A 72,089-nucleotide genomic window follows, 5' to 3' on the forward strand; every position below is an offset into this window, starting at 1 on the left:
ACTTATACATATATATATATATATATATATATATATATATATACATATGCATTTATACATTTCATAGTTTTCCTAATTTTGTATATCGTAACATGTCAGGACCTCAGTTTGTAAACCCCACAGCCCCAGGAAAGGAGCAAGTATGTTCTAGTTGGCCGTGGAAGGTGCGGCTGCATGGGAGCTGAGGCTCGAGGCTCCTTCCACCCCTGCAGCAGCAGGAGGAGTGGAGGTTATTAGCTTGGAGAGGGGGAACATGTGGTGAACAGCTGTTTGGCTGCAGGGATCTGCCAGGAAGAGCAGTGATGTAAAGCTGTTCTGGGCTTTAGTAGAGCAAGCCAGAGGCCCTGAAGATCCTCGGAGGTGAAGAAGAAAAAAGATGTCTCAGTGATCTGGGGTTGTCATGGCAGGGGGTGGGAGGGGAGGAAGGGAAGCTGTCAGTTCACCGGGCCAGAGACGGGGCTGTGATGTCGGGGCAGCATCAAGACTAGGAGTAAATTTTCAGGAAATAATCATTATAAAAAGCAGGAGGAGCCTTTAACTTGGAACACAAAGTTTTAATTGTTCCAGACCATTTTAAAGATTATGTTGACCCAGTTACCTTTTACTTGTTTTTTAAACTACCAATAACACTTACACTTGAGAGATTCCTGGTGCTAGGACTTAGACTTGGTGTTTGACATTGTATTAGCGGTACAATATTTTATATAAAATGCGTGGAAAATTTGGGCCTCAAACTCGTATGCCTTGTTCACTCCTAGTTATGTGTTTGTGCTGATTCTTATTCTTATGCTCCTTGTGTGTTCACATCCTTTCTTTCTTTAGCCCGTAACTCAAGTGCTACCTGTTCATGAAACCTTCCCTGGGGATTTCTGCCTGCAGGGGCTATCGCTAATGAACTCCGAAAGCACACATTGTCCATGGGACATTATTGGACACTCCCTCACATACACCCTTGTAACGTGTCTTGGTTGGTTTCACGTTGTTAAATTCTAAAGTTTTTATCGAGTTTCTCTTGTGATCACGTCTGGGCTCTGCAACCTGAGGCCCAGTGCAAAGCATACAGTAGACGCTCCATAAAGGCATGTTGTGTTGATGAATGTGGGTCATGGCCCAAATGAGTTAGGGGTAGAAGCTGAGTGACGTGACAAGAAGTGTAAACATGCCACCAAACACTAGTCTTTGTAGGAGTTCAGATCTGGGACCTGGCGTTGCAGGCAGCTCTGTTGGTGCTTTTCCGCATCACGGAGAAGGGGATGCTGCTCACAGACGCACCACCCTTTGTTCTCTTGGTGAGCGAAGTGGCAGGGAAGGGTGCTGGCCCCAGTCCAGGAGCACCCAGCTGTCAGGCTCCCATCAGAAGGCTGGATCACGCTCTTGTGCTCTGTGAGTTTAGGAGGAAGTGAACTCTAGACATATAAATTTTTCTGGGGTAGTTGTTGTTGTTCTTGGGATAAGTAAAAATATAATTAGATCTGCGCTGTCACAGACAGTGGAGTTTTCTAGGGACACCGGGGAAGTTGGAGAAGGAGAGCTTCTGGGGTGGGTAGGCATCTGTCTTCCTACCTATGAGCCCTGTGTCTCTGTGGCCCACTGGGCTTTACAAACCGCAGCTGACTCGGTGTCAGGGCCCACTGCCACCTCAGTGACTCAGGCTTTCCTCAGAGCAGTGGCTCCCTTTGGACTCTGATCGACCCCAGAGGGAACCACCCAGAACTTCAGACCCTACTTTTCTGACTGAATAAAACATACGCGTCATGAGCGTCTGCTGCATGCCCGCTTCTGGGGAGGGGAAGCTCATTTGGGCCGTAGGGAGAAGGGGCTTCAGGGAGCATTCGTAAAACCACAGTGGAGAGAGTCACAGGTTGGCCTCAGAATCCTGGGCTCTGGGTTACGTTTGCTGTTCACACTGAGCTGTCATTTCTATGCATCCAGTCCTGTACTCATTTTTCACCTGTTTATCATCTCACTTAATTTTCATTTATTACTAGATTATCTCATTTAGTCTGTACAATATTCCTAGTCTTCTCATTTACTCATTCAACAGATATGTATTAGGCACCTACTGTGTGCCTGACAAAGCTCTAGGCCCAGGGAGTACGACGGTGTATATTACGGACAAAATTCCACCGCATATGGACCTTACATCCTGGTCACTGAAACAAGTAAGAAGCAAAATAAATAAGTAAAATAATCAGTGTGTTGAATGGCGTTGAGGTTTATGGAAAAGACGGGTGGGAAGCCTCAGGGAGCAGGGGAACTTTGAGTAAAGACCTGGAGGAGGGAAGAGAGTGGGCCACGTGCGTACCTGGGGAAAACGTTGCAGGGAGAGGAAGCTAAACATAGGAAGCCCCAGAGAACAGCAAGGACACTACTGTGGCCGTCAGGGCGAAAGCAGACAGCAGAGTGCAGGGAGGCCCGGTCACAAGGCCTTGCGGGTTGCTGTCAGGAGTCTGGCCTTTACCATGACGGAGATAGGAACCCCCCCGGGGGTTTGAGCAGGAAGGACTCACAGCGTGACTCACTGGTGAATGGTTTGGCTGAGGGTGGGCCAGGCAGAGAGACAATAGGAAACTAATGAAATAACCTGGGTAAGAGATTTTCATGGCTTGGGAAGGGTCCCAGAAGTGGACTTGATGAAAGAGACAGGGCTTAGAATATATTTTAAAGGTAGAGCCCATAGGATTTCCCTGCACGTGGGACATGGGGTATAAAAAAGATGAGAATAAGACCTTAGGCCTGATCAGTTGGAAGAATGAAGATGCCAGTTAAGGAGACCAGAAAGAGGATAGGAGGAGCACATAGGAGGAAAAGATCACGAGCTCCATGCTAGGTGTGTTCCGTGTTAGATGCTAGTGTGATATCCCAGTGTGGACGTGGAGCAGGAGACAGACCGATGCGGAGTCCAGTTTGTGCTCAGGGGATCCTGGAAGCGGCACCACTAGTTCCTGGTGTAGTAACTGGCTCTTGGTAGATCCACACATGCACACACATGTGCACCCACACACAGGTTCACTCACTGACTCACCGGGTGTCCTAAATCCTGCCCTTGTCCCGAGGCTTAGTCGAATCTGTGCAGGAAACAGCAGCACACGGAAGACATCTTGGCACCACCCTCAGTGAAGCCCCAGTCTTGCAACCCCACGAGTGAACGTTTTCTCTGCGTTCTCATGGCCTAGTACGCCCCTGCCATCAGGGGGTGAGAAGCGTTACAGAGAAAGACAAGTCAGAGGTGGGTCTTAGCGTGTCTTAGGGGCAGGGGGCTGCGCTGTTCAATAGGCTGGTCCCCAGAGGCCTTTCTGAGAGGATGCCCTGGGAGCAGTGACCTGAAGGATGTAAGGGGGCACCAGGCAGCTATCTGGGGGGGCTCTCAGAGCATGCCAGAGTATGGAGAGTATTAAGCGGCTCAGTGTGATTGAAACAGGGTGAATGGGGGCCGGAGAAAAGTAGTGGCAGATGAGGTCATGTCAGAGAATTAGTGCAAGGCCAGGTCACCTGGGCCCTGCAGGACACCGCAAGGAGTGAGGTGAGGAGCAGAGGGATGCCATGGTCTCACTTCACTCTGGGGACCTTCCTGACCACGGTATGGGCAACGGTTTGCAGGGGGGCAGACCCAAAAGTAGAGAGGCCAAGAGGCAATTGCAGTTATCCAGGTGGGAGATGGTGGGGATTTGGACAAGAGAGTAGTGTTGCCAGTGAGCGAAGTGGTCACATTTGATACAGGGTCAGGCAAAAGTAGGTTTACAGTTGTGAGTATGCAAAACACCAAGTTAATAAAGCTATTGTAATGATGGTAACCTGCATGTCTTTTTCCATACGAACAATTGCAGGCCTCCTGTTGCCCACCCCGTCTGTCTGTTGAAGGCAGAGCCCACAGAATCTGGAGGGGGGGAGCATGGAAGAGTGCAGGGTCAGGGTGGACGCCAAGACTCAGAGCCCTGCAAAGTGATGTCGTCTTCCCCCGGGGGCCACCACCAGCACTTGCTACTCTAGGCAGACTCGCAGTGCACTCCGGAAGTCTCTCTGACTCTCTTCTAAACAGATAATATTAATGGCCCGTTTATCAAACACTGCCCAGAACTGAGATCTTTTCCTCTTTCATGCTTCTATATATCCTCTTCCCAAGGAATTTAATATAAACTCATTTGTAGCTTCTTTTAGTTTTAGTTTGAGGATTGTAATATTAGTTTCAGTTCTATTTGCCTTAAAAGAGTCCCCTATAACTTTGGGTCTCAAACCTTTTTACAGTTACTATTTATTATCTTGAAGACGTGTGTGGGGGGCATGTGTGTGCGTAGTTAGGCTTCAAGACTGGTCATTTTTGACCTGCCACTGATTCTAAATAGCCAGATAAGGAGGCAGATGGACGAAGCTCCAGGAGGTGAGGGACATGTGACTTCGTATTAAGTATTTGTTGATTAGTTGATAAATGACCCTCAGGACTAGGGAGCCAGATCTTAGCCTCAGTCATTTGAGAGGCTTGGCGAAGGGGAACCTCCCTGTGGGCTGTTTAGCTTCTAGACCAGTGTTCTTCACCCCTGGATTGAGATACGTTAGTGGGTTACGAGAGCAGTTTTGTGAGTTGCAACTGGCATGTTAAAAATGGAATAAAATAGACCATAAAATATCAAAATGCCTTCACAAATGCTGGTTGTATTTGGAGGAAACTTGGTTTCAGTGTTGTGTACTTATGGATGTGTATATCCTGGGTAACAATGCAAAATCTATTTAAAATAACTGTAAACTATATTTCAAAAACAGGAAACCACTATTGAAGATATTTGGGGGCAATGGTAATCTAACTCAGGGGGAGACACTCCGCTCCTTGAGCCCCCTCCCTATGTGTTAAGCGCACTGGGTCGTGGGTTTTCCAGGAGGTAGTCAGTCACAGGGACCACACTCACTCACTCACTCACGAATCTCTTCAAGGGCACGACTGTTCTCCAGCTCACAATCCCCGGAAACACTCACACCTTCTCTGGGAACAGTTTCTCCCCGTCCGGGAGGTATCTCGAAGCCCCGGTAGATTCTCAGAACTCAACGTTCATCCAAGGATGAAATTCCAGAAGAGGAAGCTGCCAATTTCTTGGTGGAGGCTGCCTACACAGCTCGGTGGTAAAGGCCTTCCCGCCTCCTCCTGGCCCCGCACCCAGTGCTGTTTGCTGGAGCCCTGAAGGAGCCCTTATTAACCATGCACTTCTAAGCAAGGAGCACTGACTTCCTCTTAATTGAGGCGTAATAATTAGAGCATTAGCACATTAGGAGGATGAGACAGCATGTTTAGCTTTTGTGATTAATTATCTGAGGATTGTAATAAGTTGTTAAGACATTAATTACGCTGGCATGTTTACTGCTGTAGGTGGCACAGGCAAGCCTGCGCAGTGGCAGGTGGGAGCACGTCTGAGGAGGTGGCCTGATGGGCAGAACGGTGTGCTGGGTCCCACAAGTGTGTCCGAGCGGCCCCCAGCCCCACCCGAGGGAGCCCGCTGTCCTCCTCCTGGGTCTGGTGGGGACCCCGGATGTAGGAGCATTAGCTTTTCTTTTGATGTTGATGCAATGAAAGGAAGACACTGAGCTCTCCCAGTTCACAGTGTTTTCCATCCTAGAGGTCAGTAAAAATGTAGAACATGTCACACCCAAGGTGAAGACAGGCTTGTGAGTCTGTCCCTCCGGCTTCCCCACAAGGGCGGGTCTGTCTGTCGTGGGGGTGGGAGACTGGCTTGAGGGAGATGAAAGAACAGTGGAGCGAAACCCGGACATGTGAGCCGGGCAGGGGTGCGGAGCAGGGCCACAGCCTCTGCACAGGAGCCTGGCCCGGAGGCGCTGTTGCCAATGCCAGGGGCAGGGCCTGGGCTGGAAAGGCAGAAACGTGGGCTGGGTGTGCGGAGTGTGATGGGGCAGACATCTGCCTAAGCTGCAGCGGTAGGAGCTTACCGTCGAGGGAGCCGGCGTGGGGACCTGCGGCGTGCCTCTGATCACTGTGCAGGCTCTCTGCCTAGACGTCCTTGGGAAGGGTTACCACTTCCTGCTGAGAGTGCAACTCAGGGAAGGAAGCCCGGGAGCTGCATGGAATGCTCCCCGTGGCCTAACGCTGAACAGTTCTGTGTTAAAGGCAACGTTTGGCCAAAGCCAGACGTTACCATTAGCAAATGAACTTCTGGGTTACAAGTCTATATAACACGTTTTGTATTAAAAATTCAGTGATTCCAAACATTTCATTACAGAAAGTTTCAGGGCCCATGTTTTCAGTTCGACCTGGTGCAGGAACGGCACTGTGGTAGCTCTGCTGGCCACGGGCGTTCCGGGCTCTGCAGCTGCCCCTGAGGCTGGGCTCACGCTGGGCTGCTGGGTGGTGGCGTTGGAAGTGTGGCCAACAAAAAAGAAAATAACCGAATAGCCTGTACACTTCTTCAGTGTTATTTTGTTTGGCGTTATAAATGCCGATTTTTTTTTTTTAAGTAGCCCAGATTAGAAATATTTTAGCTCATCTCTGTGGCCGAGCCTGGGATGGTTTGTGTTGTCGTAAACATCTGTGCTCGCAGAGGGGTGCGGGCTCTTCCGAAAGCTGTCTGGAGAGGGCGCTCGTATTAACCCCGTTCATTTGCCCGTTTGTTTAGCAGTTGGGAAGCTCTCAATCGTTTTGTTCTTAACATCCACACCTTTCACCGTCACCATTAATTTTTGAAGCATTTTCCCGTTGCAGTAATAAATGTGTATTTAGCCTGTAACAGACGGGGAGAATTTTGACACATAAAGCCCACAAGGTCCAGGTGCAGTGCTTTCCTGAATTTGAAGATCAGTATTCCGATATTGACCCATTCACATGGCATGGCTTGTGTTTCTGTTTTGTCTTGTTTTACTGCTGGGTTTACCTTGACTAGAAAAGCTAGTGACCTGGATGATGACACAGGCGTCGGTCACACATACGTTTAAGGGTCCCAGGAATGATGTTGAAGTGAGACTTTGATTATTTAAGTCTCTCGGTGGCCACAGCTCAAATAAAGGAGCGGATTTTGGCCGAGTACCAACATGGAAGGCCGATTTTAGTGCGTCCCACCCTCATTTGTGAAAACGCAGCTGCAGCTTCTGTGCCGGGTGCATCACCATCATCGAGACGCGGGGCTATTGTCTTTTGGGCAGAGGGCCTAATTTCAGCGAGTCACAGCGAGTCAGGGTGGAACCTGCACGTGCTGTGCTCACCCCCACCAACACCTTCCCATGTGGACAAGGAAAAGCTGCTTCCCCAGCCTTGCCTGGCCTGGGGAAGGAAGCCGGGGAGGGGATCTGTCATCCTGGAACTGGTGGGAACCACCACCCCCTACAGCCCCAAGAAGTCCTGCAGCTGGGAGATGTGAGGAGGAATGGAGTGGGACCCTCTTTCCTTTCACCTCCTGCCTCCTCACTCCAGAGACATTCTTCCTCAGCTCCCTTTAGGAATGTGCACTTCCAAACACAGCGTCAGTCTTTTGGAGCCTGTTTATCTTGGGGGTTCTTAGCGTGAGCCCTGCCAGGCTGGGCTGGAGAGAGGCCTTCTGGACTGCAGAGTGGACACTAACCTGCCGCTGAAGGCCTGATGGGCCTCAGATCCTCCGGGGAAGACACGCTTTCTCAGCTCAAAGCTCTCCCCTCTGTGTATGCTTCTCTCTCGCTGCCTTGTTCTGCCCAGCGCATTAAATGTGGCGCTTTGGTTATCTCCCACGAGGCCATCGCTGGAGCTCCAGTATTAAACACATTTCAAGTCTTCCACACATATCCGAGTACAACAAATATTAAAAATTAATGCCTCTCATAATAAAACCCAGAATAATGATGCTGTTGTCACTAATTGTAATTTATTGCACACTGGGAGTGTGTTAAGTGCTCTGAAGAACAGAAAGGTAAACAAAATAGCTGGCCTTGAGTTGGTGACCGAGATGAAGGACTCCCCCACTCCTGAGGTCACCTGCACACAGCTGTTGTCAGGAACACGCTCTTCCTGGGTTCAGGCCAAGGCTGCCCCCTTACTGGGGAGGGGGTGGGAGGGGAGGAAGGAGGAAGCCTTGGAGCTGTTTAAAGGGGTGGTAACAACCATTTCCCTCTGGGGTTCACCAGGTTATGATTCACACGCGGGTGCAGCTGGCATTCGTGATTAGTTATGTCTTGCATTTGCTCTCAGTCTATGACAGAACAAGTCCGTTGAGATTTGGACTGCTTCATGTCTCCTGGTGACTATAATATCTTAATTTTCACCATTGTAAGAGCTCTTAAAATGGAAGTGTGTGTGTATGTGTGTGTTCGTGTGTGTGTCCTTTGGACCCTACTAAGTTGCAGACTCTTTGAAGTTCAAGGCAGTGTCCTACTTATCCTAGTACCCACTGTTCTTTGTCTTCCCTATCAACAAATATTAATTGGTTAAATATTAGGGTATGTTAACTTCCCTTAGAGCTCTGATATTCTTACACATCAATTAGACATGTGATTCTCTATTCACTCACTCATTAATTAATTCATTTATTCATCAGACATTGGTTTTTGGCATTAGAGTAAGTAGTACACTAAGTGTCAAGGATTCAGAGGCAAACCACACCAGTCTGTGCCCTCTTGAAACTTATTTTCTGGTAGGGCAGACAGTAACCAAGCATGTTAATAAACAGGATAACTCTAAGAACTGCAGGTGTGGGTAGGTGAATTATGAGCTCAGAGCGAGTAGGAGGAGGAGGCTATTTCAAAGAGGGTCACATGAGACAATTTCTCCGACTCGAGAAAGGCCTGGGCATTGTCTAGAGGTACCCTGGGAGGATGCTTCTGAGGATGAAATCATTTAGCTTGCTAAATTTGCTTTATCAAATTTATACATTCGTTGAATAATTCTTTTATCATTTGTTGATCTCATTAATATGGGGTTTGAACTTGGCTTGGATGATCCAGAGGTGATTATGGCATAATCCTGACCTTGAGGAATTTACAGTCTAGTGGTGGAGAGTGACGTGGAGACATAAAATTGCAGTGGATTCCAATGAGCCACAGAATGAAGGCACCCGGGTCAGGGCTCACTGGTATCTCTCTGCTCCTGGCCTCAGTGACCAAGTGTGGAGCAGCAGCAAATGGAAGGGTGGAGCGGGCCTGCAGGTGGGAGAGGGAAAGCGGGAAGCCAGGCAAAGCGGGAAGCCAGGCAGAGCGACAGAGCGGCCGCAAACCTGAGCACCTCCATGCTTTAAAGCGGACTGTGGTCAGGGGCTGTGCACAGCCTCTTCTTTTGTTTGGCTTTTCTCCTGCAGCATTAATTGCCGAAGTTCTGCAGAAAGTGGCAGAGGAGTATTACTGGCCCAGAAGGCCATCTGATTTAGCGAGGTTTGTGCTTATGCCGTATTTCTAAAACGGGAAACCAAATTTTATATCCTTTACATTTTTTGCAGAGCCTATTAGAGGGCTTAATATCCATAAGTCAAACAACCCAATATGCACATATATTATATATATTGACTTGAGGTCTAGAACCAAAGAAGGAAAATGAGTAAGGCTTTTTGCTTTCTAAAAGGAAATACTCGCTGTCCCCCTAAAAGAAGATGTGCCGCAAAAATGTCAAAAGACAGTTTCAAAAGAGAAACACAGGATTATGTGTTCCTCCTGGTTATTGCATATGAATTGCTTCTTTGCCTGAAAGACTATGTTCTCTGGGGGCCTGCAAGTGACAGGCTTAGTATGGTTGGTCCCTGTGCCACAGAGTGAATTGAGTTCTTGCCCTACGCCCCCAAATAGTGGGGTGACTGTGTCTAGATACCAAGTGTAGGAGGCGGGCATTAATTAGGGCTAATGACCTATGATTGGAGGAGCCTTTATTCCTCCTCCCATTCTCAAGCCTGAGGTTGTCAGAAGGCTCATTTTCACTGAAGTGTCATAATTAACACAGAGCCTCATGTGACAGGCAGATGAGGTTGAAGCTCAGAAATAGCCCCAAGTTATCCTGGGCTCCGGAAGTTGCAGGAACCACATCAGGCAGGTCTCACATCCTCTGCTTTCCTTCTCCCTTGCTTGTCAGGGAAGATTTCCTCCCCGTGAGGCTGACGTTCCGTGGGGGCTCAGGGGTGGAAGTGCAGGGACCTGGAGGGCTGGTAAATGTAATAATGTGCGCGAAGCCCTTGCAAGAGTGCCTTGCAAGAAAATTCAAGGTATTTCTCTTATTACTGCTGCTCTTCCAATTCCCTGAACTCTGAGAACCCATTTAAGTGATTACTTCATGAAGAGGCTGGTAGAAAAGCAAGACTAATATATTTCTCCACTTGGCAGCTCCCGCACAGCCAAGGACCCTGAGTGCACTTACAGCCACTATCATATTCTCACTTTTTCCCCCTCGGTTCTGCTTAGGACATAATGAGCTAAACCCCTGCAATTGATCTCCTCAGAAGACCGGATCTCATGGACCTGCCAGCAGGTAGCTTGTGCTACTCTTGCACACATGCATAAATATTTACTTAGTTCTGTGCCGTTGGAGAACTGGGAGAAATGTAGGATGGAGGACCTCTGCCACATGCCAACACCAGGTCCCATTAAAGGGCGGAGGCGACGGGAAGAGAGGCTGCTGTTGAGTGGTCCAGTTTCTCTATGTCAGGCTTCCCTGGAGTATTCAGACAAAGAGTCATTGGCTTGATTTTCACTCTGAGTCATTTATTGGAAAGGGAGCCCTAAATATATGCAGTTTTCCTCTTCCCATCAAGGCGAGGGTGTCACGTGATGCTGGGTGTAAGGAGATAAAAAAACACAACGATTGCTACCTTGGGGGGAGATGGGTGCATTGGGGGTATTGTCTTACTTCACTTGCAGGAGCCCTGACCAGTGTGGCTCAGCTGGTTGGGTGTCAACCAGCAAAGCAAAAGATCGCCAGTTTGATTCCAGGTCAGGGCACATGCCTGGGTCACCGGCTGGGGTGCGTGCGAGAGGCAGCCAAATGGCGTTTCTCTCTTACATCGGTGTTTATATCCCCCCCCTCACTTTCCCCTCTCTCTAAAAATAAATAAGTAAAATCTTTAAAAAATAACCCACGGGACACTCTGGTGACGAGGGGAAGTGGCACCCAGATTACCCACCGCCAGCAGGTGGGCACATGCTGGGGGCACCCACGTGCAGAAACCAGGTACTTCACCTCTGTAACGTGTTTTCATGCCCTAGTGGGTTTTTAAAACGTCCTTTCTCTTGGCAGCAATTTACTCAGTCATTAAGTTGCTTCATCAGTAGATTTCTCTGGACCGTTTGGATTTTTAGTTTGATGCTTGGCCATATCGGCAAAGTTGGGGATAAATCATTTTCCCTCTCTCGGAACAATCAGGGCTTGGATTATTATAGAGACATTGTTTTCTGATTTTTCAGACTTCCACTGACGTTTAGTGATTTACCGGAGCTGAAATACTTGCAAGTGAAAGTGATAGGAGCCAAAGCCAGCCAATGTAAACATCTTACTGTCACTCACGGGAGAGTCGCTAGGTAGCTGTGACCTTTGGGGCTGACCGGGTATACGCAGGTCGAGGACTGGTGTTAGCTGCCATACACTGTCCGGCGTGACCCCAGAGGACCTCTTCTGATGGGTGGGTACCTGATGTGGGGGCTGTTGCCTTGCTTGACCATCATATCTACGTGCAGCCCAGTGCTCTGGTTTTGACAGTGGCCCCAACGTGTTTTTGGAGAAAAGATGGTGTTTCTTTCCATCTACTGAATCTTAAAAGGCTGGGGATATAGACCTTAAATATATAAAGTTTTCATTTAAAGGAAGGCCTGGGGACAAAGCCCCAGATCATTGTACTTACTCTGTTATAAATCTTTAATTTGCTCACATACTTCCCTATTTTTTGGCCAACTTTTCTAAAACTTTCAAATTGACAGAAGCGTGAGAGAACAGGTTGCTTTCAGGAAACCGCAAGTGTCAGGCAACCAAAGACTGGGAGAGACACAGGGGAAGAGATTAGCAGATAGGGCTGTAAACAGGCCAGTTGTGAAATGCAGTGAAGGACCTGGGTTAAAATCTCAGCTTTACTATTGAATCATCCACGTGACTCTGGGAAAGTCACCTCAGTCCCCTGTTCTCAGTTTCTTAGTCTGTCTGACGGGAAGAAGACCTTGAAAAGATGCAGGTTCTTTCCGTATTTCTGCTCTGCCATCCTCAGAATGCGAGGTGAGCTCCTCTCGTGGCTGCAAGGCAGCTGCTGCAACTCCCAGCATCGCGTGATCACACACTGAGGTCCGAGGGCAAAGACAAGGCCTACTGGATTTCACAGGTTCTAAGATGTCATTGGCTGTAAGAGACACTGTTGTTTATATACCACCATGTAAGAAGCAACACTGCCAATTAGATTACAACAAGTTATTTATTGTCAGATGCATCCCGAGTTAGCCAACCAATGAAACGCAATACGCGTTATATTTTCCTAGTGTCTCTAAGAATGTCTCTAAGAATTTTTGCCTTGCCATTTCCCCTCTGCCAGCAGACTTCCCACATGCCAGCCAGTAAGCCAGTCCCTGGAGGTACCGCTGTACCTGCCTTATCTTGTGCCAGCCCCCCTATTCTCTCATCTCCTGGGCCCTCGGGTGACTGCAGCAGCTGCTGCAGCACCTCGGGCCAGTCCCCTGCAAGCCCACTCAGTTTGCTGAGTCTCTGGCCTTGCCACTACTTCTGCACTTAGCTGAGGCGCCATGCCAACCCTTACGGGGCCACCTCTTACCAGTGGAAGACAGTGAATGGGAAGGAACTGGTAGATAGATTGCTTCTCCATCTCTCCGCCATTGCCCCATGATGGCCTGTTCAGAAGCACGGGTTTTGATGTAGCTTGTCTGGAGACATTTCAAGTGGTTCAGTCACTTTGTGTCTCTGTGTGAAATGGTGGCCCACCTGGATAAGCATCAATTTTTAGTTACTTCCCGTTCTTCCTTAAAAAAGATTATTGACTCTGAGAGTGAGGCTGAGAGGGAGAGAGAAACACTGGTTGGTTTGTTGTTCCACTTATATTCCTTGATTCTTGTACGTGCCCCGACTGGGGGTCAGACGTGCAACCTTGGTGTATTGGGACGATGCTCGAGAACCAGCTGAGCCACCCGGCCCGGGCCGCTTCCCGTTCTTCCTTGCCTCCATCCTTCTTCCTTCACTCTTTCTGCCCCTGGCATCACAGCTCCCAATAACGTATTCTCACCTGAGCCTTGCCCCAGACCTTGTATTCTAAGGCAACAGGCTGACACAGTCACCACAATTACCTCAAGTCAATCAGGATTACCACTAATTGACTTGAGGTAATGGAGAGGAGTGGACTTCAGAAGAATACAGGGGCCAGTGTGGAAGGGAGACGGCATGGCTATGGAGTGGACTCTCCCCAGATTTGGTTAGAACCCGCCCTGCTCCCCTGGGTCGTTATGAGTTCAGTGAGGTAATGAGGTGTGAATGTGCTCAGTTGTCCTTACACTGATGACCATTCACAAGTTCAAGAACCTAACTATTCACTCATTTAACAAAAATCGTTTAACAAGGGTTACTATTTGCCAGTCATGTGCTAGAATAGATAATACTCTAGTTCCTGCCTACAGGAGCTTCTTGGCCCTGGGGGGCAATGAGCAAATAAGTTACGTGTGGTTACAGTTGTCTGGGGGAAAATAGAGGGTGCATTGAGAAAGCCTAGCTTTGGGGGGCCGTACAAAGCTCTGTGGGTGCAATGATCTGTCAGGCAGGCCCTGGAGGACGACTAGGGGTAGGCGGTGGGGAGAGGTGTGCTGGGCAGGAAGAGCATATACGAAGGGGACAGGTGAGAGAGGCCTTGGTTTATTCTTTTCAGCCATGATGCTAAAGGCCACTTTACGAAGCATGAGGTTCCACCAAGTTTGGAATGAGGCATGAAGGCAACGAAGAGTCACTGAAATGTTTAAGAAGGGTAGTTTTAGAAAAGTCCCCTCAATAGCGGTGGAATGAATGGACTTTTTGTGGGGGCAGGGGCGGCTGAATGGGAAGCAAGTATGGAAGCTGCAATACCACTATGCAAAATGGCATTTCCATTTACTAATTCAGTCCTAAGGGGTTTTTCTTAGTATGAATATTCCTCATAATTTAGGATTTCATAAATACTATAGACTCCACATATGTCTCAATGTCCCCACATATGTCTCCTAAAGGAGAGGTCAACATTTGCTCGTGAAGGACGGGAGGCGTCTCTGTGGCCTTAGCCCTGACAATCATCTGCTCAGTGGGCTCTCACTTGCCTTTTGTTGGTGCTGTTAGTTCTGATGATAGCATGGGTACTTGGAGTGCAAGGTCAAAATGCGACTCTCCAGGGGGCCAATTACCCCTGCAGAGAGAAGAGCCACAGATGGAATCTCTGTGGCTGGTTATCTGCAGCTCTGAACCACTGGGTACAAAGCGTACATGGGGCACAGCCACTGCTTCACTCATTTGGTGTCTTGATTTATTCATTTATTTGTCTGCTCCTTCCTTCCTTACTGCGTGAGGCAGCAATAGCTGTGGACGATGAGTATGAGAGTAAGGAGAGGTCTTCCAGGCAGTCCAGAAAAATATGTATTTCTTGTCAGAAATCAAGGACTTTAACACAAAGCAGGACAAAACAAGATTACTCGCGGGTGGAGCTGGAGTAGGCTTCTGATGAATTAGACAGGCGCAGTCACATGACCTGTGAGCCGACGTGGCCAATATCTGCGCAGTGGCAATTAGGAGGTAGGAGTAGGAAGAGAAGAGGGGCAGGGTACTGAAACCCCGCACTTCTGTGTAATCTGATGGCGTGGCTGCCTTGAGGTGGGAGGGTTGTGGGTACCACACAGTCTCAGTACCGCAGGGCTTTTCGTTCTTCCGGGACTGACTTTGTGATTTCATTCAATGTAGGTGATGGATTTTCAGATGACTCACGGGTATACAAATATTAGGATGAAGATTTGTTCCAAAGAAATGTTAACTTTTAAGAATTACTGCCTCGGTAAAATTTTTCTGGTTATAGCTTCACTGTCTTTTTGAGAAGCGAAATTTACATAACACGAGATTTAGAAATTTTAAGCGTTCATTTTACTGAATTTTAACAAATATATACAACACTAAGATGAAGATGTAGAGCATTTTCACATCCCAGAAAGTTCCCTCCTGCCAATTTTAGTCACTTCGCACATCCAAGTGGCCCCAGTGACCCGATTTGTGTCACTGCAGCTTAGTCTGGAATGTTCTCGAATATCAGAGAAATGCAATCACGCACTGGGGACACTCTCTGCCACCTGGCTTCTTTTGCATAAGGTAGTATTTTAAGATTTACCCACGTTGTGGGTTTCAGTGGTTAATTTTTTTATTAATGAGTAGTATTCCATTATATAGATAAATTATGAGACATTCACCCTGGCTGGAGTGGCTCAGTGGATTGAGAGCCGGCCTGTGCACCAAAGGGCTGCCGGTTCAATTCCCAGTCAGGGCACATGCCTGGGTGGCAGGCCAGGTCCCCAGTAGGGGGTGTGCAAGAGGCGACCACACATCGATGTTTCTCTCTCTCTCCCTCCCTTCCCCTCTCCCTAAAAATAAATAAATGAAATCTTAAAAAAAAATTATGATACATTCATTTATTCTTTTGCTTGTGGACATTTGCATTTTTTCTAATTTTGTATTCTGAATAAAGCTGCTATAAACATTCTCGTACACGTATTTTTGTGGGTGTATGCTCATTTATTTTGAATGCATATGCAGGAATGGAATTATTGGACACGGAGTAGGTGCATATGTAAGCTTGTAGGGAACTGCCAGACACTTCTCTGAAGCGGTTACTGTTTCTCACTCTGTCAACAGGAATGTGTGTGAATGCCAGTTGCTCCACATTCTCAGCATTTGGTGGTGTCTGCTTTTTAATAATAGCTCCTTCAGTTAGTTTGAAATAGTAAATGGCATGTCATTGTCCTTTTAACTTACAGTTCCCTGATAAACAGTGGCTTTTGAGTACCTATTTATGTATCTCTGTGCTATTTATGTCATATGTGGTCATGTCCCTTTTTGTGTGAAATGTCTTTCTGCAGTTTACTTTGTTATTGGGTTGTTTGCCCTTTTATTAGTTTATAGGAATTCTTTGTATATTTTGGATAGAGAGTCTTTGTCAGATATATGTATTGCAAATATTTTCTTTCAGATTAGGACATGCCTTTTATTTTCCTTACCAGTTCCTGCATGTGGTTCTTTGCACTTCAAGGGTGCTATTTTGTATGCTCTATTAAAATGTTGGCAATCCCAAGGCTGTGAAGACATTTTCTTATGTTTACCCCTATGTTGAATTATAATTTTTTGTATGTAGTAAGAGGAAGGGTTTGAAATGTTAGTTTTTCTGATGTGTTATCCAGTTGTTCCAGCCATGTTTGCTGAGAAGACTTTTCTTTCTCTTACTGAATTATCTTGGCACCTTTGTGAAAATCAGTTGGTTTTATACATGTGGTTATATTTCCAAAATCATTTTCAAGTCTATTCTTAACCCGGTACCACAATGCTTTAGAGATTATTGGAAATTCAGTGTCTTTACCATTGTTTTACTTTAGTACATGGTAGGCGCCTTGCATTCATATAAATATTTTGGAATTACTTTCTCATTTTATGCAAAGAAACTATTTGCAATGTTATTTGAGGCGATGCTGATACAACTTCTTACCAATGTTGGGTCTCCCAATAATCTTCACCGACTTCTCTCAGCGGCGCTAATAGGTTTCCGTACGGGGGTCTTGCCCGCTTCTGTGAAACTTACTCTCCAAAGACATTTTTAATGGCTATTAAGGCGTAACTTATATGCTACAAAAGTCATCCACCGCAAGAGTACCATTCAGTGCTTTTGATAAATTTATGCACAAATAAATAAAAGATGATGCAAACACCATTTCAATCCACTTTTAGAACAGTTCCATCACTCAGAAAAGTTTTCTCATATTTGTTTACAGTTAATCCCCTTTTACCATCCCAATCCTCGGCTACTTTATATCTCTTTAAATTTTTAAGAATGGCTATCATCAATAAGTCAACAAACAACAAGTGCTGGTGAGGATGTGAAGAAAAGGGAACCTTTTTGCACCATTGGTGGGAATGCAGACTGGTGCAACCACTGTGGAAAGCAGTATGGAGATACCACAAAAACTTAAAAATGTAGCTGCTTTTGACCCAGCGATCCCACTTCTGGGACTATATCCCAAGAAACCCAGACCACTGTAGTAATTGGAAAAACATAAGCACCCCTATGTTCATTGCAGTGTCATTTGTTTACAGTTGCCAGGATATGGAAGCAGCCCAAGTACCCATCAGTAGTAGATGAGGGGATAAAACAACTATAGGGCATCTACACAATAGAAAATACTTGGCTGTAGAAAAGAAGAAAATTTTACCCTTTGCCACAATATGGGTGGGCCTGGAGAACATGATGCCTGGTGAAATAAGCCAGTCAGAGAAAGACAAGTACCATATGGTCTCACTCATATGTGGACTCTTAATGAACAAACTGAACTAACAAAATAGAGACAGACTCATAGAAGGAGAGCAGGATGACAGCTATGGGAAGAGGGTAGGGTAGGGGGTGGAGGGATCAAACAAAAAGGAAAAAGGACTCAGGGACATGGACAACAGTGTGGTGATTGCAGGTGGAGGAGGTTATGAGGGGGTTAAATGGTAATGGAAACAATACAATAAAAAATGAAAAAAATAAATACATTTCTCTTTTTAGATACTTAATATAAATAAATCATACAGTGCGTGTCCTTGTATAGTTGGATTTTTTCATTAACATAATGTGTTTGAGGTTCATCCTCATTGGAACATGTACCAGTGGCTGGTTTCTTTCGGTGGCTGATGGAATTCCACTGTAGGGTGTACCACAGCTGTCCACTCATTTACTAGTTCCTGGACATTTGTTTATGAATGTTCAGTTGTTAGTGAAGTTTACAAAGATAATCCTTGAAAACCTTTTTGTCTCAGATATTATATATTTAATATATGATGTCCATGTAGTGTTTTTTCAGACAAGAGTGAAGCAGACTTTATTTAGAAGGACGGCTACAAGGGAGTTTTGTAGTGGGGAAGAGAGATCGCGCTCACCTCCCTGGCTCTCTTTTCACAGTTCTTACCCTCTCTGATGAAATTCTTCATCAATTCACTTTTTATTTTTTAATTTGTTTCCCTTTTCTGATTAGAAACATATGCACATATTATTTCACTTGGGTTTTCCCTGTTTGTGGGGACTGTTTCTACTTTGATGGTGGACCACACAGCGTACTTCTTCCTGTGTGCTGGGTGTGATGTGTAAGGTGACAGCAGGGACTGAAGTAAGGACTGTTGGTACTACAAAGTGGCATCTTGCTTTTTCTGTCAAGGTGCTTGTAGAGGATGGAGTCGTTCCGGGCTGGAGTTGGTCTTGGTTTAGGCTGCTTTGGCTTTTGGTGGATGCGGTTCACCAAGATTCCAGATTAAGTGCAGGCAGGCGTGGAGCCTTTCCTTTAGCACAGCTTTGGGTCTGAGGGTTTGTATCTGTTCTCTTGCCCGCCCTTGGCCCTCAGTAGGCCAGGTCTGTTGTCATTCTTGCACATGTGTCTTCTTTCCTCTGAGTGCCTTTCAGATTTTCTCTTTATTACTGGTTTCAAACAATTTCAGTACAGTGTGCTTTTATATAGTTTTCTTTATGTTTATCAACCTTGGGACTTATTGAAGTTTTTAGATCTGTTTATATTATAATTCCTATCAAAATGGAAAAATTTTTGTCTATGTCTTTACATTTTTTTCTGTACCCCGTACCATCTTTATTTCAGTGACTTTAGGTAGATGTAAATTAGATGGTTGAAGGTCATTGAAGCTGTTTGGTTTTTTTTTCCTGTGTTTACCTTTAATTAGTTTCTATTGCTATGTCTTCAAGTTTACTAATTTCTTCTTCTGTAGAATCTAGTCTGCTTTTAATCTCATCAAGTGTATTTTTTATAAGACCAGAGGGAAAGGGGAGGGGGATAATGGTGGAAAGAAGGGGAGGGGACCAGTCGTCAAGGATACTTTGTAGCTTTATCTTTAGTATCGCTTGGGTGTACTTTTCGTGTCTACTCCCTGTTTCTCTTTAACGCTTGTAATTTTTCTTCTACCTACATGAACACGTGGCATATAATTCTTATAACTGTTAATATCCTCATCTACTAATTCCATCATTCATGTCATTTATGTATCTATTTTCATTGATTAGTTTTTCTCCTTAGTATGAGCTTTGTTTTTTAGATTCTTTACATGTGTCAGAATTTGTTTGTTAGATGAGAGGCAATTTTACCTTGTTGGAGCACTGGATATGTTCATATTTCTGTTAATATTATCGAGCTGTGTCCTGGGACACAGTTACAAGTTACTTGAAATTTTGAGGTGTACTTTTAAACTTTGTTAGGAGGCACCAGAAAACTCTTACCTAGGGATGACTTTCTCTCACAACTACAGCAATACCCTTGTGAATGATGAGATGTTTCTACTCTGGTTGTGAGAACGTGAACTACTTCTGGCCATGTGGGAACTCAGAATTTTTTCCTCTTGTCCTTTTGAGAGGTCGTTTCCCCAGCCTCGGGCAATTCCTTTACGTGCATACTCTAATTAGCACTCGGATGAAGACTTGAGGCAGACCTGCTGCAGTTCTCTTGCAATGAAGAATTCTCCTTCTCAGTTCATTGCCACTTGTGCTCTGGTCATATTGGCCCCCCCAGTATCCTGTCTGCACCTCCTCAACTCAAGGGGATGACTGGGCTTGGGCTTGGTTCCCCGTTCCTTGCCCCGCATCCAGGCACTGTGGTGGGACAGTTGTGCGTCTGCTCTCACTTGCTTTCGTTTTCCCACGGGTCATTACCTTCTACTGGCTGATAGCGTATGTCTTGAAAGCCATTGTTGTATACATTTTGTGCACTTTTGGTTCAAGTGAGAAGATGAGTGAAATCCCTGTTGCTCCATATTGGCTTAAATGGAAATATATTTTGATATAATTTCATGTGCATAGAAAATTTTCCAAAAATATTATAAGATATCCTCATAGACCTTTTTTACTCATTTCTATCAAGTATTTATATTTTAACCATTTGCTCTCTCTTTCTCTCTGGAGATATTTTTGAGAGCAAGATCAAAATGTCATGTCACTTTATACTTATATACGTCTGTGCATATACTAAGAAGAACAAGGGCATTCTCTTACATATCCAGATTAGAGTTACAACCAGGAAATCTGATATTGATACAATACTGTCATCTTAGCCTTTAAAAAATTTTTTAATCATTTTCTTTTTTAAAATTAATTAATTTATTTTTATTCAGTTACAATTGTCTGCATTTTCTCCCCTTCCCTCCACCCCACCCCAGCCAGTCCCACCTCCGTCCCCCACCTCTACCCTCCCCCTTGATTTTGTCCTTGTGTCCTTTATAGTAGCTCCTATAGACCCCTCTCCCTACTATCCCCTCTCCACTCCCCTGTGGCTATTGTTACAATGTTCTTAATTTCAATGTCTCTGGATATATTTTGTTTGCTTTTTTATTTTGTTGATTATGTTCCAGTTAAACGTGAGATCATATGGTATTTGTCCCTCACCCACCGCCTGGCTTATTTCACTTAGCATAATGCTCTCCAGTTCCATCCATGCCATTGCAAAGGGTATAAGCTCCTTCTTTCTCTCTGCTGCGTAGAGTTAGAGTGGCCAACATAAACAAATCAACAAACAATGTTGGAGAGGATGCAGAGGAAAGGGAACCCTAGTGCACTGTTGGTGGGAATGCAGACTGGTGCGGCCACTGTGGAAAACAGTATGGAATTTCCTCAGAAAACTACAAATGGAACTGCCCTTTGACCCAGCAATTCCGCTGCTGGGATTATACCCTAAGAACCCTGAAACACCCATCCAGAAGAACCTATGCACCCCAATGTTCATAGCAGCACAGTTCACAATAGCCAAGTACTGGAAGCAACCTAAGTGCCTTATCAGCAAATGAGTGGATCAAAAAATTATGGTACATTTACACAATGGAATTCATTTTCTTTTTTTATTTTACTTATTTTTAATTTTTATTGTTATTCAATTACGGTTGTATGCCTTGTCTCCCCATCCCTCCACTCATCTTAGCCTTTTTATCAGTTGTTGCTATAATGTCCTGAATAGTAATTCGTTGTTCCCAGACCAGGATGAAGTCCAGAATCCTGCATTAAATTTAATTGTCAGATATCTTTCGTGTTTAATTTGGAACAGTTCTTCAGCCCTTCTCTGTGTTTCTTGACCTTGAGATTTTTGAAGACTTTAAGCCATCTGCTTTGTAGACTCTTCCTTAATTTTTATTTTCTGATGTTTCCTTATGATTAGATTCAGGGTATGCATTTTTGGCAAGAACCCCATTGAAGCGCTAGCATGTTCTGCTCGGTGAATCTCATTAGGAGGCACATAATGTCAGTCTGCTCCCAGATTGGCTGTGTTAGCTTTGATGACTTAGATAAAATGGTGTTTTCTAAGTTTTCTCAACTTAAAAACCTTCCCTTTTATAATTAACAAGTACCTCTGGTGAAATATTTTAAAAATATATGAATATATAGCTGTCATCACTCTTACCTGCCAGTCTTAGCATCTAATGATTTTTCAGCTCCATCAATCTTTTCATATTTATTAGTTAGATTCGACTATAAGGAGAAACATTCCTTGTTCCATATGGATGTATTTCTATGATGATAGGCTCATGGATTTTTAAATTTTATTAAATGATTATAATACATTATCATCATTATTTATTTTAGTACTCAAATTGTCTCAGAATTTGCAAAACTATTTAAAGCCATAGCAATGTTTTTTTGTCATGATGGGTTGGCTTCTGTTTGTCTTATTTCATCTTCTCCTCCCCTAAAATGCTTTCCACTCCCTGCTTCTAGTAAGACTTTCTTCATTTCTCAAGGTGCGCACTGTGGGTTCCACTTTGCTTATGAAGCATTTCTTCTGTGATCAGGTTTGACCAGTGGAGAATCACTTCTGCTGTTCCTGTGATCTTTTGGTAAGTGTTCAGTTTCCTTGAGTATTTTCTTAGGTTCTGGCATAATGAGATACTTCAGGCTTTGTCTGTGTTTTCCTCGCCCCAGCCCTGGAGTCTTTATTTCTCTAGGAGGTGGATGGTGCATAGTAAGAATAATAATATTTAGAAACCAAAATAGGGGCACAATGTGTGCTTATGGTTATTGCTGGTGTGCCACACTTCTGAACACCCTCCCCTAAGAAAACATAGCTTGCAAATCAATTATCTCTCTCTCTCCCCCCACCACCCTTTCCCTCTCCTCTCTTTGCATCCATCCTCATATGCCCAGATCTGTCTCATTAATTCAGGAAAACCAGCAGGTTCTGTCTGTGTTCTTCCTTATACCCCACAGCCAGAAAACTCTCTCCAGGCAATTGGCTCAAGCATTAGCAGGGTTTACCTCACTTGTTTCCATTCTCTCAGGGATCTCTTTTACTCACTGATTCATATCTGATGTCTTGAAAACCATTGTGTTATGCATTTCCTCACACTTTCGTTTCAGGTGGGAGCGTAGATCTGGTCCTGCTGTTCTCTCTCGGTTGAAACTAGGGGCCCACATGTCTTTAACATTTTTGAGTAAGGAGGAAAACGGTGGAATAGAGAGACCCAAAAGTCTGTACCTTCAAAAGAATCAATAAATAAAACATTCCTAGACCGTCTGAATCCACATTTTAGAAACTCTGCGAACTGATGGAAAGCTTGGAGCAATGAGAGAATATTTACTCAAGAAAACCCCGATAATAACAGTCAGTTCAGTGAGCTTGCTGGCCTTTTAACTTACTTTGGACTCACCCCGCACTCTTCAGCTCAGTGGTAGACTTGAAAAGAACAGTTTGTATTCTGTACTGGAACCAGAGGGAACAGAATGGACTTCATTAGCAAACATTTGTAATGATTTGGCTTTCCTGGTAGACCAGCTCGAAGGCTTGCCTTGATCTTGCCTAACACAGACTTATCCCAGCACTACAGCAGCTACCCAGGCAGGCAGTTTTCAAAAACTTATAACCAAAGGTATTAGTTGTTCTGCCAGCAGCAACGGATAACAGTTAAGGCAAAGAAGAGATCGTGAAAACCTTGGGGAGGAAAGACTGGGGAATGAGATGTTGGGGTAGTAAGAAAACTCTGACATGTCTTGGAAATATGCATGCCCAGGCCTGTGTGTACACGCAGGAGAGACCCGAGGAGATCCTCAGCCCCCAGCTCCGTCTGATCTGCTGGCTCCAAAGGAGCCCAAAGTGAACGTGACCCTGGGGTGTGGCCTTTACTCCAGACCAAGAGAATCTGCAAGTGGTGGCTCATGGGCTTAACCTGGCCTGCGGACTCTTTGTGTGTGGCCCACAAGCTAAAAATTGTTTTTACATTTTTAAAGTATAAAAGGAGGAAAATGGTAAGGAGGAAGTGAAGGAGGAGAAGAGAAGGAGGAGGAGGAAGAGAAGGAGAAGAAACAAAGATGACTTTATGTGGCCTATAATCCCCAAAATACTTACTCTCTGATTCTTTACAGAAAATGTTGTGACTTCTGCTTAAAGGCGTGGCGCTTGTTTCTCAGGTGTACACCTTTTGGACTTACAAATAAGTAAAGAGGTGCTCAGTGAGGTGGTGCCACCCTGGCTGGGCTCGGGGGGAACTTCAGCATCCCAGTACTGCACGGCCTTTGGTTCCTCCATTCAAATCCCCCCCCCCCCCACACCCGTAGTCCCCTGTAGGGACTCTCTGATAGGCTGCGTGGAATTCCGCCTTGTGCACACTCAGCTCAGCCCTCAATTAGGAACTACGGGTGACCTCCCCTGCAGATCTTGGGGCCCTAATCGGTGTGCAGTTTGTCCTGTCAGAGAACCTGACCCACACATTCCAGCCACCTTGGCCGCCGTGAACTCCTATCGCAGCCTCCGCAGCACTGAGACCTCGGCGCTGCGTAGCCCTTACCTCTCGGCCCCACGTGCAGCGGACAGAACTGCTGGGAACACAGCCCCCATCCACGCGTCTCCCTTCTCGCACAGTTCTGCTCTGCCTGTGGTCTGTGCCGGCAGACAGCTGCCTCGTGTATTTTGTCTGGTTTCGGAGTTCTTTAGGATGGGATGGCAAGTCAATTCTACTTACTCTGACTGGGTCTGAAGTGAAAGCCCATTTATTAACAGTTTTTCATGCCGGCACATGAGAGATGAAGACTTGGACCTAAAAGAGGCAAAGAGCTGGGACTAACAGCGCCCCTTCCCCCAACACTGGGTGCACACAGGAAGTAAGAAGCCTTAAAGTGCTGTAACCTTAGTGAGAATGTGCGTTATAAAAGCAGTCTCCCTGGGATCACAGAGAGGTGACAGGAACATCTGTATGTCTCAGCCTGGCCTCTGGGCGGAAAAGAATATTTCCTGATCTATTTTACACGAAGGCCTGTTTCCAGGAGTCGTGGCTGTACACTAGGTTCTTGTCCCGAAAGATGCCCAATTAAGAAATTAACATGAAATTCAGTTCCATGTGTGTGATTTTTTTTGGATATGACCGGCAGCTGCAAATGTAAAACCATTCTTGATGAATAAATCCTCAACCTCAGCTGCACTCACTGTATTTCCACAGATAAAAGTCTGTTGAAAAAAAGAAGTCCATTGAAGATTAAATCAAAATTCAAATTATGTGGTACAGAGAAACACTCCCCCGTACACAAGCGCCAGAGGATTCAACAAGCGTCAGGGAACTGGGGTGTTAAGCATTGCAGGTTATTGAACAATCTGCGAGGTATGCTGAAGTGATTAAATAAATGAAAGAAAAAAGTAAAACAGCAAGATGGTACAAAAACCCTAAGTAGTTTCTAAAATGAATTAGTTAAAAGTTACAGATAAAAATACTTGTATAAGATAAAACTTTAATAGTTTGGTTAAATAGGCCTGTTCTTCTTAGCTGAAGAGATAACTATTGAAATGCAAAAAAAGTTTCTCAATGTGTTAATATATTTGAAAAACATGGAAGGGAATTTGAGATGTAGAGAGGAGAATATTTTGTTAAGTAGTAGCGATCTAACACTCCTGAAAGGCAATAATATCACGGTAAGTAAATTTAAAAACTGGTAAATCTAAAAGAACAGACAGATTTAGGGAGGAGATGATCGATGAAGAGAAATAAAAAAATTAGGATGAATAAAAGAAGGTGAATGGGTAGGAATGAATACAGCGCACTGGAGAAAGGCAATGTGTAACCAGTACAATGGAGCAAGTCCAAAGGAAGCAAGACTAGTGACACTACAGGACCTCAGAGAGTCTTTGGACTTGGAGGCATCATGTGCGTCTGAACCTGAGTATGATGGGGGGGAAAGTATGATCCAGGAAAAGCCTGCAACACAGAAAGTCTGGACTCAGGAACGCGAAGCGCTGCGGAGGTTGGCGTGAGTGCCGCACAGAACGCCCGTTAGTCCGTGAGCATCTACACAGTGAGTGAGGTTCCCACCCCACTACCCAGGCAGTCGGGCTCATCAGACACAGTGGAAATGTGGGTCACGTGCCTCATGCATACGGCCCTGCCCTCCGCTGTAGGGCCCATGGAGAGTCCTGGGCGCATGGCCTGAGCCTCATCTCCTAGCAGCCTCAGCTGTCTGAGCCTCCCCTGAATTGAAGGGTGAGCGTTAGCACATCCTGCAACGTGGGAGGTGGCAGCAACTCCAGCTTTCCGTTCTCAGCCAATGAGAGTTGAGCCCTGATGAGCTGAAGGAAAAGGAAAATCAGTTTTACGTGTAAAACTGCTATGAATCATCTTGTGAAATTCTCTTTTTTTGACATGTTTTAGTTCTTCTGTTTGTTGTTGTTCTTTCAAGGAGTGGGATTTCTGGTTATAAGATAGATGTGTGTCTATTTTTGTGATAAGGTCTGTGTAATAAGATCTTTTCCCTGAGTGGCTGTACTGTTCAATATTCCCACCCCAGTGCGTAAAGGGTTTGGGTTGCCAGCACTGAGAGTGGTCTGATGTTTTAAGTTTTAACAGTTCTGGTAGTTGTATGCTGTACTTTCTTGATGACTTAAGTTGCATGTCCTTGAGGATTAATGATACTGAGCACTTCTTCATGTGTTACATGTGTTTTTTCTTCTTTTTTTAAAGGATTTTTAATTTATTTTTAGAGAGAGGGGAAGGGAGGGAGAAAGAGAGGGAGAGAAACATCAATGTGAGAGAGAAACATCAATCGGTTGCCTCTCGTATGCTCCCTGACCTGGGAACAAACCCGTAACTCAGGCACGTGCCCTGACCAAGAATAGAACTGGAGACTTTTTGCCTTGTGGGATGATGCCCAACCAACTGAGCCACACTGGTCAGGGCTCATGTGTTTTTTTCTTGATGAATATACCCAGGTTTTTGTTTGTTTGTTTGTTTGTTTTTTGTTTTTACCAGTTTTGCTGATCTTTTTCAACACTAACTTTCAGTCTTATTATTTTTCCTACTGTTTATGTTTTTATTTTCTATTCTCATTTCTATCACTTCCTTCTACCTTAACCTTATGACCAATGTTCCTTAACTCTACTGTTGTATATGTAGGAATAGATAACACCTCACAATTATTTTATTTTATTTATTTTTAAAAAATTTATTTTAAAATTTTTAAAAATTTTTATTCAGTTACAATTGTCTGCATTTTCTCCCTATCCCTCCACCCCACCCCAGCCAGTCCCACCTCCCTCTCCCACCTCTACCCTCCCCCTTGATTTTGTCTTGTGTCCTTTATAGTAGCTCCTGTAGACCCCACTGTTGTATATGTAGGAACAGATAACACCTCACAATTATTTTATTTTATGATAACTAAATGAGAAAATGTTTTCTGGCACATCATTCTAAATAGGTGCTATTCATTCTAATTATTACAGAGACTTCTCTAGTACTTCCTGTGAGGTTTCTCTAAGTTCTGAGTTAACAATGATTGATATTATATATTTTCATTCTGTATTTGTAGAGGAGAACTTTTAATCAGGTGGAGACCAACAGCTTAATATTTTAAGGTCTTTATTGGATAAAATGACTAACACAAGGCACATTACATCGAAGCTGGAAAACCAGACAGACACTGCCTGTAGCTGAGTGAGAGGATCTTCCCTAAACAGGGGCTCCAGTTTCTCGCTGTCCAGTGAGCGAGCACCTTTTCGCAGAACTCTGCTGGGCCGGCAGCCCTGTGGCATTCATGTATTTTGAATGAGATCAGGTTGGGTCCAAAAAGAGGGAGAGATTTATAGAACCCAGTATCAATGCAGCCTTGAGTAGGAGAAAAAAGTCGTAGAAAATGGGCAGGTCAGGAATGGGCAGGTGGGATGGAATCACTTCTCGCTGAATTCCAGCTGTGTGAACAGGCCCCTGCCGGGCACTTTCGGAACTTTATCTCTGATACTCCTAATAGTGTGTGACATCGATTCCTGTTTCCATTTTGGAGAAGAGTACATTCAAGGCTACAGTGAGATATAAGGTGGGATTCAACTTTAAGACCGTAAGACTTGCAAACCCATTTTTTAACACTGTCTAAAGCTCATACATAGCCTTTCAAAGTAAGGTGGAGAGCCAACGCGCTTCAGACATCAATCAGTGTGGTGTCCAGCAGAGTCCTGACTAGACAAACCTCTAATACTCACCTGCAGCCCCAGGCCTTGAAAGCTGCTGCGATGAAAAGGGGGAGGAAAGCTCTCCGTAAACTCAGGAGAGTCCTTTTTAGGGAGGAGGCACAGGAGCGGTGTGTAGCGTGGCACTGCTGGAGACTCTCCGATCTGTGTTGCGATGGCAGGTAATGAGGGCTGAGGGAGTTTGGAAGGTCCCCAGGAAAGTAAACGTTGACCCTGCTTTATGCACAAAGTAAAGCTAATATTTGTATATTTCATTTGTCCTGACAGAATTTTGAAATTTTGCTCCCATTTGGGAAACACACACTAAAATTCAAGGTCTTGAATACAAGACCTAATAAAACAACTCTTAAGCATCCTAACAGTCATTTCAAAGAAGCGTTTTGTGTCTGTCAATATGCAATCCAGAGTGATTGAATTCTCAGAGGAAATGCCTATGAACATTGACTAAGTGGGTAATCCGTCTACGTGATCTTTCCCAGTTCAACAGAAGCACAGCTACAAGAACTGCCTCCCGGGGGGGGGGGGGGGGGGGACATGGGGAGTGGCCAGTGCTTCCCAGCCCGGCCGTGGCATGCCCTCTTTCTCCACTCTCCCCTGTGGCACGAAGGGCAGGAAAATGGCAGAGGACCGCCGTTTGCCATGACCTCACGTGCAGAGTCTTTTTAATCACATGCTGTCCTTCAATTGCACCCTGGCTCCACAGTGGTTTTGTCTTTTCATTTCTCTCCTGCTTTCTCTCCCTCTCCTCTCTCCTTTCTGCCCCTCCACGCCCCCCCTCCTGCACTAGGTTATCTTTGGCTGTTTTGATGAGAGTTCTCAGTAAATGACTTTTGATGTTTCTTGATTCAGTTGGTTATAATCTTACTCTAGAACTACTTGCTAGAGATATCAGAGGCTGGAATTCTATAAGAAGCTGCTTTATTAGACTCTTTTTTCAGAGATAGGATGAGCCATAATTCTTATTCATTCACTCTACAAATATTTTAGATGACATTAGGCACTGTTCTAAGTTCCAGAGTAGAGCAGCAAAAGTAAAAAGAAAGAAAAACTATATACACTTGACCCTTGCACAATGCAGGGGTTAGGGACGCTGACCCCCATGCAATCAAAAACCCATGTATAATTTTTGATTACCCCCAAACTCAACTACTGAAAGTGTACTATTGACTGAAGCCTTACTGATAACACAAATGGTCAATTAACACATATTTTGTATGTTCTTACAAGAGAGTACCGGAGGAAAGAAAATGTGAAGAAAATCATGAGGAACAGAATCCACACTTACATTACGCTACGTTTTTATTGAGGAAGTCTGTGTAGAAGTGGACCCACACAGTTCAAGCTCAAGGTATGCGGGGGTCAGCTGCACACACCCACATCGCTTCCATTCTTGGCAGGGGATGAAGGGTATGTATTATTTAAAAAGTAAATTATATACTATGTTGAAGATGGTAAGTGCTGTGGAAAAATGAAGGAGAGCAAGGAGGATGGGAACGCTGTAAGGCCGCAATTATAGAAAGGAGTTTCAGGGTTGGTCTTGCTGAGATGGTAACATTTGAGCAAATCTCGATGGAGGAGGAGGTGAGGGAGTAACCTGTGTGTCTCTCTGGGGAGATTTTCGGAGGAAACAGCAAGTGAAAACTCCCTGAGATGAATCCCCGTAGAGCACGTGATGAAAAGCAAGGCGGTCAGACCACTGGAAGGGATTGAGCAGTCTGAATCTCCCAGTAAAGTTGCTATTGAACTTCTGTGTGGAGCTTCTCAGGTGTTCAATAATCATTTCCTGATGCTAAAGACATTTATTGATTCCAGAGACATTCCTAGATGAGCTCTTACAAGGTCAGAAAGTACACAGGCTGCTTGGACCCCAGGGAGCACGTAGCTGGTTGACGTAATACCCTGGAAGGTTTAGGCAGGTGCGAATAGCAGGCGGACCACCAGCATTTTATCCATAAACACATGGAAACCAGCACTCAGAATGTCAGGTGCCTGCCACTTGAAACACTCGAACTTGTCTTTGTAAACGTAAGCAGAAGTTATTAGGTTATGCGAAGCTTTTTTGGTAAGAGCTTTCTCTAGAACTCTCTGGGCTCTCTGTTGTACTGCTGCGGGGGAGAGGCAGCTTTCTTTGCCATCTATTTCAGTTGGTGTTTAGCTTGGTCAGGTTGCAGTAGGCAACTGGACCAAGTTGGCTTGAAGGAGAATAGACTTCAGTGGGATTGTAGATGAGAGTGTCACAAGCCCTTGCCTGCCGTCCCCGGCTGCTGCTTTCCCCGGAGATGCAAGTCAGGACTGCATCCGCTCAAGTAGTGGCAGGCTGTCAAGCAAACTGGACTGGGCAGTGCTGCTGTCCGACCTTCCCCTGCCCCAAATCCATTCTCCCTTTGTACACCACTGGTAAAGAAATCAAAGCACTCATCTATTAAGAGTGACTGTAAAGACTCTCCTTGACCATATATATGCATATTTTTAAATATTAGTAAACCTTTTAAATTGGCACAAAAGAACAGACTATGCTCATTTCCATGTTTAATATCCGAAAACCCAATAGACACTACTCTTAAGAACCTAATATTAAATATGTGCTGTGTAGCACCCAGTTAATTTTAAATCCTAAAATAAGTGGACCTCTGACCAGTTTCACACGGGAGCTTCCATAGCTTATGTTTCGCTAGCAGCTCACCCCTTTGGGCCCAACTCAGAATCAGAAAAGGAACCTTTTTCAGGCTGATCAAGCCAGACTACTGCTGAAGTAACCAGAAGTTATCCGTTAACAACTACCCATGTCCGCTTTTCTAGAACTACGATGCCCCTTCATGTACTGTAGGTGGAGGCCCTGGCCCTTCCAGTCCAGCGGGCAGGTTTGAGAGACCTAAGATGGGGGGATTCACACTGGGTTTGTGGACGGTGGTGTTGGAAGCAGTAGTCACACCACAGGGAGCCTATAATTACACTAATTTGATGTGATTTCTGTCATTTGACATTGTCAAGATGCAATCTTCCTTTTCTTTTTTCCCTTTCTTTTTGGTGCAGATGATTAAACAAAGCCTTTCTTGTTTATTCGGTGCAGTGAAGTAGAACAGATAAAATGGGGAAGGGGAAGTTATCTTTAACAGGATTAGTTTTTAAATATTTTTATATATTTGGAATTGTTAAATTGGTTTTACTCAAACAGCATTTCACCCTTGAGATACTATTTGAATGTTGGTTTTAATAGAGTCTTGAAAGTGTTAAAATACACACACATGCACACGCACGCACATGGAAACCAGGTGCATTTACTATCACAAACCGTTAGTGAGTGAGAAGCAGACTACTAGGCTTAGCAAGGTCAAAGACACATTTTTGTATTTCCTAGCTCCTTAGTTCTCTTCCTTCTCAAACTTCACTCTCAGTAAATGAGAGTGAACCTTCCCAACCTTGTTGAGAAGATCATGACCATGTGACCTTAGCTTCTTCATCTCCCCTATACCTGCACCCACACCTGTACCCACACGCCCTGCTTCCTTCTCTCGAGCTCCCTCTCTATGACTCCTACCTGTTGTGCCCAGTTGTCTGCTGCTCTCCATAGAGACGGCTCTCCTCTTCCGCCTTCAAATGATAACAGTAGTTTTGTTTGTGTTGCTCACTCCTGGACACTGAGAATGTCCACCTCCTGATACCAAGTAAGCATTCCATACATACTCGTGAGAGGAAGAATGGTAGTTCTCCCTTGCCTTACAGCAAAAATAATTCCCTGTAGCCTGCGTCTAGAGGCAGTGAGAGTCACACGTGGAGATGGCCAGAGCCCCACCCCTTTGCTTCTCCACCCTTCCCCGTCTCCCACTTCCGTCTTTCCTGAACAGCGAAACTTCCCAGCACCCCAGGCCTCAAAGTGGCTCGTGTGTCAAAGTTACCCATCTCTTCTCTTCCTTAATCAAAACCCCCGTTCCCTCCATGGAGGGCATTTCCCTGAGGAAAAGGAGGAACATAATCTATTGAAATAATTTACTTTGGTGTCCCAATAATTACATCAGAGCCCCGTGGGGGTGTCTGAGTTTTCAGAAGCAGAAGCTTGTTCATCTACATGATATTGTGATCTCGCGAATGTCAGGGAGGACTGCCAGTGAATTTTAAAAGAAGTCGGGTAGCGTGGGAAGTTATTGCCTGCTTCCCTTTATGAGAGATACTCCCTTAGAATTGCCTGTTGGCGAACCTGTGTTTTGTCCCTTCGAAGCCTTCCGAGTGTGCTGCTGTCTCTGGCTCTTGTCAGGGTTATTTTCAAACCTCCGTTTTGAGATGTCTGTCTTGAGGCTGAGGCGTCTCTGAGTGACGTTTCCCATCAGCTCTGCGGGTGCCTCTGGCTGACCTCCCTCCCTCTCTGATTTTCCCCCATCAGTGCTGGGCGGGCCAGACCAGGCACTGGGACTGTAGAGCGGCAGGCAGTCCTGGCCGGTGGCCGAGCTGTATTTCACTCGGCACATTCTTCATCTAAAAACGCTCATTCGAAGGGATATTCAGGGGGCCCAGGAAAAGGGTAGCAAAGTGTAGCTTGGCAAATCAGCAATCCTGATACATGACAGAGAACCATTTCCAATGCTCTGGCATCAGGGCCAGATGACACCTGTCCTGAGGGTCCTGGCATGTCTGGGTCACAGCGGCGGCTCTCTGAGTGGTGGAAACAGTCACAGAATAGGTCTGGCTGGACAGGAAATGTGGGCACTTTCAAACTCCTTGCACATCTCTGGGTTTTTTTTGCCAGACTGATTTCTTTCATTAGGCGGAGTTGCTTCCATCTACATACCCTTCCAGCCTCAGGAGGTAGGAGGCTGATTTAGTGGTTTTCATTTAGGAGCATTGTGAATTTTCAGGAATTTATTGTTTAATATTTGAACACCCATATGTGACATCTGGATTAATCAGCTTGATGTGGGTGCAAGTCTTTTGTGAGGTGTGCCCCAAGTTGGGTTTGAAACACTGTTTCCAATTAGTGGTGCCAGCACTGTGGACACGCCGCCTGGAGGTAACAGATTTGAACACTCACTTCAGCCCCGTCCCCATTTAAAACCCATAGTAACTTCTTCCTTTCTATTTTCTCCGCCTTAATCTCCTGAGCCTCACATCAGGACCCCAGGTCAAATATTTCCTGGTCCTTTTGTGACCTTACTTCTCTTTACTCTCTGGCCAGTGGCTCACCAGAGGCGTTGGAAGTATGGGGGAATTTGAATAGTTGCTGTAACTTGGGGGCAGTACCTGCATTTCATGGGTGGGGGCTAGGGATGCTGAAGGCCTATGACGTATGGCAGTCCTGCAGATGAAGGATTGTCCCCCTGCTCCCAGTGCCAAAGGGCACTCCCTGGCAAATGCCATTCGTCTAATGGCCGTCTCTCCAGCAGCTTTATCATGCTCTCTCTGCCCTTGCTTATGTTCTTTGTCCTCACACCTCATCTGTATTAGTGCTTCCCCTCTTTTCTTTACACCTCTCCCACCTGAGATGTCCACTCGCGTACTGTCCACCTGTCTGAATCCATCCTCAAAGGTTCTGAGTTACGTCCGCATCTGTTTTGAACGCTTGCCCAACCATGCTGCCCAGAGCAAGCTCTTCATCCCGCGAATCCCCTCCCCATCTCTTCTCTGCATCACCCTCAGGAGAATTGAGCACATGCTTTTCTTGTTTTGTTTGTGAACTTTTGACGTGTGCCCTGAGATGCTAGTGAGCAGTCTGGTGTCTTACCCTTTCCATTCTTGATTTCACCTCTTTCTCTAGTTCTCTGCTCTAGCCAAAGAGATTTACTTCCTCTCTTCCAAACGTGCTACATGCTCACCTCTTCACGTTGCCGTTTGCTCCTGGACACACCATGGGAGGCCTCCCTTGCAGGTAGGTGTGGCATTACACTGAGCTCTAGCCAAAGGGGTGGGCAGAAAGGAAGTACGTCCCTCCTCGGCCTGACCCACAACATTTTCCATGTGCGCTCAGTCCCACCTACTCTTCCTTTTCCCCCACCAACCTGCTAAAGTCACAGTACCCCACAGTGTTAGAGAAAGACAGAGCCAAAGATGAAAAGACTCGGGTCCTCAAATCTCAAATGGCCTATTTACTGGGAACATCTGAGCTGGACTCTATATGAACCAGAAATTAATTTTGTTTAGCCACAAAGATGGTTGCGTTTTTGTTAGAGTAGCAAGCATTTTTAATACACGCCCATGCCCTTCCTCATCTGCACGAACTTGTTTATATTGTTTCCATCGCCTGGAGTGAGCGTCCTCTCCACACATTTAAATTTTATGCTTCATCTGACACCTAGATCAATTCGTACGTCCTCCTTGAAGGTTTCTATGATTTCAGAATGACATAGTGACCTCTTCCTCCCCAAAGTCTTGCAAATCACACCTACTGCTTCACCTCTCAGTTAGCAAATATATTGCACATGATTTTTTTTTGTAGCTTTAATATATGTGTTCTATCTTCTTTGTAAATTTTAAAGGCTTTCAAGGTAGTGCCTTTGTCTTATGCTTCACAGTATTAGGGATGTTGTAGGTGCTCAGGAAAAAGTTGTAAAATCAGTGAATGATCTTACTCAGGCCCTTTTCTACGTTTCATTTTTTCTTCATATTGACACGGCTTGCACTATTATATTTGCTCCTTCCATGGATAATTCTGATGCCCCCTCCTGTCCGCCTGTTTTTCAGTTAAAAGTGCTATTGCAAGAAAGGGGCGCCTTCCCAGTGTCCCTTCTCTTTCCCCTTGCCTACTTCAGATATGCTTCTTTGTTTGTGTTTAATATATACTAGTTGAATAAGGTCCGAGTTCAGGAAAGGGTATGGGAAAAGCACCCTAAACCTCCCATTTTGAGAGCATTCAGACCATCATCTGATGTCTTCACTCTCTCTGTCATCGCGGGAGCGATCGCATGGCTGGCCGGCTGCTGCAAATGAGGTCAATCATTACTCTATTGACTTCTGTCCAGAGCGAGAGAAATTCTTCCGTCCGTTTACCGGAGTGTGATCATTGCTTTTGCTGGTTTCGCCTGTGAGCTCATGTATCCTCATGTACATATTATCTTTCAGATTTGTGGGGTAACCTGGTGAGACTTTGCTTATAGGGATTTGCTTGGGAAAAGAGCTCACTGAGGCACAGGCCTTGCCAAGAATTCAAAGTTATTAAAAAACAGACTCGTGAAAGCAGACACAGACCAGTGGTTAGCAGAGGGGAAGGCGGTGGGGGAAATGGGTAGAGGGGTCAATAGTGTGGTGACGAACGGGCCATAGACGTTTGCTGGTGAGCACCCTGTACTGTATACAGATATCTAATGATAATGTTAGACACCTGAAGCTTATATAATGTTACAAACCAACAGAACCTCAATTAAGAAAATATTTCAACTCCCTCCTTGGCAAAAAAAAAATTATTTTAAAGAAATTTTAAAGAAATTAAAGTTAATTTCCTTAAAATTAACTTTAAATTGAACCTGGAGACTCCATCCTGCAGTGAGTAGAGGCCGTTCAGGAGAGATACACAAGCCAAAGGTCAGAAGACCTGACCTCTCATTCCAGTAGCGCACTCCTCAGCAGCCCGCTTCTCTCTGTCCTGCTCTGTCCACAGGAGAGTGGGTCAACACACTTCCCACGCCCTTTTTAGTGTCTTGTTAGAGTCAATGAGGCAATGTTAAAAATCGTATTAAGTGATTTCTGAGTCATGGGCAGGTGGTAGCCAAAATTCTCACAATATATTTGTGTGATAGTCTTTCTGAATCAGTATTAAGCAGATGGCTTGAGTCTCTTACCTAGTCTCAGTTACATAGGCGATCAGACGTCCTTGGCTGAGATCCCTGGCTTTCAGGCCTGAAGGGGGCAGATGTTAGGGTGGAAAGGGGATGGCCAGTGAGTAGGAAATTCCTAAGTTGCAAAATGAGCAGCTGCTTCAGTGAGGAAGTGAGCGAGGAGTGAAGCCAGGGCCCCAGCGCTCTCCCTGCCAGGGAGAGTCGTGGGGGACGGACACACTGAAGGCGGGGGGTAGAGCAGTGACGGGGCAGGGAGCATCCGTGGTGCGGGGTAGGGCAGTGCCAGTTCATTAACTAATTAGGGTTTTAATTTAACTACTGCCAGTACTTTTTAATACACTGTCTCATCCAGTAATTATTGAATATGTCTGTTCAACTTAAGTACCTGTCAACTAAAGCCAAGGACCAGACGCATTTTATGTCGACTTTGTGTCCATTATGATGTCGGCCCGGGGGAAATGTTGGGTGTGCGCTTGCTAGAGAAGTGACATCTGGTCTTCGTTTCTGTTTGGGCCATTCTGTTTTGTTGCAGATTCTGGGATGTATTTTCATGGATGCATTTAGGTATTGATTCCCTTATTCATTCAATAATTATGTATTAAATGTCCAATGCTATTTAAGAGCTAGAGGTATAGGCAAAGTTTATACACAGCTTGAATTCTTGTGGGAGGAGAAAGTGTATGTGTATAAATGAGGTCTGTCCAGAAAAAGTCCAGCCATTGTTAACATAACGAGAATGGTTTGCATGACATCGATGTAACCTGGCAGCTGAGGAGAGTGGACTGGAATGCGCATGTGTGAACAAGGACGACTTCACTGTACTAGTCGGTGGGAGTGGTAGACACCATTGAGCGAGCATGTGTACTGTGGGGCCGTCACATTCAAAACGACTGAGTGAGTACAGCAATGAATCTGCATCAGATTTTGAGTTAAGCTTGAATATTCTTCCATGGCAACTGTTTGGATGATTCAGAAGGCTTTCAGGGCAATGTGGTGAGTGATTGGCAGTTTTATCTTGTCAGTGTGCCTGCTCATGCATCGCATGTAGTGCAGAGATTTTTGGTGAAACATCAAATCACCCAGGTGGCTCAGCCCCCCTTCAGCCCAGCTTTGGCGCCCTGTGACTTCTCTAAAATCGCCTTTGAAAGGGAAGAGATTTCAGTCCATCAGTTAGGTTCAGAAAAATACAATAGGGCAGCTGATGGCAATTGGGAGAACTGTGTGAGGTCCCAAGGTGCCTACTTTGAAGGGGACTGAGGCATCACTGTCCTATGTACAATGTTTCTTGTATCCTGTGTCTTCAATAAATGCCTCTATTGCCACGTATAGTACATACTTTTTGCCCAAATTTTTGAGGAAAAATAAGGATGTGCATTTTACACGGGTATAATGCTTGCATAATCCCGTGTATAATGCACACGAAATGTGGGCGTGCACTATGCATGGGGGCGCATTAACACGGCCAACTACGGTATACAATTTAAACAGCGTCTCAAATAAAATGAGGGAGGAAGCCATGCAAACCTCTGGAGGGAGAGCATTCCAGGCAAAACGGTTGCCTGGTCCCAGAGGCGGGTTTGCGCTTGCTGTGTTGGAGGAACAGCTAGGAGGCAGTGCGAAGGGTGCGACTGGGGCCAGATTTCTCAGCCCATTTAGGCAGAAAGGGCCAGGGTTTGTTACAGGTGAAATGGGAAGAGATTGAATGACTCTGAGCAGGGGGAGACCTGATCTGATTTCCTTCTCGGGTAGTTCCCACTGTGGTGTGGAATGTAGACGTGAGGGGGCAAGGGTGCCAAGTGTCTCTTGCTTTGGTCCAGTGAGAAATGATGGTGGCTTGGACGAGGGGGTAGTGGCAGAGGTGGCCTTGTCCCTACATCTCCCCGCTTGTCGGAGGGGGAAGATGACACTCCATTTTATTAACACAAGGCTGAGGGCTGAGCCTGTAAGGCTGTGTTGAAATTAGAGCGCCTGGCCTTGCTTTGACCCTGGGATCTTGTTGTTCTCGGGCTCCAGGTCCTGATCAGGGCTGGGTCTGGAACCTGCGGGTACAGAGGAAGTCAGGGTAAGAGGAGCTGGAGGAGAAGCAGGAGGCAGAGAGAGAAGAGGAATCAGATATGGTTTCGGGTGTCACAGGAATCCCTGACGAAACCCTAGTCACACGGAGGACACAGTCCAAAGTGAGTGCTGTTCCTGTCTCACCCCATAGGCGTCCACACCCACTATTCCATCAGCAGCCTGCTCTGCCCAGGCCTTCAGGGACCTCTGTCTGGGTGGGCGCTCAGGGCCTGTGTTTCAGTGGGTGCCATGACCTCTCTTGGTTTCCAGAATAGCACACTCTGCTCCTCTGCCGTCCACTCCTCCGACAGTCCTGTCCGTCCTTTGCCAGCTCTTCCTCTCTTAGCTTTTCAGACATTGCTATTCCCCAGGGTTTTATTCTCTGCCCCTTCCTTTCCCACCCGTTCCACTGCCTCAGGGGCTCTCATCCGGTTCTGGGGCTGAGGCCACTGTGTATATGCCGATATCCCTTCTCCCCACGTCTTTACTCTTAGCCCCAACTTCAGACTTGAGCCTTAGAGTGCCGTCCCAGCTGCATTCCTACCTGGTTGTCCCACCGTCCCCTTAAACTGAGTCTGCAGCCTAAACCTTCTCTAGGCTCAGCCTGCTCTTCCCTTTGCTTCTCAGTTTGTGAGGCCACCCTGCATTCCTCCTCCTTTCCACCCAGCCCCTGCCCTCTCTGGATGATTTATATCAACTAGAGGTCTTTTAATCCCTCCCTTCCCACCCTCCTCGCCTGCACAGCCCCAGCCGAGGCTCCCCTCCTCTCTTCCCTGGAGCCCTAGCTGATCCCCATGCCCCCATTCATTGTCTTTACTCCCTCAGGGATCCACCGCCCCCTGCGGTCTCGTCAAGCCACTCCTCTCCTGTGAACTCCACAGCGCCTCTGCTCACATACAGCCTGCTGTTTCCTCAGGAGACCAGGCAGAGCTGTGGCCATCTGGTCCTGGCCCACCCCCAGCACAGCGCCCTGCACACCTGTGCCCGTGTGCCCCTGTCTTTCACCCTCTAGCTCACTCTATTCTGGCAGTACTTCTCCTCCAGTCCTATCCTGTTTTGGGCTGGTGCCCATGCTGCGTCCTCTGCCCGATGAGCCCTCCTTCCTCCTTTTTTCTGTCTGGATGATTCCAAATGAGTCTTTAAAACTCAGCTCAGTGACCCATGTCCTCTGGGATGCCTTTTCTGGTGCCCCCAGGATAGGTTTGATGGCCTCGTGGCATCCCACACTCATCACAGCATCACCTGTCTTTCCAGATGCTTGTGTCTCTTTCCCCTCTCGGAGCCTTCATTTCCTCACCTGTAAATGTGGTAACAACGGTACCAATCTCAGAAGAGCCCTAGGGGAATGAATTGGGCAGTCCCTGAAGTGAACGTAGAACAGTGACTGGTGCATAGAAAACACATTCATTAATAGCAATAACGATAATACTACCGATAATAAGATCACATAATTATATTGTAGTAACATTATTGATAACTATGGTAAACCGATGGACAATAATAATGAGCACATTCCAGATGAAAAGGACCTCCCTACCGCAAGCAGTACCTCTCTAGCGAGCTGACCACTAGGCAGTTTTGAGTGATGTGCAAAGCTGACGTGCCTGAAATGATGTGAGCTTTTCTACTTCCCGAAGGTAGCCGTGAACAGTTCGAATCACGGGTCAACGCGGATGGTGGTTTGAGATGAGAAGCGGAATGCATCCCGCCGCAGGCTGCAACATTAAGCTCTGGGCCCAGGAATGATAAAGGCCCTAATTTTCAAGTCCTGTCGCCCAGTCCCCGAGGGCAACATTGCAACAAGTTACACAGATACGGAAACAGACCGAAATTACTGCCCCTGAGGCGCTCAGTGTCCTAAGAATAAAGGCAACTTCCCGTAGCAGAAAATGTGCTGGACACAAAATGGGGACAGGAAACAGGTACTTAACTGAGCAGCTATAATTATTTCCCAGGTTTCTGCCCATTAAATGCTCACAGTTCCATGAATTAAATAATATTATCCCATTTGCTGATGGGGCACAGAGGGCCTTGCACATTTCCCAGCGTCCAGAGCTAATTGCGTGGCCTGAGCAAACCTCTTAGTTCAGCAGCTGGCTGTTTACTCTCCGCTTGCCTCGTTGATCAAACCCTTCTGGTGTCAGCTTAAATAATTTCCTCAGGGAATTTCCACACCTGGATGTCCACGGTTATAATTGCATCCTGGGCTTTCAGCTCGTATCATTCCGTCCGTGCAACTGACTCTTTCTCTGCTCAATCTGTAAACCCCAGAAGGGCAGGTCGGGGCACTGCCTTTCTGGTTCGCGCCGCGGGAACTGAGGACTGGTACAGCGCCTGGCTTACAGCAGGTGCTCAGGAAATGCTAGTTGGATTAGCTTTCTCGTCTTTCAGGAGGGAGGTCTGGAGTGTGTCAGCTCTAAAGTCCTTGTGGGTTTTGTGCTCCTGGCAGTCAAGTTCAGGCCTCACAGGGGCAGAGACCTGAGCAGGGCTGTGTGTTCCCAGGATGCTGTTGCAGTGGGGAGGGCATGTCTGCAGATGCTGTGGGTTTGGGTTCTTGTCAGAAATTCCGGCCAGGTCTTTGTACTGCTAAGCAGGCTCCGGCAGGGGCTCCGCAGCCTCTCACTCCTTCCTTCCTGTAGGGCCTGCTGACGGCCGATGCCACTCACTCGCCCTCGGAACCTCCCGCCCAGATTTCATAGGACGCGGGGTGCGGGCTTCCTGCAGAGACTCGCATCAAACCCATTTCAGTGTGTAGAGTCTCACTGTGAATCAGCACAGAGACACAGCGGGGAGAACTGAGATAGTAAATCCAGGGAATTTATAATGCTTAAAATAATTGTTCTTAGTTGTCAGAGACACGGTGCTTGACTTCTAGTTCCTGCCCATGACCGGCCCCTTAGGAGACCAGGCAGAGCTGTCCACTCCCTGGTCCCAAGGCTGCCTGTGTTGTCATCCTAGCTCTCGGAACCTCAATTGCTCATATTTAAGATGAGAATAATGATACCTATTAGGTTGAAACATATAAAATTGCTGTTTTAGTAGGTCAAAAAGGTCAAATATTGACGATTCCATGTAGCTCGACTTAATACATCATAGGATTGTTCTCCGCGTGATGAATAATGCATGCATAGCACTCACGGAGCCTGCCGCCGGAGTACTCAGTGCTCGCGAGCTCTGACCAGCTTAATGATTTTTATCTGAGACGGTAGCTGAGGTCTAATTGGACTTCTGCCCTAAGTTTAATTTTTCTAAGTGGCACCAACCAATTGCCTAGCTTTGTCTGACAATTGTTGAAAGGTAAAAGGAGGCAGGCAACCCCGAAGCCCAGTCTTCCCAGTGTGTCACCCTGAATATGATATTGGAGAAGAAGGATGGGGCCTCATGTGCCAAGTGGACATGTTAAATCTCAAAGCCCTCTGTACTGAGAGAAACCTATTCCCCGAGTCTCTTGCTCACCAGCTGGTCACTTCAGAGCTCACACCGACCACTTAATCCTGCTGGGGCCCTGGTTGAGTAACATCCTTGGGTGTCAGGTAACTCATTTTCATTTTCAAATATGTATTGAGTGTTTGCTAGGCTTTAGGCAATGACATCATGCCTTCACAAACAAAAATTTATCCTCTGAGTAATATTGTCTTCATGCTACAGTTATTTACTGAGCACCTACTAGATGTCGAGGGTTACATTAGACAATGGGTACGATGGTGACCAAATCAAATGCAGTCCCTAGGAGCTTACAGTCTGTAGGGGAGATAGACATTAAATATCTAATCTTATGCAAGTAAATATAAAATTGCAATTGTGGGGAGTACTATGAATGAGAATCTATGGTGTATGGCATCGTGAAGTACAAAGGTTTGACCTAGTCTGGGCAGGTAGGGCAGACCTGCTAACTGGCTCACACTGCACCTTTGAGGGATTTAGGTAAAGTATCCTAGGAGATGCATTTCTGTGCCAGAATGTAGGGATTGGGTGCTGGCATGTGTGGCTGGGTTGTATCCATCGCTTGTCTCTTAGCTGGATGCGCTCAGGTAGGGTGCAACCGGTTAAATGGACACAGCAGCTTTGGGTCAGGTTGGACGGGGGGCTTCCTTTAGGAAAGGATGTTGGAACTCCTGCTATCCGAGAGGGAGAGAAGCTCATTGTAAGTATTTTGAAGACATATGTTTGTATCCGGTAGAGCTGAGAGTTGGAGTGGTGCCCTAGATCTGGAAGCTGCGTGTGCAAAGGCACTGTGGCAGGAAGAAACAGAACCCACTTGAAAAACAGAGAATGTTCAATGGAACTGGGGGCCGGAGAACGCTGGAGAGCAAAGCAGGAATAGGCTGGAGAAATGAGCAGAGATTGGGACTTGCGGGCCTTGGAAGGGATTTTGGTCTCCTCCGTGAGAGCAATGAAGTCCCTTAACTGGTGTAAGTGGATGAGAGCAAAAGAATTAAATTTTTGTTTGTCAAAATTGCTTTGAATGTTAGGAGGAAAACGGATTGGAGAGAGGTGGCAACAGTGAGCAAAGACCAGTTGGGAGGATGTCCAAGGTGGGGAATGATGGTAATTTGTAGTAGTGAGGAGTCCAAGGACATGGAGAAAATGGTACCTGCTCAATAAGTGTTAGGGGCTCAGCTTGACAGAAGTTGCTGGTGGCTTGACTATGGGGAACGAGGAGAGGAAGCAGTCAAGGATAACGCCAACGTTTTTGGCCTGTGACACAGCGTGGCTAGAGAAGCCATTCCCTGAGAGAGGACCGCGGAAGGGGCTCCTTTTGGGCAGAGGAGAGGCTTCCAAGTGGAGTTACCAGCTAGACAGGAGGATTCCTGTGGCAGGAGTCAGGGGAGGCCTGGGTCGGAGGCAGAGCTCTGCGCGGGTTTTTCCAGAAACTGAAGCTCGGAGGAGTCGAGTCGTGTGCCCAGTACAGACAGCTAGCCAATGGTGAAGGCGGAGTTAGAACCTGGATCTGTTACATTCCCAAGCTCTCACTTCCCACATGTTTCTGTTTTTAAACAATTAGGTTTTGAAAACTTTGAAGAATATTGCCAGTATCTCGTTTAGCACTGAATAACAATTTTCTTCAATACAACTTAAAAAAAAAAAAAAACAACAGCCTGAAAGACCCACACCGTGAGGGTGAGGAGAGAAGGGCAGAATGCATGCTGCGAAGAGGAATAAAAACCAGCAACTCTGCCAGCCCCTGGGAGCCTGGACTTCACCAACTTGACATAATTAGGTGTTCACTTAACACTCAGTAATTAACTGGCTTTTGCACCAACTACTTTGGAGAGAAAAAATTAGTATCAAGTGCAGCAGACACCTCCAGGCCCTTTCACAAAACCTGCCTGCATGGCTGGGTTCTCCCACTGGGTTGCTAACTGCACAGTCACACCTCCAAGGGACATGTGACATGTGGTCTCTCCTCTGCCTGTCTCAGGTCAAAGAGCTGAGAAACAGGCCCAAGCCCATCCAGGGAAGGAGGCGCTGAGCTTCTGCTGGGTCTTTTGTGTGCAGTCACTTGTCCTTTGGCTGAAGCAGGTTCCCCAGCACTAGATGGCATGACAGTTAAGTCCAAAGGTTTTGTGAGCTGACCTGACACTTAGAGCGTCCTAGGTCTACCCTGTCCTGAGACAACTGGGCAGCACAGGTTGTGTCTTGTAGATTTCTTCAGATTTCTCCCCCTTCTTTGTAGTTAAAGGTCAGGAGAGGATTCTGCTTGGAAACAACACTAAAGGGAAAACCCAAAACAGGGGCTTCCGTGGCATAGCTCTGTAGGATCACGGGCCAGAAGGACTGAAGATTTCACTTGAGTTCATTTAGGGCAGGAAAGTAATTCAATAACCTAAAGGCCAAACAAACTCAAACGAGTTATCCTCACCCACCCACCCATGTACACAGACAGACAAGGTTTTAAAAGGCCTTAGCTGGAAACGGGCCACTTGAAGAGTCCAAGTCTGGCAAAATTTGGAGCGACACAGAGATTGTTGTCACTGCACGTTCTGTCCTTCGCAGCAGTTCTGGGAGGAATGGTGTTCTTTCCAGAGCTGGTTGAGGACCTGCAGCTGCCCCTGCCTGAGGTGACCGCCTGCACCTGCTAATGGTGACCCTGTTTGGCCGACCACAAAAGCATTAAATTACAGCTCACAGAGGTGGCACGATGCCTCGAAACATGGATAAGACTAGGAAAATTGGGCTGTTCATAGGGTTTAGAAACTTGAGCCCTCTCTCTCGGTTCTGCTAATATGATGGTGTGGGGAGGACAGGGAGATGAAGGAAGTACTGTGCGTGGAGTTCAAGGACTTTGTTTCAGTGATAGTCCCACCACTTGCCAGGTGTGTGACCTTGGCCAAGTCATCTAATGCAGTTATCGAAACACATATTGAGTGGGACAGGGGAGCTTGGCCTCAGCCAAATAGTGAGGTCTTTCAGGAGTTTGGACTTTTTCTAAGGGCAGTGGAGACCTAGAGGATGACCTTCAGCAGGAGAGGGACACAGTGAGATGTGTCTGTCAGAAAGATCTCTCTGGTTTCCATGCATAAAGCAGATTGGACGAGGGAAGATGCAGGAAACTGACCAGGAAACTTAGCAATTGTCCAAGCAAGAAGTGTGAATGCAGAAACTAGGGAAGTAATAACAAACGTGGGAAAAGGTGGTAGCTATGAAGCATATTAAGGAAGTAGGAGAGACAAGTCGGGTATGAATAGGGAGTAGAGGATGACACAGATGTCTGGTTTGGGTTACTCAGTAGACATGGCTGTCTTCACTGAGTTAATACATAAAGGCAAAGCCCCAGGTTTTATGTTCGATGATGAGGAATTTGGTCTGGGGAATACTCCGTTTGAGATCTGCATAGGGAATACCAGATGCAACTGTATGGTGAGCAGCGTGGGTCCGAATCAGGAGGCAATCTGAGTCAGAACTAAAGATTTTGAAGCCGTGTATTTATACATAGTAACTGAAATTGTGAACACGGACAACCTCACGCAGAATTGAAAGAGAGGAGGACTGAGAATGGCCCCTCTGGGAACATTAGGCATTTCAGAGGCAGGTGGTGGAAGAGGAGCGATGAAGTACAAGAAGCTATCAAAGCAGGTGAAGCTGCTTAAGTGTAAGGATGCAGAGTGTGGGTGTTTAGATTGATCTCTGTTGGGGCCGATCTGTAAAGGAGAAGCTAAAGAACCAAGGTGGACGGAGTTCAAGTTGCCAGCCAGAAAGATGTTGATTGATGAACCTTAGAATACAGGCTACGTATGAAAAGATGAAAAGGTGTAAGCCCACAGAAGGAATGGTCATAAATAATCCCAGAGAAAAAAGAGCTTCCAGGAAAGCGTGGCCAATACTGTCAGAGTCACCGAGAATTCAGGTGTGATAGGAACTCAGAAATGGATACCTGGATACATTGATAAGATGGATGAGAGGAATGTGGAGATATTTTATAAGTTCAGTTGCAAAGAAAAATATAGAGATGGTGGTGATTACCGATGAAAGAAGGGATAAGGGCTTTCTTTCAGATAGAAGAGACTTGAGCCTCCTCATTTTCTCCAGCTGGTAAGAAACAGCTAGTGACAGAGACATCGGAGTATCGATGGGCTTGGAGTCCTTCAGTTTGGACCGTGTTTAGGCAGGGAAAGTAAACTTTCAACGGATTTCTTTCGTCCTGTAAGACCAGTGGGAGGGAGATGAGAATGGTTATGGATGTAATTATCTATAAAACAGTGAGTAGGAATTCACGGAAATTCTCACCCGCTGACCACTCTTGTCCTCATGATGTGAGAAGCGAAGTCAGTTAGATGGGATGGGGCAGGGGGTGGTGAATTAGGAGTTCAAGCAATGTAATGGTTTGCGGTCGCTGTGAATGAGACAGACCCGGGCCAGGGAAGTGGACATAGATTAGAGTCCATCGATAAAGATTCGGCTGAAGCTGAAGACCTTACCTCGGGGGTGGCGGCATCAGCACAGAGAACGGTGGATTTCCTCCATGAGCACACAGCTGCTGAAGTGTGAGTGGGCACAGTGTGCATGTTTAGACCGATCCGTGTTGGGGATTTGCTTTCAGGTGGATGGCTGAAGAGCCAACGCGGTTCTTTAGTTGCAAGCCAGAAAGATGCCGACTGATGAACCAGAGAATACAGGTTGTGTGTGAAAGGATGAAAGTCCATAGGCCTGGTAGACCTGGAGAAAAGTGAGGCATCAAGAGATAGGATGTCTCCCATGAGGGTGGAGGATAAGGGTGGTTGGAATGAGGAAATGAGAGAGCTGGACATTCGGAAGGGTGAGGTAGAAAATATGGAATTAAAAGTTTGGTATGAAGCAGAGCCGGGTTGGGTTAAGGCTGGGCAATAGGAATGGGTTGCTAAGTAGAGGGCTCTTGGATTTGAAGGGATGAGAGAAATCTGTAACTGGATTATTGAACTGATTGTCCACAAACGAAGGAATGTTAGATCACAGAGTGGCCTGGGGTGAAGAGAGGTGGCTGAGACGCTGCGAGGAGATGGGGGTTTTACCTGCAAATACCTGAATTACAGCGTTGGAGTTGGGCCCCCATAAACAGCGTCCTTTGTTCAATCTAGGTTTGAAACCAATCCCAATTTAAAAAGAAACAAGAATTAGAACAGATGGAGATCACAAAGGCAGTCTTTATTACTGATAAAGATTTTCTTCCTCCTTCTGTCTGGATCCAGTCAGAAAACAAATCATTCTAAGTGTTCCAAGTAGAAAGACTTTCCCTTCAAGTTGAGCTATAGTTACTACAGTCAACACGTGCAGAAATAGTGCTCCCGGACATGTAGTAACGAGCATCCCTGCCATGTGGAAAGAGGTCATAATGACGGTGAGTTCCAGCAGATCAATTTAGAACAGTCCCCCTACGACAGAGCATCGAGGAGGTGGTGCCGACGGTGGTTGCTTATGTATCAAAAGAAGGTTCTGCAGCGAGGCAGGGCACTGCAGGAGTGGAGGGCAGGTGGGGAAATGAAGACTCCGTCTCAAGCTCCCAGGTCACATATGGTGTTAGAGAAGGCGTGTCTTCTGTTTGGAATGAACTGAAAGTGAACACACGGCTTTCAGAGAGACCTTTCTTTCTATTTAGCAAGTAATGGAAAGGTAAAGGCTAAAAAAGTCAAAATTTTCATTTTACAAGGAATATGGGTCTCAGGGTGCACAGTGGACAGAGTTGGAAAGGAGGATAATGGAGAGACTATATTTGGATAATAGTAATAATAATAAGCAGAGAGTGGATGTTTAAGCAACTCTTTTCATGAAGAATGGACAGGCATCCCGAGAGAGTGCAGAGTGGAAGGGCCAAGAATTGGAACCTTACCTCACTCATTCTCACATGACACAAGGAGTGGGGGCTCTGCTCATTGTTTGGGGCTTTGGAGAAAGAGCCACATAACTGTACCCTCTGTGGACACCACTGTAGTCCCTCCATCCCCCTTGTCCTCTTTATGCATCTCTCTTCCAGGTTTTCTCCCCAACTGTGGGGTCACCAAACTGCTCCTTCAGGAAACTCACGAGAAAAGAATCTAGAGCCTCTATGTCTGCTTGACATTGGAAATACTGGCGTTCCAGATTTCAGGTGGATACAAGGCAGATTCTTTCCTCTGCCTGGGGTCTGCTGACTCTAAATAGAGAAAGACTGGCTCTTTGAACAGAGAGATAGTGAGATACTTTGATTCCAATTCCATCACTCTACTTCTGAGAACTGATTAAGTTCTTCTGAGTTTTCCATATGCAAACACTTTTTGGTGCGGTGAGTTGAACACAAGCCATTTAGTCCCTGAAAGAGGAAAGAATAGTCTCCTGTTGACACGACTTTAACCCATATCTCAAGAAATAAAGACCCTGGTGGTATTTTATAAGGAGCATTTGACTCCTTTTGAGCCTATTTTTATCACAAGAGACATCACATTGGTGGGAAATGGCATCTGAGTCTTGTGCAATGAAAATGCCATTCCCAAATAGACCGCTTCTGATCCCTACATTTCTCCTCTGAGAAGAGAGGAGAAATGTAGGGATCAGAAATTTTCTGCCACTTTCAGTTTTCTATTTTTGAAATATCATATGTTTCCTGTGTATATGAAGGGAACCCCTCCAAAAACCCTGAATTACGTGCTAGAGGGCGGGCACGTTGTAGTACAGGCTTTCCCTGCCAGGTGAGTGTTCTAGGAACCCATCTGTATCAGGGTACCAGCTGGCATCATTGTGAGAGGCTGCATTTGGCTTCAGTGAATTTTTTTTGAGCACTCAACATGTTTGCCCATTCCATGATGGGTGATTTATAAGCACACCTGTCCACACTGCGCTGAGTGTTTAGCAGCTTTTGACCAAAAATGGCATGACCCCCATGTCCCACCCTCCCTATTCAGATCTCACTCCAAGTGACTTTATTTCATTTCCCCAGATGAAAAAAGTCCTCAAAGGGAAATGTTTTGCTGATGTGGAGGAGGTGAAATGAAAAACAGCAGAAGCACTAAAGGGCCTCAAAATCAGAGAATTCAAAAACTGTTTCAAGCAGTGGGAAAAACGTCTCGATAGATGTGTTGTATCCAATGGAGAGGACTTTGAAGGTGACTATAGTTTAAACACGTAAGAACAAATACACAATTTTTTATAAACAAATAACATTTTTTGGGTCCCCCCTCATATGTGATTGTCATCGAACATCTCAACCCACACCCAGCAGGTGGAGCGTCCCGTGCAGAGCCCACCGCGTGGCCCTGCAGCACAATGACGGAGTGGCGTGGCGGCACAGTCACCAGCCCTCGTGAGTGAGGCCCTCGTGAGGTCCTGAAAAAAAGCCCGACCTGCCAACTGTGCCCTCCATAATGTAGTTCCTTTCACATTCTGTCTCTGTTTCCTCTTGTGGATAAATAGGGTCCAAGTGCTTTATCTCAATAATCTGGAAAACTCTCCTTCAATCTGCTGGAGTGATTAATGGACAGATAGATGGAGGAGAGGAGAAGAGAAGGAAGGAGGGAGGGAAGAGGAAAGAAAATGCAAGTTAAAGATCCCAGGATTCAAGCTAATTTGTCAGTAGGACTTACATTCCAATGGAAGGAAATCCAATCTAATTTAAAGTAGTGAACCAAAAGAAAATTCACTTCAATAACGATATGCCTCATCGCAGAGAGGAAGTGTGACTATTATTCCCTGAACATTTTAGGGTAAGACAGGTATTTGAGGGGGGTCAAGTCCCTGCCCACAGCCATGTTTAACAACATTGGGGTTGAAAAAATAAAATGGGTAACTCAGTTCTGGTCCGAAAGGAATGTAATTTTAGAGACTAGGTTTATGAAGGGGCCACAGAAAACAGCACGAGGGGGTGATATTAGGCTTTATGTTAGCAGGGCCAACGTGCAGAGTACCATATTTTTCGGACCAGAAGACGCACCTAGGTTTTAGAGGAGGAAAATAGGAAAACATTTTTTGAAGCAAAAAATGTGGTAAAATATTTAATAACATAAATGACTCCCCTTTCCCCCAGCAAGCCAGGTAAGCTACATTCGGACTATAAGATGCACCTCCATTTTCCTCCCAAATTTTGGGGAAAGAGGTGCATCTTATAGTCCGAAAAATACGGTATAAACTCTAGATGACAGGAGAGTGCCACCCAGGTAGAAGTGGCCCGCTGGTTCTGGTTTCTCCCCTTTATATTCAGGATCACTCATCAGAGAAATACATTTCTTGGTTCAGCTGTGGGTTCATTGATTCCTGCTCCTGTGGGCCAGCGGTTTTATATTTGACACGTCAACTGCTGTTACAGAGACGGTAGCCAAGGCTCATGGGTAATTCCTCTTCTGCAAACTGCACTCTGGGCAAGAAAACTGGGTTTCTGACCATTTTCCTTTTGTACTAACTTGTTTCTTGTATACCTTCAGCCATTTCAAATGGTTCTTTTTTGTTCTCAAACGGTTCACTCCAGGGCTTACAATCAGCAGGATCACACCGAAAGAAAGAATACAGAAGAGAAAGCTGAAGTTCAATGCCTCTCCTTGTAGGCTCCTGAATACAGTTACTGGGTATTTTGAATATTCTGAACAGTGTGTAGTGGTAATTGATAACAGTGAGACTGTACAGTGGCTTGAAGTGGATGTCAATAGAATAAGAAGATGCTATCTGCTCCCTATTCAGTTTCTAATTCTCTATCAGTCCCGCTTCAAAGCTGCTGTCTCCTCCAGGTGATGTTTAAGCCTGTCCCTCCCCTCCTCTCACGCACCTTATGAAAAATGGCTTTGCCATCTGCAGCTGTCAGGAGGCTCTGGAGGACGGAGTATGGCTCAATGAATATACAAATGTGCAGCTGGACCACAGCCCCTTCCAGAAAGTGGCTGGAGTATAAATCACAGCGAGCTCGCGTTGCTCAGGTCACAGGCTGCTTTAGGGGAACTGCTGTGCATGGGGGACCGGGGGACCATGGAGGGATGTGAGGAAGGTCTCAGTGGAAGGAAGCCCTGCGACATGTGTGGGGAGGCAGAGCCAAGAGTCATGTTCTTAGAAACTTAGTTTCGTGTGCTCTTGCAAATCATGGAACAAAGCTAAGCGCAACATGGGGTTTATTGAGCTTTAGTATGTTTCCCCGTGAACCGACGGGAGCCTCTTAGTTCGGCTCAGTCTCTGTCTGTCTTTCAGCACCTTCCATTTTCCAGGTACTGTGCAAGGCACTGGAGCTATGGTTTTTGGTTTTGAATCAAACAAAATCACTGCCTGAAGTTCAGTGGTGGAGAGGCACAGGGCTGGCTGTGGTGATGGGGAAACAGTCTCCATAGTGATGATGAGTATAATAAATCAAGATGCAGTGTGATGACTTGTGATAGAAATAGGGTCTGGGATCTGTGAGCTCTCAAGAGGCAGAACTGGCGCATCTGTTTGGGCTTGGTTTTTCGGAGGTGACATTTGAGTGGAATCTTCCAGCATGAGTAGAGAAGTCGCTAAGAAGATCGGGGTGAGGCAGGGCAGGGGCACAGTGGGTGTATGGCTGGAGGTGTGAAAGAGTACATTGACCCTCCTTTGTGGCCAAGATTTTAATCAGTTCAAGTTCTGGAATGTTTCTCTTCAAGCCTCTCTTGTTAAGTCAGTGCAAATTCCACTTGTGAACTTGTCTCCTACACACTGGCTTCCCTCCTAAACCCATTTTGCCCATAAACCCCTGGCTCCCCATGAAAATAAATTCAACTGCTTTTCTTCTCTCTCTGTCTCTGTCTCTCTCTCTCACACACACACACACACACACACACTCACACATTTGCATGCACACACGCCCCAAGGAATCTGGACAGCCTCTAGAGATGGAAAAAGCAAAAACAGAACAAAGCAGGTTCTCCTTAGCGTATTAAGAAAGGAACGCAGATCTGCTGACACCAGAACTTTGACTTGAAACCCGGTGAGACCCACTTATAAGTTCTGACGTCTGGGGCCATGAGATAAGAAATTTCTGCTGTGCTAAACCATGACATTTGTGGCCACGTGTTACGGCAGCCATAGGAAATGAATACAGATGTTAGCATCGGAAGTGGGATGCTGCTGTAACAAACAATCCCTAAACATGGAGAACTGGGCTTGGAGTTGGGGCATGGCCAGAGGCTGGAAGAATGCAGAGAATGATGGGCAAAGCTGACTCTGCTGTCAGAAAAGAGCGAGACACGTGGCAGAAAGAGCGTGTGGCCTTACAGAATTGCCTAAGTCTTGTTGAAAAGACTGTGAGTAGAAGTATGGGTGTTAGCATTGCTGCCATCGAGGGCTCTGCGGGAGAAGAGGTAGAGGCACATGTTACAGGAAACTGCGGGAAAGGGGGCCCTTGCAGTACAGGCAGACCTCGGAGACACTGCAGGTTCAGTTCCAGACCCATGAGATAAAGCGAGCATGGCAGTGAAGCGAGTCGTCATCTTTGTGCTTGTAAAAAAAAAACAACAAAAATCAGCACCTGCGAAGCATAATACAACGAGGTATGCCTGTGTAGCTGCATGAAGCTTGGCTGAATTATGTCCTGTAGTTAGGATGAAAGCAAAACTTGCGCAGTGATATTTGACTACGGTGATAGCCAAGCAAAATCCTGATTTTATTGCTGCTTGTAGCCAAATGGGAGGAGAAAGAGATGGATCGAGGGAAGAAGTGTTAAAACAAGAAGGAGCCAGGATTTGATGATTTGGGAAATTCTCAGGCTGTCCAGATTTTGCAGAAGACACTGAAATTTGGTGATGCGCTGTCAGGAAAGCGTGCTCTGGAGAGAAAGCCACGGATGAGGCTGGATAACCTTTTGCTTGTGCCGCTGAAGGTCAGAGAATCTAGTCACACAAAGGGCTCTTTGAAGAGATTAGTCATGTGAATCCCCTGTCCATCTCAGGAGAAGCCAGGAAAATAAATGAGATGGTCCAGGAAAAGTCCGTGAAGGAGCCTCTTGTTTAATGGAGTGGATTCTCACAACCTGCACAGGAGACCCAGAATTTTTGAGAATTTTATACCAGTGGAGACACTGCGAAGGAGAGAGGGAATACAGAATGAACGGAGGCTGTGGGCTCTGAACAATTCAACAGGCAGGAAACTGGCTGATACAATGACTCATCTGTAAGCACGTACTATCTTTCAGAACCATGGAAGTGTGACTCAGAGGTCCCACTGTGCTTCTCAGAGGCAGAGCCGAGAACCAGAGCGGATTTATTCTCAGTCTTGGAAAGCAATGGAGGTTTGATTTCAGAACTGCTCAGCAATAGTCATTCCTTTTCGTTTTCTTAATTTTCGCCCCCTTTCTTTGGCATGTCAGTATCTGTGGCTGTTAAGCTGTGCCTCCCCCACCATTCTTTTGGGAGCGGATGCCTTGGTTCTCGTGGGTCACAGGTTCATAGATGTGTAGATTATACCTGGATTTTCACCCAGACTTGATTATGATAATTTAGGATCAGATTTTGGTTTCACTGAATTTTTTTTTCTTGTTTTCAATTTCATTGATTCCTGCTCCAAATTATTTACTTATTTATTTTCTTCTGCTTGTGTTAGGCTTGAATTGCTCTTCTTTGTCCATTTTTCCTTAGATGAAAGCTCAGATTACTGATTTTAGATCTTTCTGCTTTTCTAATATATACACTTAGGGCTACAAATTTTCCTCTAGTCACTGCTTTCTCTGCATCTCACAAATTTTCATATGTTGTATCTTAATTACTTAAAAATATTTTAAATTAATCTTTATTTCTTTGATGCATGTATTATGTAGGAGTGTGTGGTTAAATTTCCACATATTTGGGGCTTTTCCAGATATCTCTCTCTTACGGACTTCTAGTTAAATTTCATTATAATCTGAGAACATAATTTATATGAGTTTTGCTCATTTAAATTTGTTAAGGTGTGCTTTATGACCCCGAATGTAGTCAGTCTTGGGGAAGGTTCCATGTGCGTGTAAAATGAGTAATTCCGTCGTTGAATGGCATACTCTGTGCGTGCCAGATATCTAGTTAATTTATAGTGCTGGTTAGGTCAGCTCTGTCTTTAATGGTCATCTGCTCGGTCGATCTCTCAATTGCTGGCAGAGGGACATTAAGGTCTTCAACTATCGTGGTGGGTTCACCGACTTCTCCTTTGTTACATCAGCTTTTACACCCCATCGTTAAGTGTATTTAAGACACATTTAGAATTGCTCTGTCTTCTTGGAAAACTGACCTTTTTATTATTATAATGAGATGTCTATATCCCTGATAATTTTTCTTATTCTGAAGAACAGAATATCAGTTTGGACTGATATTAAAATAGCTTTTTAAAATTAGTATTAACATGATGTACATATATTTTTCCATTTCTTTTTATCTAGCTGAGTATTTATATTTAAAATGGGTGTCTTATAGACAACATATGGTTGTTTAATTGGGTCTCACTTTTTTTTATCCCCTCTGACATCTCTGTCTTTTAATTGATCTATTTAGTCCATTCACACTTAAAGTCACGATTGAAGAAGTTGAAGTACTACCTACTATATTTATAACTATTTTCTATAAGTTGCAGTTGTTCCTGTTGTTTTCTTCCAAAACTGCTTTTTTAATTTTAATCAAGCATTTGAAAGGATTGCACTATATCTCAGTGTATTAATTATACTTATTCTTTGAAAAAGTTAATGGTTGCCCCAGACTTTGCAATATACATTTTAACTAATCTAAGTCCATATTCAAATATCCCTATGCTGTTTCACATGTGGTATAGATATCTTAAGACAGAACACTCCCAATTCCTCCCTCTGTCCGTTCTGACGTTGTCACCATTCATTTCACTTACCCATATGCTGTAATCACCCAAAATGTTGTTAGCGTTATTACTGTGTACAGTTAGCTTTTAGATCAGTTAAGAACAAAAAAAGATAAGACTTTGTTTTACCTTTATTTCCTTTCTGATGTTCTTAATTGCTTTATGTAAGTTTGTGGTTTTGATGTGTATCATTTTCTTGAAGAACTTCTAAAATTTCTTGCAGGTTAGATACGCTGAGAATTAATTTCTTCAGTATTCATTCGTTTTAGAAAGTTTTTACTTCTCCTTATTGTTGAAGGATAATTCCACTGGCTTTGAATTTTAGATTTGTGACTGGGTTTTTTTCAGCACTTTAAATATTTCATTTCATTACCTTCTGGCTTGCATGGTTTCTGATGAGAAGTCCACTGTAATTGTTAGGTAAGGTAGCATTTCCTCTGATTTTCTCTTTGTGTTTCATTTACTGAAGTTAGAATCTGATGTGCTCACATATACTGTTTCTGTCGTTGTTCCTTATCTCGCTTGGTATCTTCTGAGATTACTGAATCGGTGGCTTGGTGTTTTATTTCATTTTGGGTAGTTCATTATCTCTTCAAACATTTCTTTTCTCTTCCCTCTTTCTTCACCTTCTGGTATTTTCATTATGCCTTTGTTACATCTTTTGAAATTGTCCCGTGTTTCTTGAATGTTCTGTTGTAGTTTTGCTATAGTTCTCTCTCCTTTCTTTTCCTCTTTGCATTTCAGTTTGGGAGGCTTCCATTGACCTATCTGCAACCTCACCGTTTTATTTCCTAAGGCTGTGTGTAGTCTACTGATAAGCCCATCAAAGGCATTCTTTCTGTTACAGTGTTTTTTATATCTCCCATTTCCTCTTGATTCTTTCTTAGTGCTTCTATCTCTCTGCTTATATTACCCATCTGTTCTTGCATACCATTTACTTTTACGTTTGAGCCTTTAACATATTAATCATAGTTTTTTTTTAAATTCCCTAACAGTTTTGACATCTGTGTTATATCTGAGTCTGCTTCTGATGCTTGCTTTGTCTCTTCAAAGTTTCTGTCTGTCTGTCTCCCTCGCTCTCTCTTTCTGGCAGGCTGTATAATTTTTTGCTCTAGTAAGTAACCAACATGGAGGTATCTAGGCCACAAGTATAAGCATTTATATTCATATGGCTATAAATTGGTATTCTGTATTTGCTGTAGCTACAGGTGCCTCGAGATGTCCAACTTCCTCTAGTGTGCTTGCTATGTCTTCTCTGTGGACTTGGGGATACCCTAAGTACCTCTCCGCAGAGGTAACCTATGCCCTGCAACTCTTTCAGCCATAACCACTATCTGTGGATCCCCACTGGTGTGTTGGTCAGATGTGGGGGACAGAAGAATTTTATAATCCTGTGATTAAATCTCATTCTTGTACTAGGCTTGTAACTCTGGGCTATGACTCTCACAAGTAGTATGTTTTTTTTTTAACCTTAAAGTGGTACAGGAAGGCTAGTAGGGGCTAGAGTGGGAGGAATACTCTCCCCTACCCGGGGTAAGACTTTGGGCAAGTGTTTTTTCTTGGAGGTCAGGTCTTCATTGTAGAGAATGCTGCATTTCGTAGTCATTCTTCTCCCCAACGCTGCCAGAGCCGCAGGCTGTGTCTGTTGGGTCTTCACTGTGAAAACCTAGCGAGGTGCTTGGAGGCAAACCTCACAGATGTGTGGTGAGCCCCTTAGACTGTGATCCCTGCGACTTCCTCACTCTCAAGCTAGTCCACACTCAGTTATGGAGAAGTCATCGAAATCGCCATTTAGGCGTTCCTGTGGGCTGCGTCAGCAGCTTCTGCTTCAGAGAAGCAAATCTTGGAGATGTTTCTCGGGAGGAGCCTGTCTACCCACATTGTGGGAAGAGCCCTGCAAACTCAGTTCTCTTATGGTTTCAAGGAAAGTTGTTGATTTTCAGTTTGTCCAGCTTTTTCTTGTCTTAAGAACAAGTGTGACAGCTCCTCAACGTGTTACATGTTGGAGGTAAAACTGGAAGTTGTCGTCACTCCTTTTGTTACCATGAGTATTCTAACTCTTACAATAAGGTAGGCATGTTGGTTTGAGGGACTTGAGGTAGAAGCTGCTAATTTATATTTCTCAATGGTTCCATTGGCTTTTACATTTAGTGTGCCAAAAAGAAAAAAAAAATCAGGTTTTGAGCATTTTTTCCCCTCTCTAAACATTGGTTTGGACTTGATTTATCTTTAGAATGACTACACATCTTGAAAAAGAAAGTACAGAGTTTGGCTTTGCCTCTCTGGAAGTCAGCTCTCTAGCAATCCCATTTCCCTAGAGTGTGGCTGAAAACCAGGAAATAAGCAAAATCGTTCTCTGAACAGTTAACCTAAATGTCACAAAATGCAGGTGCTGTATTTCTTAAAACATAATTTTAATACAGGCAAAATTATATGTAATGCATATGTTATGAAGCATAATGATATAATCAGCAACTATGAGTCTACCACCTGTCATAACAGCTAGAATATCGCCAATACTTTCAAAGGCGTCTCCCACCGGTAGGCCAGCTACCTTCCTGAACACGGCTGCTCTCCTAGATCTGGGCATGTGTTTCCGCTGGTCTTTGAAAAGCATCTTCTTACATATATATCCCTAAACAACATAATATTGACTATTGTTTATTTCTCTGGTTTTCCTAAAATGAAATACCATGCTGTACGTAGTCTTCTGGACTTGCTTTTTTCATTTCATTAGCTACATGTATCCCTGTGCCCACTGTCCTCCTCTGCATAGTGGAGTTAACAACAGTACCTATCCCACTGTATTTTTATAAGAATTAAATAAGCTAATACTTGTAAGTCACTTAGAACAATCCCTGGCATATAGATCATGCTTTATGTATGTGTTAAAGAAAAATATACACATATTTATTCATTTATGTTCTTGATTTATTTGGAGTTTCACTCTCTCTACTGCTATACGGTATTATATTTTATGTATACCATACTTTATTAAACCATTCCTTGGTTGATTGGCATTTGGATGGTACCCAGCCTTCTGCTGTTACAAATAAGCCTGATTTGAACATGTGCGCTCATGGGTGGTCACAGAACGTGAGAGCTCCTCGAGGGCCCACACCAACAGCAGCATCGGCACGGCCCAGGGCTTGAGCATATTCGGCGCGACAGAGTAACCCCAGAGGGCCTGTGCACACTCACACCTCTTCAGCAGAACACAGGAGGCCCTGCTGCTTCACTTCTCCTACCACTTGGTATTGGGTTGGCCAAAATGTTCTTTCGCTTTTTTTCCTTAAGTTGGCTGTAGTAGCACTTAGTTGTCTTTTAACTCCGTTCCAAACGGTTTAGTTAGATTGTGTTGTGACAGCTGTCATATCAATGTGCATTTACAAAAAAACACAACTTATTACCCTGGCTGGTATGGCTCAGTGGATTGAGTGCTGGCCTGCGAACCAAAGGGGCGTCGGTTTGATTCCCGGTCAGGACACATGCCTGGGTTGTGGGCCAGGTCCCCAGTTGGGGGTGTGTGAGAGGTAACCACTCATTAATGTTTCTTTCCCTTTCTTTCTCCTTCCCTTACCTGCTCTCTAAAATTTAAAAAAAAAATTTAATTTTTAAAAAACCATCAAAATGGGTGAATTTTTGTGTAGCCATTTTAATATTGCAGGTGGAAGAAAATAAGCAATATTTTGGCATGTTATGCTTTATTATTTCAAGAAAGGTAAAAGCATAACTGAAATGCAAAAAAAAAAAAAAAGATTTGTGCAGAGTATGGAGAAGGAGCCGTGAATGATCAAACGTGTCAACAGTGGCTTGCGAAATTTTGTCCTGCAGATTTCTTGCAGGACGATGCTCCAACCACAGTTGGTAGATCAGTTGAAGTTGAGAGCGGTCAGATTGAGACATTAATTAAAAACAATCAACGTTACACTGCACGGGAGGTAGCTGACATACTCCGGTGTCCAAATCAAGTGCTAAAAGTCATTTACACCAGCTTGATGTTTGGGTTCCACATTAAGTGAAAAAAAATCTCCTTGACCATATTTCTACATGCGATTCTCTAGCTAAACCTAATGAAAACATTCTGTTTGTAAAACAGATTGTGACAGGTGATGAAAAGTGGGTACTTTACAATAGTGTGGAGTGGAAGAGATCGTGGGCCAGCCAAATGAACCACCACCAACCACAGCCAAGGCCGCTCTTCCTGCAAAGGAGGTGATGTGTATGTGGTGGGATCGGAAGGGAGTTCCCTATTATGATCTCCTTCCAGAAAACCAAACGATTAATTTCAGCAAGTACAGCTCCCAGTTAGACCAACTGAAAGCAGCGCTTGACAAAGAACACCTGGAATCAGTCAACAGAAAACGCATGACCTTCCACCAGGATGATGTGGGATCGTGTGTTTCTTTGGTGACCAGGCAAAAACTGCTACCGCTTGACTGGGAAGTTCTGACTTACCTGTTGTATCCACCAGACATCGCACCTTCGGATTTCCGTTTATTTTGGTCTTTACAAAATTCTCTTAAGGGAAAAAAAATTTCGATTCCCTAGAAGACTGCAGAACGCACCTGCAGCAGTTCTTTGTTCAAAAAGATAAAAAGTTTTGGGAAGATGGAATTATGAAGTTGTCTGACAGATGGCAGGAGGTAGTGGAACAAAACGGCGAATGTGTTGTTCAATAAGGTTATTGGTGAAAATGAAAAATGTGTTTTTTATTTTTATTTAAAAACCGAATGAACATTTGGCCAACCCAGTATTATCAAATTTAGATTTTTCACTCTAGATGGGGCAAAACATGGTTAATATTGCATATTTTCAGAATTTCTAATGACGCGGAGCATTTTTCAAATGTGTGTCCTTTAAGTTTCTTCTACAGTAGAGTAATTGTTTATGTCATTTGCTCACATTTCTGTTTGGTTATTTTTTGTATATATAGAATATAATTGTATTTTATTTATCTTCATACTAATATTTTATTTCTTAAATATGTTGCAATAGCTTCACATTCTATGCTTTGCCTTTTTGCTTACTTTCTGACTTAGTCAAAATAGAAGGCTTTGGCTCTAAAGTGATTGATTTAGTATTTTTCATACTCTCACTGCTTTTGTGTCGTGTTTAGGAAGAACTATCAGTCTGTGTTACAGACATATTCTTCTGTATTTTAAAAGATTCAGCGTTTTAGGTTTCACACTGAAGTCTTTGTAATGCACCTTATGTATCATATGAGTATGAACCAAACTTTATTTTTTGGTAGGTGAACATGCATGCGTCTTAGTATCCTGAAATCCCTGTCCCTACCGAGTCACCCGCGCTTTCCATGTTGATGTGCCGTGATACCCACGTCGTACACCGAGCCTCCACATTTGAGTGGGTCTGAGTTCCCTCGTCTGTTTCGCCGGCGGAATGATCAGTTTCAGCACCGACCCCACATTGACTCGTTGCCCTGGCTCCGTCTTTGATATGCCTCTGTTTCTCTTCCACTGCAGTGTTTTGGCTCTCCTTCAATCTCTGTTCTTCTGTGTAGATTTTAGAAGGGGCTTTCTAAGAACTTCAGTATTTTCTTTGAATTACGTTGGATATAAAGGTTAATTTGGGGGAGAATTGATATATTTAATGTTGAGATTCCTGCCCACGGACAGGAATCCTAGACATCACCTTCTAGGGAGAAACAACAACTCGTGGCACTCTGGCTCCTCCCCATGGACCTCCCTAGTGCCTGGAAGCCTTCACATGACTTAGCATGATGTCATCACTTCCTGCCCACTTCGTAGCCTGGGACAAAGGTTAAATCATGCTGTACTTATTTTTGTTCAGGGACTAGAAATAACCTGTTAGAAAAATGTATAGCCAAGATAACTAAAGTAAGAAACTCATTTTGTTTTTCCTAGAACATTTAGAAATCTTCTATAGGTATTCAAAATAATTACTTTATGATGCACTTAAAAAAAATTTTATTGTTATTCAATTACAGTTGTCTGCCTTTTCTCCCCATCCCTCCACCCCACCCCAGCCAAACTTTTCAACCACCTTTCTGTCAGTTTTTGCAGCATAACAAACCACCTTAATGTTGAGTGGCTTTAAGTACCGGCTGGTTGTTTAGCTCACAGCTCGGCCTAGGGTCAGCTGGGGATTTCTGCGGGCCTCAGCTGGCTTTGCTCCTGCATCTAGCTTCAGCTGGCGGTTAAAGCCGCACTCACACTGCCTGGCAGGCAGCTGGCTGCTGGCGGAGGTAGTAGGTCATTTGTCTCTTGTCATCCAGCAGATTAGCTGACCTTGTTCAGGTGGTGATGGGTTTAGGGTTCCCAAGAGCTCTTGAAGCTCAGGCTCCGAACACACACCACATCTCTTTTAGTCAAAGCAAGTCACAAGGCCGGCTGGATTCAAGGGTCAGGGACACAGACCTCTTTATGGCAGGAGCTACAAAGTACTGTGGCCAACCTAGCAGTGCCTCTGGTGTCCCAAAGCTCACAAGCCTCCCATCTAATTGCAGGCAGGATAGGGTCTTCATCTGGGTTCTGTCCAACTCCCTCGGCCAATGCCCTCCTGCCTTTATAAACACTGGGCCATGCTGGAGCTTTGAGTGTGACTTTGGGGGGAGACCTGGGGGGTGAGTTCAAACAACCAGGACCTGATGTGACACCTAGCAGGCATGTTGGCCCTTTAAGATTTTTGCCTTGATCTGAAAATGCTCTCTGATTTGGGACCGTGTCCTCCCTCCCTCCCCCCATAGGTTGTGAATGTCTGAGGTTCCAAGGGGGTGTGCTCTGTGTGTAAGCTCATTTCTCTGAACAGGTGCGTCATGCCATATGGCCTGGGTGAGGGGCAACGGTGAGGGGGGGCAGAGAGGGAGAACATAACCTCAGCATCCCCAGGCCCGCTTGCTTTCTGCCGCCTCTGACGGCTCTCCCTCCTTACCCTTCTGGGTAGCACCACATGGTGGGAAATTGCAGCTTGTCACTTCTTTGGGTGTGATAGCAAAATCTTAGTTCCTTGAATAGAACAGTTTAATGTTAATTTTCAGTTGAAGAGGAAGCGTGTATGTGTGTACGGGTGAGCGCGTGTGCACGTGTGTGTGGTGTGTGTTGGGGGAGGCACGTGGCTGTTACTGAGACTGGACTCCAACTATATCATGCTGCATTCGAGGGAGAAGAATAGTCCCCCAAATCTTCCCAGGTCCTCTTCCCACACCATCAGCCCCATTGGAATGTCATCAGTGGCCTTGGATTTCTTTCCTCTCTCTGAAACCCAGAGGGACCCTTCTCGGGTTTGCTCAGGCAAAAACACAACGCACCCCTCACCTGCCTCGTTTTCCTTAGTTCCCTCCTTCCTACCATTTGGAACCTCACTTCCTTTCTCTTTCTCTGTTGATTATGATTTTTCCCCTTCTATAACATACTTCTCATAAATAAATGAACAACCGAGGGGAGATACAAGAAACAGAGAAATACTGAGCAATATTTTTGACAGATTTTTTTTTCCTTGCCAGAGCATTAAGAATCTCGCTACAGGCAGTTCTGTGGTAGGTGATGAACAAAGCAAGTTACACAGATAGGATCCCCAGAACGAGAAACTCAATTCTCCCAAGGTATGTGGTCCCTCTAGCTCTCCTACATTCAGGGGAGCTCATAAACGGTCACTTTATATTATATCGAACCCTATGAAATTGCCGATGCTCTGCCATTGTAGATCTACAAAAATGGCAATTTCATAGGGTTCAGTCTATAGTTCATGTTAGCCCACTAATGTTTTTAGCCAATTATTTGGTGAGGTATTAGTCAGTGGAGTCCAGATTAATCCAGGAAAAGAAGTATCACCCCTTTCCCCAAGTTGCCTCATTATTGCAACATGGTTTCTTTGTCTCCATCAAAACTCCCTGTCCTCCCTCGAATCAAGTCCCTGCCCTCAGGAGAAGCATCAATGACTCTTCGGGATAAAAACGAAACTGTTTAGCCTGCGTGCAGGTCCTCTTCCTGCATGGGGCCCCCATCGACTTCCCCAGCCTCTCATGTTACCGCTCTGTCCCATGTGGCCTTAGTACCGGTTCTCTAAGAACTGAAGACGTGGACCAGGCCAAGGCCACCCCGTCTGTAAGTCTGTGTGCCTGTGTTTCCTTCCACTGAGAATGCTTGCTCCCCACTGGAGAAACCCCTCCTCCCCGGGGGGCCTCCCTTCTGCCCTATTTTCCTCCCTCCTTCCCTGACCCACCCCTGGTGGATTAATTGCTCCTTTCCCTGGATTCCGCTATGAGGTATGCATAGAATCGTTACACCATGTTCCCATTATGTTACACACATTTGTGAGGGTGTATCTTTTGGTACTTTTCAGGCCTCTAAAGACTTAGCCTGTGTTTTAATCCCCCATGCCCCCGTTGCCTGGTCCCCTGGTGAATGTCTCATAGACGTTAGTGAGTAGATTCTTCAGTTCAGGATAGAAGGGGGAAATTCAGAGGCAGGCAAGTTGCTAGTATGAAAGTTAATGAGCTTGCGAACATTCCGTTTAAAAATTTGGGTAGGGAGAAAATATTCCAGGCAGTCTTTGTTTTCCCTAAACCCGCTACCTGTCCCGGCTGTGATTAGTTATTTTAGAAAAGATTAATGTATGTTTCATCCAACTACATCACATATTTCTCACTTACTTTAAGGAGCAGAGGACACCTTTCAGATTTAATGTTGAAACACGCAATAACTTCTATTTAAGTATCACTTTATAGCCAAAGAATTTTTGTTTCCTACATTAATCAAACTTAATCCTCACAAGTACCTCAAGGGAATATAGTCGGCCAAGAATATCCTGGGGGATTTTTCTTTTTTCTTTCTTTCCTTTTTTTTTTTTTTTTTTTTTTTTTTTTTAGGTTATGAAACTCATGCTTCGTTCTGAGAGACTGAGATTTTAAAATTCAGATTCAATTTACATTTAGTTTAGAGCTGACTCGAAATGCCAAAGCCCCAGTCTTAGGGACCTTTTGCTTTCTTTGATTCTCATCCTCAGCAAGCGCCTTGAGAAAATCAAGTCAGGTTCCAAGTTGGGCGAGCTCAGTCCTGGGAGGGACCGAGCTGCAGGGACCTCCTGGCTGAACCCCGCTTGGCCTGCGGAAAGCAGTTAGGAGCCTTGGGACCTGAGATGCAGAAGGGCAGGGTCACCTCAGTGGGAGGCTATAGGGTCCCTGATTCTGCAGTTTTTTTTGGAGAAGGCTGCAGGACTGTCCCATTGTGCGTGCACAGTGGGAGAACAGAGCTCTCCTCACGGGCGGGAGGAGCTGCAAGCAGCAGCAGAAGGACTGACTGGGGTGGGCCACACCAGCCTCCCTGAGCCAATGATGCTAAAGACGCTAGCGATGCCCTCTTCTCCCCACTCCACCGCAGCTCCCAGGCAGGAAGTGGCAGGACCAGTGTCCCTGAAGGTGATCTGTGTGATTGCTCCTTTGGCGCAGTGCTTGTCCACTCTGCCCAATCGATTTGTATTAAAGGTGTACAGAAGCTCCTTTGCTCGAATCTTGGCTCTGGGACCATTTGCAGGTGGAGGGGAGGAACAGACTCCCTGTCCCACCCTACCCAGTAGCCACCCTCATTTATCACGCACTTTAAGTCATTTGGATTGTCTTTGGGGGAAGGAGAGAGGGGAAGAGTGTGGGTGTTGGAAGTTATGCTGACAGTAGGGCTTCTAAAGCTTAGATTTAGACCAGCCAGCATATTGGGCTTCCCTGAGGGACCCAGACATCATATAAAATCACTCACATACTCCAGGGTCCCTATGTATTTTTTAAAAATTCACTTAAGCAAAACAAACAAAACCATGTAGAAGTTACAAAATCTAAATCCATAAATTCAAATGTATCAAAATATGAATTAATACATATTTTAGAATTTGAATTAATTATATATTTCACAGATGAGGAAATTTAACATGGGGCAGTTTGGTGTGAACTCGGCAATTCAGTTTTCCCCTTTCTACTTCTCTCCTTGGGGGCTCCTGCGTTCCCAGGGGCTTATGTCGCATCAGTGTGGTTGGCGTGGTATCTGGTCTCTGCCGGGTGTGCCCCCGGCACCCATGGGACGTTTGTATTTTCACGTGGCCTGGAGTGAGAGTTCCACTCAGATCATTCTGCCCCTCCTCAGGGAGCCCGGGAGGCCACTTCAGGCCCAGCCATCCTCCAGGGGTTCCCTGCTCAGGTCTCTGAGTACCTGGAGAAATTCCACCGGCTGCCTTAATGGCTCTTCAGGGGTGGGCAACTTGGGGGGCTGCCTCAGGACCTTTCTACACAAGTCACACCCACCTCTAGCTTGATGCCCCTGCGTCGTAAGGACGTCTCTGGGTCTCTGGTCCCCTGGTACTTTCCAGGGTCCTGTCTGGCCTGGAGGGCACAGATCCACATGGATCTTAGATTTCCGAACTTTTCTGGAGTTCCTAACTTCCCCTTCCCTAAAACTTGGCGGTGGTAGAGGACAGAGCTTTTTTAAAGAGAAGTCTTAGTGTCTGAAACCCCCTCCTTCCATCATTGATTGTCTTCCCTCAGCCCCGCTGATGGATTTTTCACTGGGTAGGACGGTCTGATCCTTCAACTGTGCTTCCCAAGCCCGTGTTTATATGGGACAAGCTTGAGTCTCAGAGTCTTTTAGAACTTCGGAACATAAAAAAGCCTTTTTTCCTCAAACAATTGTCTCTGGCAGTCATTTCAGAATGGACTTTTGAGACTCAAAGGCTATATTACACTTCAGTGTTCCTGTTGGCAGCAATCTTCCCTGGAGGTAACTGGTTGTTTCTGCTCCCTGGGGGAGGGGAGAGAAGTGAGGCAGCTGGAGGTGGGGGGCGGGGCACAGTTAACATCTCAGTTGTTGTTTACGTTACACATTTACGTGCCGCATTTATGGTCCGTTCTTTCTATGTGTTCGTGATGGACGCCATGAAAATCCACTCCTAGCGATTCCACTTCTGAGGTGATCTCCTAGGAATCCTGGGGGAGCAAGCTCACGGAGGGGCAGTGTCCTCCTGAGAAGATTGAATCTCTGTTGCAAGCTATGGGATGTGAGTCCTGCTTGTTTGGATGAATTTGACATTGCCTCGGACTCCTTAATGCACTCTCAAAGAAGAAAGGCGCCCGGAAAATCTCAATTACGGCTTCAAGAAGAACCATTAGCATCCTGCCCAGCACGAGAGCTTCACCAGACCATGATATGGAACCTGGCCATTGGGGGTGGAGTTCAGGCCACTTCCTCTCTCACTGCATCTTAGTAACGTGTAGTTATCAAAGAACTTGACATTGAAAGAGATCCATTAGGAAAGCCGTTTCCTATGTGCATTTATTTTGCCTGCTGGGCCAGGAAGGAATAAGAAGGAAGGTGTGAGGCAAATGACCAGGGAGGAGGATGCAGAATGAGAAGAATGGAGGACCAAGGATGGGATGCTGCTGGCAAGGATATTTATCAGGAAGGAAGATCCAAAAGACTCCATGAAGGGGAGGCAAGTGGCTCTCTCTGGCTTCAAGTGTCTTTGGACACAGCAGATATTGAGGCCACTTTCGTGAGGTCCTCAGAGACCACTGCCCCACTATTGGGACCTCCCTGTGTATCCCCAGGATCAGCGATGGCCCTTTGGGATGTCACTTTCAGTTCTTTCTGTGCCTCCAGAATGAATCCAATTTCTCATCATCTCTTCCACGTCGATTCTGTATTCCTGGGCCACCTCTCTATCCCAGGTTGAGAGGGAACTCCCAGGTGAGGTCTCAAGTTCAGCCAGGTCCTTCGCACCGGTACTGGTGTGGTCTGCGAACAGCATCCACTTCTCCCTGCTGACAGTGGCTTCCACTGGAGGACTCTGTCCCTGCTCCTGGGTCAGGGACCTTCCAGACGGCCTTCAGGCGTTTCCAGGCACCGCATGATGGGTGGGGGCTGCGGTCAGACAGTCTGAGCAGTCGGTCAGGACTCCGGTTTCAGGAGAGGCCTGAGTGCTTCATGGGGAAACATGAAGTAGATTCTCAGTCAGACTGACCAGGTTTCCGGATACATAATCATTAACGAGGGCGTGACAGGAGATGTGTGTGTGTGTGTGTGTGTGTGTAACCTGATGAAATCATAGTCACCTGAGGCTTTTGTAGTGCCAGCATCTTTTGGTGAAGTTCCTTTTTATTCCCATTTGACCCGTAGCCTCTCCCAGCCACATACAGAAGAGCCAGGCCTTCGCACATGTCTCCATAGTCAGAGAACAGGCTCAGCCTGGAACTTACACCTCGTGTCTGGGGCTGGCTGTCACAGTGTGGTGACCTGTTCTCCATCTTTCGGTTTTGAGTCCCCCTCAGTGTTGATGACGACATTCACTTGCTTGCAGCTCTCTCGCCCTCAACCCGGGTTATTTGAATCACCGTGCTGGGAAGTTTCTACCCAGTGGCAATGGAAGAACACAGATCTTATGAGAAATGTGTGCTGTTAGAGTTTATCACTTTTTCCCCTCAGTAAATGCTCACCAAAGTGTGCTGTTACTGGCCACAAAGCATTTAAAAGTATTTGGGTTTATCTCCACACACTAAACCCCATTTTAGCTGTTCTTTTAAAAAGTCTGCCATTTTCTTACATCAAATTTGCATGTGTATTCACCCACCTGCTCTTTTATTCTCTGTTTTGAGTTTCTGGAGGGTTCTCCCTCCTCAGGAGTGTAGTGTGCTGGCTGTTCGCTCCTGCAGAGCCCTTGGCCCCTCGTCCTGGGTCCCTCGTCCTCTCCGCTCCTTCCCCGGCAGCCTGTGCCTACCCCTCTGCATGCACTTCTCACCCTGAGCCCTGTGATCTGCTGTCCCGCTCACCCCAACTGCAGGCTTCATGAGGATGGTGAGCTCCTCTCACTCATGCTCGTCCTCCCTCCGTCAAGCCCTGGGTGGGACAGTAGTAGGTGTCCGTTGTGTGCTTGCAAAGGGACTGCATTTCACTCTGGTGGCCCAGTGTCAGGCTTAGATTGGGGATACTCACGTAGCTAAGGGCTCCTGGGGTTTACACGCCCATATTATTGCTGAGAAGAAATGTGGGGTGTGTGTGGGGGGGGTAGGGGGGAAGGGGAGAGGGTGTGGAATTAAAGGAGGGAATCAGGAGAGAATTCAAGGGCAAAGAGAATAGAATTCCTGGGCCTTCTTTCCAAATTGAACTGAGAGGGACATGAACTTTCTTCCCACTCTGAACTCCCTTTGCACTTGCCGCCTGTACAGCTCATTTGCTCATTTTAGCACTTAATTAGCACGTTGTCTTAAATTAAAATCACCCAGGATCACAGAGGGGTCTAATCTGCATAGTTGCCTCAGGAATTCTGTGACGCCACAGCAGTTTACCTGGGGTTCTGTTTGCACCTAATCTCCTAAGTCACCGGGAAGAACTGTGACGGGGACTTCGGAGAATCCTGGGAAAGGAGGCGAGGACAGAGTCTGCCCTCCACTCCCTAGGTGAGGGGTCCCAGGAAGTCAGGAAATGTATCCTGTTGTGGGTACATCCCAGGGCTGTGCTGGACCTCAGTTCCCCGGGAAACAGCGGATGAGCAAGGTTGCTGGTGGATTCCTCTGGGGTTTCACCAACTCAGAGACTGATGGAGTTGCAGACATGTAGCCATTGGGCCAAGCTGAAGGGGCCGTCGCCCTGGGTGGGAGGGCCCCCTGTACCTGGGGAAGGAGGAGCAGATGTGCTAAGGAGAAGTGGACGGAGCAAGGCCCTGACAGAGGACAGGCAGAGATGCGGTGGTATGGTGGGGGCTAGGGTCTTGGTCCAGGGAGGCTGGAGCCTGGAGACCACCACCCTGCCGTTAAGCGTCGCTGCCACCCAGAGGGAGGTGGACGCTGCAAGGCCTCCGGTCGCCCGCAGGCCCGCCGTGGGGACCCCAGAGCACTTTCAGCCGCAGGAATTCTTGGTGTCAGTTTCTCAGTCCATTTCAGACTCCCTCTGTCACAGATGGACTGAGAAGTTCAGGGGATCCTTCTTATTTAACCAATTGCTTTAATAAGTCTGCAGACCATAAACTCCCAGGCAAAACGCGCGTTTCCGTGAGGCCACCAGAGCCCCGATTCCAGGCCTCAGCTCTTAGGCCTTGTTTTGTTGTTGTTGTGGTTACTGTCATTATCTCCCTCGGGCCTTCTCTGAGCAAGTGATTCCACCACCTGAATTCTTAAAAACCCCAGTACAACTGATAGATATTAAACAGTTATATCTTTTAACCAACACATATAATTAAACATACAAAACATTTGCGCACGCCACTTTGCCAAGACCGTTGCTGTGTTGCAAATTACTGTCCAACACGCCCTCTCTCTGTTTCCCTCCCGAGGGGGCGGATTCTGCTGGTGCTGCCGGGTGCTGCGTTTTCCCGTTCCCTTTGCTGCCCACAGCCACGGCAGGGAGCAGGGCATGTGGAATTTTCCGACGGGCGGCTGCTTTGGATTCTCTGCCCCCGTCGCCTTCCAACATTAGTGTGTATCATGAAGCGTCGATCTTATGTTTGTCCGCGGTGCCCCCTCGCTTAAGCTCACGAAGGGCAGAGGCATACACTGCGCTGTTCAGCGCCTAGAATGGTGCCGCGCACACAGCAGGTGCTTCACGCACACTAATTGGATGCCAGACTGAACGCCAGATGGCAGCCCTTTGATTTGGCTCCTTTCAGGTCTATTGAGCTACAATTCACATCCATTGGGATTTAGATCACATTTTATAACCACATTCTTCTGATCTTGGTGTGAAGAATGTGCTGGAACCGCTCTGGACTACGATCCACATTAATATTAAAAGTGTCAAACTGTGGACAGAGACCGAGCCGAGCTGGGTGTTTCCATCCCAGGCATTTAGTCAATTTTCCCTCTCACCTGTGACTATAATGCCTGACATTCCCCCACTAGAGTGTCATCCCTTTTATTGCTCTTCCTGTCTGGAATGTTGCATTTGTTTTTCAATATAAATACCCCTACATAGCTAACATAGTAAGTAGTTACTAGCCCCTTGGTGTAAATAAGCTTAAGTACCAACTTAAACTGGGATATTTGAGATGGGAACTGAGGTAGAGGTTAAGTGTTTATTTAAATATCTAAGGCCGAAGGACCCATTCTGCAGGAGCGTCGGGGTGAGGAAGGCTCTTAGCCACAAACATGGCCCAGGCCTCACCTAAGGGTACTCGGCGTGTGGGAGGGGGGCAGGTTAGCAGGCTCGGACTTTAAAAATAAAAATAGGAAACAGAAATTGAATGTAGTTTCCAGCCACAATCTGAGGGGAGCCGTAACTGCAGCCTAGAGAGCAATGCTGTCGAAACTCTGAAGGATTTCTTAAGATTTGTAACTTCACTGTATTTATTGTCACTGGTAGTTTTGGGGCTGTTTTCTTTCTGTGGTTATTAAAAGCAAAACCCTAAAAACCAAAGGGGCCTTTATGGCTGTCTTGGGAAGAACAAGGAAGAGGAGAGAGCTCTGCAGGTGGACTCCTGCCCCACCGCCAGATCTCTGGGAGAAAAACCGCCGAGGCGACCCATGCAACGAAAAGAACAGAAGGGGGATCAGAGGAAGAAGGCATACAACTTAAAAAAAAAAAAAAGGACTCAGGGTTTAACACTAGAAAGGCCCATTTGGCGGCAGAAACCAAAGCTTGAGGCTAGAGCAAAGCCACGTTGGGGAGCCAGCATGGAAGTGAACAGCAGGGAGGCCGGGCAGAGCTGGAGAGCTAGGCAGGACCTAGGGGGGCCATCGCCTCCAACCCAGCTCAAAGGAATCACCTTCCCTGCGGGCCCGGGGCTCTTGGTTTCAATTCCAGGCATGTACTTTTCTTCTTCCCAAAGTGAGTTTAGATCACGTTTCAGCAAGTGTCCTCCTGCAGAGAAAGGTCTTTGTGTTAAAAATAAAGTTCACTGGAGACACACTTGATATTTCCAGTGGCATTTCTGCCTGTCCAGCCCGGGGAGGTCTTTGCCCATTGTCCATCACTGCCTCCCCCACACTGCCTTGTGCAGTCCAAGTCGCTGGGTTTAATCTGGAAAGTGTTAACACTGTGGAGCCTATTTGTTTCCGAGGTCACCCCTGACACTGTGCATCCCCAGCTGGATGGAACCCCATTCCCAGTGTGGGTTTGAACTTGAGAAGAACAGAGCTGGAGTGTTTTTGATGTGGGGTAAAAGGATGCTGGGGCAGAGGGCAGGGGGATGTGAAGAGGTATTTTCACCCCCCTTTTCTTCCCCACGCGTTCCAATCCCTGCTGCGCTTCAAGCACTGTGCTTGTTCGTAGGCAGTGAGGTTAGAAACCTGGTCTCTCCATGTATCTGTTTGGTTGCCTAAAGTCAGACTTCTGTGCAGCTGATTGGGTATGCGTTTTTCATTTATCTGTCAGCATGAATCTTCTGGGGTAAATTTTAGTAATATAATCCTCTTTCAAGCTGGGTTGGATAGGTGTTTCAGGCTTCTCAGTTGAAATAAAACAGTAGCCGATAACTTTAAAGATGCATGCTTTCCCAGTTTGGCAGTGGACTTTGGATTTTGACAAAAGGTGATACATTAGCAGAGATTGTAAAAGTACAATGACACTCTTTTACAACTGCATGGTGCTGCCCCGTTCCCCCTTCCCTCTTCCTGGAGGTGTCTTGTGAAAGGGGCTTGTGCAGGCCGCCCTGATTGGATGGACCATAGATTTGGACGCAGTATGGACCCCAGGAAGGATCCAGGGGCTCCATCGCCCCACCCCTTAGGGTGGGAACTGAAATCTCATAAGATCTGCCTGAAAAAGTAGCAGAGTACTTCAATGGAGAGGCAGAGTGGCACAGTATATCCTGCCCAGTTCAAAGCAGGCTCCATGTAGGAGGCAGCGGGGGAGCCTGGCGGAGGGGTGGAGAGACAGAACAATTTAGCAGAGATGGTGCCATGGCAGATTTGATGAAGACACTCTCAGAACTGTCGCTGTCGCTTTTGAACCCTCTGGAAAAATAACCTGTAGCACCAAGAGAAATGAGATTTCCCTCCAGCCACTAAGTGAAAAAATCCTCAAAATGATTGGTTTTATTTCTCCCAGTGGAAAAGAGAGAGGGGAGAGAAAAGGAAGAAGTGGTTTTGCTCTCCTCTGCTTGGAATTTTGAATAATGAGACCCACAGGCAGGAAGGGCGAGAACTGGGTGCCAGGATGGACACAGGAAGGAAATCAGATGTGCCAAATTCTGGAGCCGGTTTGCTCCAGTTTTCAACACCAGTGCGAATACAGCCCAGGGCCGTCCATCATGGTCAGAAGGACCTTGGCCCACCCCCTTGGGGGGCTGGCCCTCGCCTCCTCCCTCCTTGAAAAACAGACGCATTATGTGTGACTACATATCTGCCTTGCTACTTCGATGCTATGTAATTTATTTTTTGTTGAAACTAGGTCTGTGTGGTAGTTCATGTGGGTATTAATGACTTCTTTCCCTCGACTTTTAACCCTGAATCACGTAGCAAGCATGAATTGAGCAAGAACTCTATTACCATATTAAAACCTGCTTGTGAGTTCTCATTAAGGTCTAAATAGTCCCTTGCTTAAAATGCCACCTCTCTCTGGAGAAGTCTGGGTTTTCAAAGAATTTGGGGACTTAAGTTATAGATGGGAAATTAGATTACAGACTGAGAGGAGAGAGATTTTCAAGGCGTGATTTTTGCTGGGGAGGCTCCTAGAGATTAGGATTCTGCCCTCACTTTTCATGGTGACAGGAGGGGGGGAAATAGTCCCCTTCCTTCGGAAAGGTGCCCTCCGCCTGCTCCCTAGGGGAGGAGTGGGGGATTAACGAGGCAGCATTGTGGCAGGGAAGGCAAATTTCTTGTCCAAGATGGACTTTGGGGGCTTCTCCTTCTAAATCATTGCTTCATTAGTACATCTGTCTGTCTCCCTGATCCTGTATTTCAGTTCCTGGCAGGGTAAGCAGGCGGCTGTAGCTAAATCATCTATTGTTCGTGGGACAATGGCCACCCCCAGACGCACCGCTAGGTGTAAGAGCTCTTTGGCGACACTGGTCACTTTCTGCCCAGGATGCCGTTTCCTGGAGTCCTGCAGCTGCCGGCTCCCACGAACGCCTCCCTTGGTTTTGCTCTCAGAATGTCACAGTGACCAGCTCGCAGGTGGCATCCTGCTAGGGACGCTGGCACAGATTTGCAGCCATTATGCCGCCTGCACTGATTTGTTCATTTTTTGTTGCCAATGATAGTCGCTCTCGTCCTCCTCTCCCTCCCCCTCCCTCCTTTCCCCCCACGCACTGGGCTCCTTCTGAATCCTCAGGCTCAGGAATCAGAGGAAGAAGCACTTTTCTTTAAGGCTGGTGCTGGGACTTCAAGGTTTCTTTGGATTCAGATTCCGCCATGAGGGTTTCCGAGCCCCGTGTAGCTTGTTGACCCCTTCCTCACTCTGCCCCCCAAGCTCACGTCGCCTTCCTGCTCTTCCCTGCTTCATGCCAAAACCAGACATAATTTTCTAGTCCTTCTCCTTTGCTGACTCTGCTACATGTGAGGCTCAGACAGATCCCGCCAGTGACAGA

This window comes from Desmodus rotundus, chromosome 12 (genome assembly GCF_022682495.2).
Source record: "Desmodus rotundus isolate HL8 chromosome 12, HLdesRot8A.1, whole genome shotgun sequence".
Taxonomy (NCBI): domain Eukaryota; kingdom Metazoa; phylum Chordata; class Mammalia; order Chiroptera; family Phyllostomidae; genus Desmodus; species Desmodus rotundus.